Source organism: Equus quagga, chromosome 7, assembly GCF_021613505.1.
Source record: "Equus quagga isolate Etosha38 chromosome 7, UCLA_HA_Equagga_1.0, whole genome shotgun sequence".
In the NCBI taxonomy this organism is placed as follows: Eukaryota; Metazoa; Chordata; class Mammalia; order Perissodactyla; family Equidae; genus Equus; species Equus quagga.
The window spans coordinates 101,968,157-102,029,104 of NC_060273.1; the positions used below are offsets into that span (position 1 = coordinate 101,968,157).

At 38.2% G+C, this 60,948-nt stretch overlaps 1 protein-coding gene and 1 long non-coding RNA gene across 6 annotated transcripts; one reads left to right on the forward strand and one right to left on the reverse strand.

Moving 5' to 3' along the window:
• Window positions 1-8,236: 8,236 nt before the first annotated feature.
• LOC124241620 (uncharacterized) lies at window positions 8,237-32,666 on the reverse strand. 4 transcript variants are annotated; one of them, XR_006889271.1, is made up of 4 exons: window positions 32,559-32,580; window positions 18,489-19,264; window positions 10,161-10,840; window positions 8,237-9,504 (listed from the first exon to the last, which is right to left on the reverse strand). It is a non-coding gene; the product is annotated as an uncharacterized LOC124241620 (long non-coding RNA). The 4 variants fall into 4 exon arrangements; XR_006889269.1 differs by having other exon boundaries at window positions 10,157-10,840; XR_006889270.1 differs by having other exon boundaries at window positions 8,237-10,840; window positions 18,489-18,564; window positions 32,559-32,666.
• A 207-nt stretch (window positions 32,667-32,873) lies between these two features.
• STARD4 (StAR related lipid transfer domain containing 4) lies at window positions 32,874-50,551 on the forward strand. Of its 2 annotated transcripts, none has more exons than XM_046666611.1 (6): window positions 32,874-32,957; window positions 41,096-41,209; window positions 42,156-42,205; window positions 46,592-46,718; window positions 47,580-47,694; window positions 48,870-50,551. In XM_046666611.1, exons 2-6 carry the CDS (start codon window positions 41,105-41,107, stop codon window positions 49,097-49,099), a joined length of 627 nt encoding a protein of 208 aa, XP_046522567.1. In that variant the 5' UTR covers window positions 32,874-32,957; window positions 41,096-41,104; the 3' UTR covers window positions 49,100-50,551. The 2 variants fall into 2 exon arrangements, with proteins under 2 accessions (XP_046522567.1, XP_046522568.1); XM_046666612.1 differs by lacking the exon at window positions 32,874-32,957 and adding an exon at window positions 32,988-33,130.
• Window positions 50,552-60,948: the final 10,397 nt, after the last annotated feature.

The window sequence follows — 60,948 nt, forward strand, 5'->3', positions numbered from 1 at the left end:
GAGAAACTGACTTCTGATCATCATTGCTGGCCCCATTCAATTTGGTGTAAGTTAGAAAGAGCAAGATGGCAGCATAGCCCCTGCCCAGGTCCCTAAACTGCAGAGCGTGGCTGATTTCTCAATTACAAGTGAAAGAAGTCTTCAATAAGCTTGAGAGTCATACTGGCATTCCACATTATGGTAAGTCAGCTCTAGGAAGCAAGAATCAATACCTACATGGACCACACAATTGTCATGATTTTCCCTTTGAATGAGAACCAAGGAACCAACTGGCACTTATGGAAACTAGCCTGGAGACTAGCTGCACAGCTCAGCATATTCTCTCCCTGATCCAGTCTGTAAATATGTAGTCAAATCTCGTGAGCTGATGGAGTTAGCTACTAGAAGGTCTTTGGAGGGCAATCAGGTGCTATTAAAAATATGCTAATGGCAGCTTGTGATCTAGCAGCAGGACCCCAGGATTTGGGGTTGGCATGGCAACTGCCAGCAGATAGTTCACGCAGAACAGGAACAATGGAAAGAATTAGAATGAGCTGCTTAAATGCAAGTGTTAATGAAAAATGTGGAACACAATTGAGGATCAGAGAGAATGTTTGGTGCCCTCAGTGACAAAAACAAAAAACATGCGCACAAAATCCAAAACCTGAAAGTGAAATTAATGCCTTCCGTTTTGCCATGGCGATTAAAGGAAAGCCAGCCATTGAAAAGAATTTAGTATTTAGCCTGATGGTTTTATAGAGGACCTATGACTCTGCTGAAATCTGCATGTTTCATGTGTGGATGACAGAAGTGTCATATGTGTATGTGTCTCCTCGCCAAGGCTGAAAGAAGAGGTCTGACAGGGAACAGCTTTTAGCAATCTACTGTATCAAAGGCAGTACAGATGGCTGTTTTTGCTTTTAGCTTAACTGAATGTCAAAGGAAAAAAAATGGGCTCCCTGACAAGCACATACCCAACATGCAGAAGGAGGTTGAAACTGGGGCTTGTACCCAGATGCATATCAATGACTGGGCAAACCTAATGCATGTGTAAATGTGTGTGCACATGTGTGCATTCCTGTATTTTAAGTGTGCCCTGCACTCTTTCCCCTCTTTGCCTGAATCCGGAAATTTCATAGAAAGTCAGCTTCTGCCACTGTGGGTTTGAGACCACAAAGAACACGATTGTTTCCTGCCTTTCCATTGCAAAGAGTAAACGCTATTGGAAATGATTTCTCACAGCACGGATGGACAAAAAGCATGCTAAGTTCACTGTCTCCATTAACCTTGCTAGCTGATGTGGCTGAGGGGAATGACACAGAATAAAATAGCGTGGAAGGGAGCTGCCTGGGACAGCCAGTGATGGGAATGACTCCAGGAAAACAGAGGTAATATATCTGCAGCCAGAACAGAGACTCTCACACGCGGAAGATGGAAATGAAGCCAGCAGTGCAGAAAGTAGGCACGCACATCTCTGGGGGCTGAGGAAAAAGGAAACAGAGAGGCAGACAGATCATGAATTAAGTGAGCCAGGGAATGTAGAGAGGACACTGGGAAATTCATGAAAGCTCAAAGAACAATCTGTATGCAGAAGAGTAGGAGCAGGGCAAAAAAGGAATTCAACCCCTCAAAGATTCATGTGCTAGCCACACTGTCCTTAGCCTCACCTCAAACCCCTACTTTGGGAAAAAAGTTTTGTCATTTGAAAAATACACTTTTAAAATGACTTAGGCATAACTTCCTTTTCTTAGTCACTTCCTTCCTTCTCTTTGATACAATAGTCCCTGAAAGAAAAACCAGGGGAGAAAAGCTGGTGGAAATGCGTACAATTTGAAACAATTGCTATTGTCCTCGATGCATTCAATCTACTAGGGCCTGACAGGTGTTCTGTTGCTGAAAGGATGGACTTACATATGGCCTCATATAAATAACATCTGGGGAATCAAGGTTTTGTGGGGACATCCTGAAATTTACATAATTAGGGGAGCCCCATTGAGGACAAAATTAGAGACTTATAATGCAAAATTGCTAGAGGCTTAGAAAAGGCCCGGGCAAATGAGGGGCCACGTCAGATAATATTCATTACCTACCATGTATCACTATGTCAACACCTGTGCGGGGCGAGAGAGCACCTTTCCAAAAGGGGTCCTCAGGCAAGGAAAAATAGGGTCAATGTATTCTTTTTTATTTAATCAGTCATCCAAGACAGCCTGGGCTTAAAACACCCACAAGGTTGTCTGCTCATTAGACTAAATTCTGCATCCTGTACTGCTAATAGCACTTCCTGAGTAAATGGGCTGAAATTCCAAGATAATATCACTAACAAACCAAGTGGTTTTAAGGTGCTAAGCATATTTTTAGGGATACCTAAGTGATTGCAGTATTTCACCTAGAATAAGATACAATCTCTTGGTCCTGTAGCAAATCTGATGGTGATGTGTGTGGTGTAAAAATGAAAGAAGCCAAAAGGTTCACCTTGAATCCTTCTAGATGGCGGAGACAGGCAGCTCATTGCTTACATGATACGTACAAACTTAATTGGAGCCATTATAGATAGTGTGAGACTCCTAAAGAATGTTACGACATAAGAAAATCGTGCACTGAGCTTATAAAAGGAGCCTTTTGTTTTGGAATCACGAGAACACCTGTGATTCAGCTCCACAGGAATTTAAGTGGGCCAGTGTCCTTCCTGTCATCATCAGGGGATGTTTTCCTCCTGGGGCCCCTTTGAGGGCCCTCATTTGCTCTGAGGTTGCTGGTTCAGGCACAAGGGATGTGAATGGACAAGGGAGGGCTTTCTTCTGCAAGGGCTCCCTCTTGTGGGAATCCCAATAACTATCGTGCAAGGGAAGGGGACATAGACCCACACTATGACCTTACACAAGGCACAATTGTGAAGATTCCCAGTGTTTCCTATAAAGCCTCAATCATCAAATCTCGTCCAGAAATGATCTCTCCTTTCTGTTCTTACTGTGGTGGAACTGGTGTATTTCTCGATTCTATTAGATCCTTCTACAACCATAACCCCCCAGTTCCTTGTCAGGCAAAGTGAGTGCCCTGAGACAAACAGCTCACACCCTACTTGGACATTCTCCTGAATCCTCCTCAATGCACAAGACCCTGAATTAATCCCTCCCTTGCTTGCCTCTTCCCTTGCCTTCACCCTTCATTCCCTCAAAGCCTCTCAATTCACTTCGACCTCCAGGCTCTCTCATAGGTTCTTGTCTTCACCTGAACTATGCTTCCTCTTAGCCCTCTCCCAATCTTAGTTACCCTTCAGGTCTCAGCCTAAAAGTCTGGAGAGGCCTGCTTTCCTCCTCCAAGCTTGACGGTGGGGTGTCTCCTATTTGCTCCCACAGTCTTCTTTGTCTCCCTAACATAGCTCTTATTGGGCTCTATTTTGACTGCCTTTTTTACTTATCAGCATCTCTCACTAGACCTGGCTCCCCAAAGACAGAGATTCTGTCTGTTTCTACCTGTTTTGTTCCCGTTGTTGTCCGTCACTTAACAGGTCTCAACAGGTATTGGGTGATGAATAAATGAGTTAGTGGCACATCCCCAGACACCATTCTCTAATACTGCACACACTCAACCACTGATGCATACACATTTAGTACAATACCTAGGCAGTGTTTGAATACCACCAATCTATTTATAGAGTACCCAGCACCTACTATGTGTCAAACACAGAACTCGGCACAGTGGAAAGGAATCGACAAAGACATTAAAGAGAAGTAGGATGATAGCTAGGGAAGAAGTGTGTCTACGATGCCAAAGGAGGAGAGGGTTTCAACACAGGAGAGGAAAGATCTGCTAAAGCCGCAGCTGCTGAAAGGGCAAAATTCTCTAAGGCTTTACCACTTAGGTGGTCATTGTTAGAAACATTATCCTGAGCAATTTCAGTTAAGTGGTGAAAATGACTGGCTTGCTACTTTTAATCGCATTTCAAGGTTTCTATGAAGAGTAAGGAAGGAGCAGGCACTCTTGTAACTATTGCAAGAAAGGTCCCTAAGCAGTTGTTAGTTTTTATTACATCTTGGCCTTCATGGGGCCCCAGTGAAAGGCTCTGATTTGGCCAACACACCAGTCAGGACCTGGTGGAGTTTCACATCCCCCACATCTCCCTGACTCCTTTGAACACGTCTCGTTTAGCTTCTCTGGCTTCTCATCGGCTCGAGGAACAATCTAAGATTGTGAAAGTGCACTTTGGAGAAGGGTAATTGCTGTGAATGACTAAAGAAGGCCTCCCAGAACTAAAGTGTTACCATGAGCTCTAAAACCTGCAAATCATATGATAATTATTCCTGAAGCGCCTTGGCAGCCCTTAAGTATAATTATCATGTAATCTGCAAGGCATGTAATGTTTTCAAAACAAGCAAGAATGGAAAAGAAAGCTAATGAGCCCCTCTATTTTTTATTAGCACAGCCCTCCTCCGAGGTCAAAGGGACTAAGGTATGGGCAGCAACAGGTCGTGTCCGAGAGCGCCTCCCTCTGCTGGGAGGTCTGTCACTTCATAATCCATCGGGACAGCCCCGTTTGCCCCTTAACTCCAAACAGTGATTCTGTGTCTTTGTGCTTTGCTTTGTTTCATCTCTCAGACTCTGCAGGTGCCTCCTGCATTACCTACGTGAAATATTCAAGTGAGTCCTAAGGATTTAAAGATGAACTCAGAGAGAATTAACTTTGTCAGGCATGGTAGATAGAGGCTTTTCAGTTTGTTTAGATTGCCATATAGAAAGGGGAAAATCAGGATAAATAGGTCCATAAAGCCTGTCGGTTCTGCTCCTGATCCATGATGAACACTGCACCTGTCCTCCTGGATAACGCTATGATGATTACCCCTCTCCTCTGGAGTCATCAATGCCCTGGTGTGAAATGTGGCAACTATGTTTAAGAAACAAAGCACAAGGCAATTTTACAGCTCAGGGTGGGTGACCAAGAAAGGCGAATATATGGCTGTTTGGGGAGAGACTAAGTGAAAGGTAATTTTGAAAACTGCAGCCCATCTCCAGCAAAGAAGAGTATAGTTAGCTGCAATAGTGACACGTGGCTTGCCTGTGTTGGATGGTGGATGGAATCATTGGATTGTGAGGGCCTACAGCAAGGTCCCCTATTTGTGTTCCTACATGAATGATGAAGGCTGTGCATTAGCCCTCTTGGTATTACAGGACACAGATTCTGACACACAGAGTGATCTCAATAGTGACTGAATGAATATGATCCATACAAAAATCTAGACTGTTTCCAGAGCTCTTGGCTGACAGCAAATTGAGGCAGTGGACAGAAAAGAGAAATTAGAATAGAGTTTGCTAGTGTGTAGGCTACAACCACTGTCCCCATGTGTTATCAAATCTACTCCTGCTCTCATCCTCCCCCCACCTTCCCCTGCCCCACTCTGGGGCAAGTAGACTCTAGCCAGGGCAGGAAGATCTTTCTCTTCAAATTTCCCTCCCCTTGGCCAGCTGGCCAACCCTCTGGGACAGAGCAGTCAGATTCAGTAAAGGACGGTTCTTGGTCTCACACCAAAGACAAAAATGTTCAATGGATTTTTTTAAAATAAAATTTTGTTTTTTGGTTTATTTTATAAACCTCTTTAAAGAAAATTAGGGAAATATAGAAAAGTAGAAAGAATAGAAAAGTTACCCAGAGTCACCGTGCCTATCTTTGTTAACATTTTTAGCATACTTCAGTGTTTGGTTTATTTTTTCTATAATTGTGGGCATACAGCACATATGATTTGTGTCTTACTTTAACTGAAGTAATAACTGTTTCCCTGTGGTCTTACTATAATACACTCTTTATAATTTTTTTGTTTTTGAGGAAGATTAGCCCTGAGCTAACATTTGCTGCCAATCCTCCTCTTTTTGCTGAGGAAGATTGGCCCTGAGCTAACATCTGTGCCCATCTTCCTGTACTTTATATGTGGGATGCCTGCCACAGCATGGCTTGCTAAGCAGTGCGTAGGTCCGCACCTGGGATCTGAACTGGCGAACCCTGGGCCGCCAAAGCAGAATGTGCGAACTTAACTGCTGTGCCACCAGGCAGGCCCCTATAAATATTTTTAATGGCCATAGGATGAAAGGGTTGTAATTTATGTCCTCATTACTCTATGGTGGCAACATGATATTATTTCCAATTTTTCACATTTCACCAATAGTGCCGTGAGTAATGTCCTTAAGCATATTTAGTCCTGTACCACATAATGACATTTTGATCAATGATGGACTGCATATATGATGGTGATCCCATAAGAATACAATGGAGCTGAAAAATTCCTATTGCCTAGTGACATTGTAGATGTCATTAACTGTTGTAGCACAGCACATTACTCACGTGTTTGTGGTGATTCCAGTGTAAATAAACCTACTGCTTCATCCCAACATCAAAGTGCTGTTTCTCCCTTCAAACACCATCTCTTGAATCTAACCAATGGATCAAGGAGTTAAAGCAGCTTTTAAGGCCTACTACCTGAGGAGGACCTTTGCCCAGGCTATTGCTGCAACTGAGAAAGACACTGAGAAGACACTGATGCAATTCTGAAAGGATTACGACATCTGTGACTGCATCAAGAACCTTCGTTCGGCTTGAGGTGATGTCACCAAGGAGTATATGCAAGGCGTCTGGAAGAAGACACTTAAGAAGTTTGTCTATGACTTCAAAGGATTTGCCAAGAATAAGAAGGTTGCGAAAATCAACCAGGCTTTGGTTGAGATGGCAAACAACTTTAACCTGCATGTGGATGAGGAGCTCCTAGAGTGGGTCCTGAAGAATTGAATAATGAGAAGTTATTGGAACTGGAATAGGAACGCATGGATGAAGAAGAGGCAAGAGAAAAGGAAACTTCAGGAGAAGAAAAAGCCGCAGCAGCCCCAAGAAAATTCACAGTGAAGGGTTTAGCAGAAGCTTTGTAGACCTCAAGAAGCTCCTTAAAACGTTTGAAAATATGGACCCCAACCCCAAAAGGTTTCCATTAATACAGAGGAATGTTCATGGTGCATTGTTTGCTTACAAGCAAATCTATGATGAAAAACAAAAAACCAAGCAAACCAGCATGGACATATTTCCGAAAAGAGTGACACCGCCTCAAGAAGAGCCTCAGGCAGGTCTTTCAGGAGGGGTTCCAGAAGAAGGCATTATTATCATAAGAGATGACAGCTCCATGAGTGTTATTGCCCCTGGAGACCTCTCTTTGGGACAAGATGTGGAGGTAGAAGACAATAATACTGAATCTCTTGACTCTGTGTAGGACTAAGCTAATGTGTTTCCTCTGTCTTAATTTTTAACAAAAAAGTTTAATGAGTAAAATAAAATTAAAAAATTTAAAAACAGAAAAATTTTATAGAATAAGGATATAAAGAAAGAAAATATTTTTGTACAGCTGTACAATGTGTTTGTGTTTTGTGTTATTACAAGAGTCGAAATTAAAAAGAGTAAAAGTTTATAAAGTAAAAAAGTTACAGTCAGCTACCGTTAATTTACCATTGAAGAAAGAAAAACATTGTTTTGTAAATTTAGTGTAGCCTAAGTGTACAGTGTTTATACAGAGTCTACTAGGCTCTAGGCCTTCACTTTCATTCACCAACACTCACTGACTCACTCAGAGCAACTTCCAGTCCTGCAGCTCTGTTCATGGCGAGTGCCCTCTACAAGTATACCATTTTTTATCTGTTACACCATATTTTTACTGTGTCATTTCTATGTTTAGATACACAAATACTTACTATTGTGTTACAATTGCCTACAGTATTCAGCACAGTAACATGCCTTACAGGTTTGTAGCAGCAATAAACTAAACCATTTGGCCTCAGTGTGCAGTAGGCTATACCATCTAGGTTTGTGTAAGTGCACTCTATGAAGTTTACACAATGACAAAATCACTTGATGACACATTTCTCAGAACATATCCCTGTTGTGAAACGATGCAGAACTGCAGCATTTTCTTTCTTTAAAGTTATTTTTTTAAGGAAAACTTTTTATCATTAGGATTAGACACAGAGTTCTTATGAATGACACCAAAATAAGATATGTAAAGAAAAAAATTGATAATTTGGACCTAATCAAATTAAAAACTTTCTCTTAAGATACCGCCAAGAGAATGAAGGGACAAGCTATAGACTCAGAAAAAATATTTGCAAATCACATATTTGACAAATGCTATGCATCCAGAATATATAAAGAAACTATTAAAACATGACAATAAGAAAACAAACAACTCAATTAAAAAATGGGCTAAGGACTTGAACAGAATCTTTACTAAAGAAGATATAAGGATGGCAAATAAACACATGAAAAAATGCTCAACATTATTAGTCACAGATAAATGCAAATACAAAACAACAATTAGATACCACTACATAGCTATCAGAATGGCTAAAATAAAAAATATTGAGAATACCAAGTGCTGAAGAGGAACTGGAATTCACATATTGCTGGTGGGAATGCAAAGTGGTGTAGCCACTTGGAAAAACAGTTTTGTATAATGTTAAATATACCCTTACCACTGACCCCATGACCACACTCCTGGGTATTTACCCTAGAGAAATAAAAACTTATGTTCATATAAAAGCCTGTACACATGTGTTCATAGCAGATTTGTTTGTAATAGCTAATAACTAGAAATTACCCAATGTCCTTCAATGAGCGAAGGCATGAACAAACTGTGGTGTATTCACACAACGGAATACCAGTAAGTGGTAACAGGAACAAATTACTGATATACTAAACAACTTGAGTCCATTTTAAAAGCATTATGCTGAGTGAGAGAAGCTGGTCAAAAGGTTATATATTGTATGATTCCACTTACTTGACAGTCTCAAAAAGACATTATAACAATAGCAATCAAATCAGTGGTTGTCAGGGGCTAGGGGAAGGGGGTGTGACTCTAAAGGGATGGCTCAAGGGAGCTTTTTGGGTGATGGGACAGTTCATTTTCCTGATTCTCGTGATTACAAGAATCGTGTTAAATCTCATAGAATTCTACTTCAATAGAAAAAAAGGTCAAAGTTACTGTATGATTATTTTGAGGAATTAAGTTAAATTTAGAAAGAGAGGGGTTTTTGAGGGAAAGTCATCAAAAGTTGGATAAATGGGGTAACAGTCAGTAGTAGGATGAAAGAGCATGAGGAGCTTCATTAACAATTCAGCTCAACAATGTGGAAATTAAGATGCGATGAGCCTGGGCAAGCCTGGGATAAGAAGGAAAAGTTACACCCACCTATTCAGTGTTGTTTCCATAAGTGCCTGAGTTTCTTCAACTGAAAACTGTCTTCTCATGAATCCAGTCCAGAGAGGGTATGGTGGGGATAGGGAGCAAAAAGGAACTGCGTCACTGCACTTTGGAAAATCAGCCACGTTCTGCAGAAAATCTTGTTTTAATCAGTCTATGACCATGTGTACTCCTGACCAGTGGGCAAACAGGCATAATTCTTCAGAATTTTTCATCCCAGTGCTGTGTCCAAAGGAAAAGAAGTTCAGAAAGCTGGTCCTTGGTTGGCTGACGAAAGCTCCCAGATCCAGAGGGGAAACTGACAAATTGTAACAAAAGAGTAAGACCTGAAAACTTCATAGAATTGTATGACCATTCCCCAAAATGAAGGTAACAGAAGCAATTCAGTCTTTCATATGAGTGAATTATTTGTTGGTTACGTGGAAATTTATGCATTTTAGTATGGAAATTCTTAAGGGAAATTTAATTTTTTACCCACTGATATGCCATTTCATGATTGTTAAATGTTCCATTTAAGACTGAAGAGAATTTTAATATATTTTTCTGTTTTTTTAGGATGATAAAGAATCATAAAAGATATGATGGAAAATTTTAATTCAACCATCATGTATATTCACATACATTTGTCTCATTTTCCCATATTTTCTGTAGCTTTTCTTATAGTCTCAAAGTCATCGAAAACCTCAGGGTAATAAAAAAGCATAGATATGCTAATAAATAAAACAATCGCAATTCTAAGTCAACTGAGAAATAAATTTCTAAATATATTACCAACTTCTTGTATATTACAATAACGGATCGTATGTGTTATAAAAATTGAAATCTCAATAAGAAAAATACTATACATCTGTTGGTTTGTGAACACCCCTGTACATAAAGAGCAAGGACTAAGAAAGAAGCAGAGCACTCCAGATTGGTAGGGGGCAGGATTAACAAGCACAGGAACTTACTCACAAGGCTTGTCTTGGGTGGCTGCAGGATGAGTAGATCTCCATACTTGCCCTCCAGAATCTTAAAAGTTTATACAGAGGCCTTCACTGGGTTCAGTCATGTATGCCATCCAGATGGTCTCAATAACACACTGCTCTCTCAAGGATACATCCTTAAAAATGGCTCCCACTTTGGGAACAGTGGGCAGAATGTACAATCCAAGGATGGGGAGGGTGTAAGGAGCCTCCGATTGCCCAAGTCCAGCTTGCAGGTCAATTGGCAGTCATGTCCTCTCAACGACATCCTCCAACAATATCCAGTTTGAATTTATGTCAAGAAATCTGTTCTAAGACATTAACAATCTAAAATGTCCTTAACAAGCTTCGTCATACCTTGGAATACTGAAAATACCTTTTATTTTCTCCAAATGTATTGGATTTTATTCAAATAAGAGTTGAAATGATAGATTTTTAAAGCTGTAAGACACTTTAAAGATCCCTTATTACCACCCTTACAGATGAGGAGATTGAGAAAGAGTCCCACAGCTAGTTGGTGCAGAACTGGTATTTGCCAGAAGTCAGTGCCTCCCTTCTCTTCCCTCTGCTCTTCAGTGGTTTTCCTCCACAGGCCCTTAAAAGTGTACAATTTTTCCTGACTGGTCGGGGGAACTTCTGAATGGTCACATAATCTTTGGGTAACATTGCCTGAAAACAAACAGAACATATACTTCCTAAATTTTCAGAGCATTGTGTTTTGAGGGGCAAGTAAAATTATTACAGTTTTGGTCATTTTACTCTTTATGGTGTATATAGAGCTAGAGAAAATCTCTAAAGGAAAGGATAGGAGTTGGTTTGCTTGCCTGCTACCCTCTGGATATGCCTATATTACCTTAATATTTTGTTTGAGGAGATAACAAGAAAATATGATAATGACTCAATTGCAAAATCAATTCAGGGAAGTGTTTCAGGAGATGTAATTAGATTTGTTGTAGGAAAGAGATTCTCCTACGAAGTTGGGGGTTTGGTGTTGGAAGAAAACAATTACAACTGAGGTGTGTGTATCTAAACTTGACTGCTCCTTGGCTTGTGAGTGGGGTCTACCTGTATGAATGCCAGCTGGTACCTGGCAATAAATGTTCAGCAAATGAGTGAATGAATGCTACTCTTGCCCCATAAAATGTTATCTATGTCTACAACAACTTAGAGAAGTATTAAGATGATATTTCAGCTCAACATAAAGAAGAATTTTCTCAAGTTAATTTTTTTAATTGAAAGAGAAAAATTATTTAAAAAAGAAAGAAAGAATGGGTTATCTTCTAGAATATTTACTCTCCTATTCTTTGTGCAAGCAGAGGCCAGAAAACCACTAATAGGAATCCAGTGGAGGACATGAACATACATCATCTAAGATTCCTTCCAACTCTGAGATTCAATGCTTCTGTGGTAAATGTGTTGCTTTATGTTCAAAATCATTCAGTATTATTCTCTTATCCACATCTTTCTTACTTTTTCTCTTCAATTTGTCTTTCTTAAGTCAAAAGATTTGGTAAAAATATTGATGAAAATTGATGTAATTATGCTATGTGAACATATCTTATCTATATCTATATCTACCTATTCCTATATATAGCACATATATTCATATATTCCTATATATGAAACGAATTAAAAAATTTCAAAACCTTAGTTATGTAATTGATTTACTTGAGTATCAATTAATTTATTTTATCTATCATGAATGTCAAGTGCCAAAGAGTGATATCTGGTCATTAAGATCAGAATGTCCTGGGGCCGGCCCCGTGGCCAAGTGGTTAAGTTCGCGTGCTCCACTGCGGGGGACCAGGGTTTCGCTGGTTCGGATCCTGGGCGCAGACATGGCACCACTCATCAGGCCATGCAGAGGCGGCATCCCACGTGCCACAACTAGAAGGACTCATAACTAAAATATACAACATGTACTGGGGGGATTTGGGGAGAAAAAGTAGAAAAAAAAAGAAGATTGGCAACAGTTGTTAGCTCTAGAGCCAATTTCTTTTTAAAAAAAGAATGTCCTAATAAACTATTTCTATTCCATTTACTACCAAAAGGGATTGGCTATTTGGTGATTCTGTTGAAAATGATGCAAGTATGCATCTATAAGCCTCAACTGGGAGTCCATATTTGAATATTTTTTTATATTAACTTTTCCCTCAAGGAAATAATAATGATAATATGATAAATGTTTATACAGGAATTTATAATTTGTAAAGCAATTTCACATATTTATTTGATATAGTGCTTTTACACCATATTATAGCCTCACACAATCCTGCTGTTACTACCCTTTTATAGACAAGAACACTTAGGTTCAGAGCAGTTGCGTGATTTGCTCAAAGTTACCCACATAGTAAGTGATTGAATTGACACTGAAAACCCAGTTTTCCAATTCCTGATTCCACGGAAATTCCTTCCTCACTACACTAATAACTGATAAATGTTCTCAGCAGTTTCTTCAAAGAGGTAATCAAGTTAATAATGGGGTTGTTTGCTTTCTATTTGAATGCTCTTCAATGTAAAATGTAGGAGTGGGATAAATTAAGTCCTAGAGAAATAGGTCCTACAGAAACATATTGTTTGATTTAGAATTTTTTCAAAGTCTCTTTAAAAATTATAACAATGATATATAACATTTTAGTAAATATAATTAGGAAGCATTTAAATGTTCACAAGATCTGCTACTATATAATAAAATGACAAATCAAACTATGGTATAATGCCAAATAGGAATATATCATGACTGTATCTATATGACTCTAAAATAACTGGATATTTTTTAAATTCAATATTGCAGAGTCCAATCATTTAATTAACCTTCCCATTCTTTGGTCATATTTTTCACATAGCAGAGGTAAGGCCTCTATTTAAAGAAACATAAATACTCAAATGAAAATTGAAGAATTCAGCCCAAAATATCTGGTTTTTCTTACGTGAACCTTTTGCTAGTTATTTTTCATATTTGACTTCAGGGTCTGCTCTTAGATCTTAAGATTTTGAGCACTGAAACTATATCTAGATTATATTTTTCTCCAACACTCTGTTAGGAACAGAGGTGTGGTCTAACAAATGTGTATTGAATTGAATAAAACATCAAACAGATGGGCTCCAAGATATCCTACTCCATGATCTTTGGTAATTTTCCACAGCTGTTTGTTTCTCAACAAAATGAGAACCAATACTTTCAACATAGCCGACAACTCCTTCTTTCCTAAAATCATTTCATCCCATGGCTTGAGAACACGTCTCTCCTGGTTTCCAGCTCTCCCTCTTGCTTTGCCTTTCCCTTTAGTGTTGGTGCTTCCCAATATCCTCTTTTCTACTTCCTCTGTTCCCTTTCCACATTATCCCTGGGAATCTTCATACAACAATAATTCCCAAACCCATATCTGCAGCTCATAACCTTCAGTAGGGTTCTAGACGTATCTATCTAGCTGCCCAGAGGAGAGCTTCACATCTTCGCTTGAATATTATACAAACACCTCAACCTGAACTTATTCTCTTTCTCCACAATGGGCTCCTCTTATTATGTCCATTGTTCACTTAGTCTTCGAAGGCAGAAACCCTAGAGTCCTTGACTCCCTCTGCCCCTCATGCACTACCTCCTGTGTCTTCCATGTCCTGGCGACTTTGCCTTCTTAATATCTCTTTATCTTGGTCTCTTCTTTCCATCCTCATTACCACAGCTCTTACAGAGGCTCTTATAATTTCTCTTAAATGATCTAGTCTCTCAACCCATTTTCAATGCTATAGCCTGGGTCCTCATAAAATGAAAGTATGATTAGGTCCCTCCTGGCTTAAACTGTATCTCACTAGCTCACCCTTGCCCTCAGGATAAAATCCAGCTTCTCAGGAGAACCTTACAGGCCTACCATGATCTTACTCCCTCTCCCTCCTCCAGCTTCGTCCCTTGTCTCTATGCTTCAGTGCAAGCCATATTAACCTACTTTTATTTTCCTCCATATGCGATCCTCCATTTGTGCTTATATACCATTGCAGGTGTCTCATACTTTCAGGCAAGAAATGAAGGCAGGAAATAGGGAGTCCATACTCCCACTTCAGCAGATTAGAAGGAATAAGATATCCAAGGACAATATGAGTAGTGGCAGTTACCAAGAGGAAAGGAAAACAGGCCAGGGATAGAGATTTGTGGTTAATAAGAAAAAAGAATGGAGTTTAGAAGTTGGAATATCTTTGTGGATTTCTGCAAAAAGAGGAAAAGCAAGGGAAATGTCTGGAGAAGAAAGAGGAAATGTCATTACTCACAGCCAACTTGAAAGCTAAGGAAACCATGAATTCTTGATTTCCTGATTCCCATAGTTCTCCAGAAGGCATTGGGTAATGACATTTCACCTATCTTCTCATGCCCTTTTCTCTCCTAATTAATAACAAAATTAATAATGGCTAGTATTTACTGAGAAGTTAATATGCACCAATCATTTTGCTTAAGTGCTTTATATAATCTCTTATTTAATTCTCACATCAACCTTAACAGGCAGGTGGTTTTATTCTCATTTTACGGAGGAGGGCACTGATGAACATGGGTCAAATGACCTGAAAGAACTTTCCACATTAGCACAGCGAGGAAGAGGAATAATTTGCTCATATATCCATCTAGAATCAGAGTTAAAGAAAATTGACATCTCTTAGCCTACCTCTCTCTCTTATCTATGGGTAAGAGCTTTGTTTTCTTGGTAGATTTTTTTATTATAAGACAATCATTTTATGAATGATACTAAATGTATTAAATTCTGTCTCCTTTATTTAATGATTGCCATGTGCATACCACGAAACTTTCTCCCTGAGAAAAACTGGACTGTGGTGATTGTCTTTGTTAGATTATTCTTTTCTCTTTTACAGCAGATACACAGATGGACAAAGGGTTAATTGTGGCAGTTTGAGCTATCTTAACTGAACTGAATTTAATGCATAGCTAATTCAATCAATTGATTTAATGGCCTTGTAGAGACATGAACTTTTTCATGAGAGAACTAGAGATGCAATTTATTAATGACATCATTCCAAACCTCTATGTGTATAAACAAAAATCTTAAACATGAAGAACATACAAAGATATGAGACACCATGAACTAGACTTAGTAGAATGTATTAGTAGCAATGCTCTACTGGCATCAGAGCCGATATCACAGCAAATTAATAAGATATCAGCTGCATAAGAACAGAGGGATTTTTATCATCTAAATGTGTATCCTTCTTTCTTTTCCTTATACCAAAGATATTTAGGAGAAAATATTTTAAAAATCAGTATAAATAAAAAGCTTCTCACCAATATGACACCAATCAGAGTCTCAGACTTAAAAGTGGTGAAAAACATCTTACATATTCTTCCTTTGACAGTCTGTCTTCTCATATATACTTACCATGCAACTGCTTTTCAACCTAGCATGTATATGACATCAATCTCCATGTGAACAAATAAGATAATTATATTAAAAATACACTGCAATTGAGAGAGATGAGGCAGTAGAGAAATGGAGGAATGTGAGGGAGAGATATTTGCAAAACAGTGGTCCATATTCTAAGTATGCTTTATTTTGAAAGACCCTATCCTCTTTGTATTTAGAAAAAATCTTATGTTCTAGCCAGAGCAAAATGAATTTGGATGAACTTTTTCATTAGACTTGTACATGATGGTATTTCCTTGTCATCTGGTGGTCTGGACATAATTTACTTTCTGAGAATTGGCAACTAAGAATTTTTAGAAACACATTAACTCTTTCATGTGAACAGGACCCATATAGTAATCTACAGATGCTATGTACAAAATGCTCCTCTAGTGAACAACCATTGGTTCACAATTGCCTAAATTAAGTCTCAGGAGTAGAATAAAGCCCTTGGCTGATGTAAAAACAACCATCACCATATAATAATCCATATTTATTTTGTGTGTGAGCCAATTGAAATCCAAGGTAATAGTTAGGCTGTGTCTGGTCAACAACACAATAAGAAAAAGGACATTGGCATAGCATTTTCAGCCATCTGGGTGGCTAAATAAGATTACTGCTAAGAGCTGACTAGAAATTATCTGACGGATTTAATCAAAACAGATACTAGTTCTGGATAATTCAGACCAAAAGACTGATGTTTCTTCCTACTAGGGAGTCATTTGAAGAGGGAATTTGAAATCAGTGCAAACGATGTCTTTAAGTCTTCCCTTCACCGTATGAAGACAAAAGATCTGCCTACATAAAATTACTGAAAGAACCATTTGAAGGGCAATTTTTCAGCTGATGGGCAATTGGGAGCCATTTTGTTACTCAAATTCTTTTTCCAGGAATAACCATCAAAGCACCCATGAAGAGTCTTCTTTGTTTTTAGAATCCATTAGTGTTGCTAATAGAGAAAGTGGAAAACTTACTGCCCAAACTATGAGAATTTGGCTAAAAATTATCCAGACATTGAACTGGGCTCAAACTGAGTGGTAGTTTGTCACATTAGAATTCTGGTCACTTAACATAAGGACACAGGAAAACTATTCAAACTAACAAAAAACAAAACATAATAAAACAAAAATAACAGGTTGTATGTGGTGAACGGGTGGGAGAAAACTAAGTGCATTGATTGACGCAGCTAACCAGTCTGACGGAAAGGTTAAATCACCAAAAATGGTTGAAATAGCCTGTGAGAGTTGGTAAGATTTAGTCCAGGTTAGCAAATCCTTATTCTGCATTTGTAACCATGTGAGCATCACTACCCTCTTTGATGGAATAGGATATTGTCCCTGCCTCAAATGTCTCAAACACATAAATCAATACTTGCAGTTCAGTTCCATATACCTGTGATGGACGGATGAACAAGAATCAGAATTTCTACAGATTTTGGAGTAAAAAATTGAGGATGAGTGAAAGAAAGAGAATCAGGAAATATGTCATATTTTCAGTGACAAAAAATACAACTTAAAGATAAATAGTGACCAAGATGGCCTTAAGGTTCCCCTCAGCTTGATTATACCTTTAGAAAGGCTTGCTTCTGACTCTAGGCCCCTGACCTACCTTTTCTTAGAGCATTTACTTTATGAATTCTTTCTTGGTTCCCTTGAGATGTAAATCTTCTTAGAAGCCCCTTGCCAGTTTTACAACCCAAGACTGTCTTTCTCAAGGATGAGGAGCCATCCTCTTGAAACGTAATCATCAAGGAATATAGAGCCCCTATCTCCCAGTCTCTGTGGAGGGTAGGAACCTAACTTCCATGGCACCAGTTGATAAACATAGGTGGCCTAATCACAGAGAAAAACATTTAAAACTCAGGAATAACTCAATGTGCTGGACACATCCCATTGATCAACCTCCCTCCAATGTCCTCCAATACTTTTCTACCAGCTCACTCTGCTCTTAAAAACCCTCCTTCCCTTTGTTTCCACGGAGTTGAGTTCAGACTTGCTTCTGGTTTCTCTCCCCTGTTGCAATAGCTTTGAATAAAGTCTTTCTGGCCTGTTTAACTTTGCCTGATGCAATTTAGCTCCAACAACAGAAAGTTAACAAGTAGACAAGATGGGAGGACATTTCCAGGCAGAGAACACTGTATTGGTGAAGGTGTGGAAGTATCATATTCCACCATGTATTGGGGGAGATCTACCCATATTTGCTGCATATGTGAGGCTACAGTCCTTTCTGCCTACCCCCCACCTCCACCCCATCAGCAGTGCCAGGACACAGTTAGGTGTGCTTCTGCTAATACCACCCATTGTCTTCTACTCTCTCCCTCCCAGCTGGGAGGAATCTTCCAAGACCTATATCCTCAGTTCCCTCCTATTACCATTTCCCTCTGCTCCCTCCATACAGTCTCCTAGGTGAGTAGGTTTGAATATAAACCTGGCCGCCACAGTCCTACACCGTGGCAAGGAGGTAGAGTTGGCTAGTTGTCTGAATAGGGCATAAGGAAAATGGAAACTTCAGGCAGAAAACATAAATTAGTATCTCCACAAAATTTACCAGACCAAGTCCAACCTCCTCTGTAAAGCAGTTCTTGAGTCCCACACTAATTTAAAAGCTTCACCTCTGTGATCTCAAAGCCCCACCCACCCAGCTAACGGGGCCTCTGCTCTGGGGCACTCTCACATTGAGTCCAAAAAAAAGTGCAGAATACTCCTCAGTCTGTTCCCTCTTCAGATCTGTCACTAGAACTCTCCAGTGTCCATTCAGTCTTTTCTGTCTTCCTGATGAAAGTCATAAGAGGTCTTCTAATATAGTTTTGCCATTTTATAGAAAGAAACTAAGGCCCAGAGTAGTATAACCACAAACCTAAATGCATGAAGCTGGCCAATTACATGGTCTAGATTAGAACCCATACCCCTACTTACCTGTTTAGTGCTTCCCTTCCCTGTGGAAGCACCTGTGGGCAACTTGCTGGACCATCCTAGGTTTCAGATTGCTTATCTGCAAGATAGGGTAACAGCCGGTACTTCACAGGGCTTTTATGAAGAGAAGTAATACGCAAAAGCACTTGATGCAGTCAGTCTGACAGTGTGTGTTCCATGAACTCTAGATCTCCAGCCAGTTCTCTTCTTTCCTTTCTCTCATTGCATTTATCACAGCTCACTGATATCACTTATTTATCTATCTCAGTTCATTGCAAGCTCCTTCGGGTAAAGAATTGGTATTTATTTGATGACCGATCTCTAACATTTCATCCAGTACAGTTGCCTAGTAAATGTTTGCTAAATAAATGAAATGATAAAGCCCTTAAAAAGGTGTGTAAACATAGCCACAGATTTTTGTGGGCACCAAAACTGTTCAAAAGTAATCCCCTGAGGGGGGAGGTAATGGGAGTTATTGTCTAATGCATATGGATTTGCTGTCTGGGATGATGAAAAAGTTCTGGAAATGGATAGTGGCACTGGTTGCACAATTTTCAAATGTACTTAATGTCGCTGAATTGTACCTTTAAAAATTGTTGAAATAGTAAATTTTATGTTTTGCGTGTTTTTTCACAATTATAACAAAACAAAAAAAGCCATCCTCTTGAGAAGTTGCTTCCATAGAGAACATCTGTAGGGTTCCAGAAGAATGCAGTCCATGTTTACAACGGTTGGAGACTTGACCTCAATCTGAAGTTACTCTTCCCTTCCTCACCGCCCTACCAACAAAAGGAGAATGGAATGTGATTCTCTCCCCAGCTCCACACATGTGGCAGGCAGAGGCAGTGGTAGGAGCCAGAGACACATTGTTCCTGTAAGTTCAAAGAGGAGCTGTTCCTAGGCAAGAAATAACTGGTGGCAACCATCTTGGGAAAAATATATTCCAGAAGTTTAAATACAGTGGACAACTCTGTATTTTAAATCTGAATGTTTAGAACCTGCAGATATACAGACTAAGAACATTTTGTATTTGCAGATTAGAGCATTGACCACTAGGTACTTGGACTTTGCCTTGAACTTGCACAGGCTGCTCAGAAGGGTCGCTGATTACCTCCCGGGATTAACCTTCTCTTCTGCCTCCATCTTCCTGCTGGCTGCTCGTGCCCTATGATGTCAGATGACAGCATTGCTGTCACCACAGAACAGTTAGCCAGAGAGGTTGGAGTTAACGAAGGCTGCCCCATTGTTAGGTAGCAACGGGGAGGAAACACTCAAGACTTCCTGTGTCCACAGTACACAGGTTAGGCAAGCAGCGAATCTTATAGAACACAACTTTTGCCAGCTTCTTGTTGTCTGGGTGTGCAGCCACGCTTGGGAGGTCCCCAAAATACTACCTCCTCTGACCAGGGCCTCTGGACTCTAAGAGGACTAGTTCTGACTCCCGGTTCCCTTTCTTTCCTCCCTCCCTATCTGGGGAGGGAGAAATTAGAAGCTATGCAAGTAAATGTGAAATATGGAACATTTCTTTAAATTACAAGTTTCTTGTAATTGATAAAAAAAAAATAAAATCATAGCTAGTGTTTTATAGCCACCTAGTGGCCAAAATTGGGCTCTGCAGTAGGAAATTTAATTTTCTCTCAAACACTAGGTCTAAATTCTAACTTTATTTGCTGTCTAGACACTGCTTAGAGTCAGATAACATATGAGAAATCTTACATTAACTAAGGAGACTAAATATGAAAAAGTCAAATATATGGGTCATTTCAGAATGCTTTCAAAACCCTTAAATTTCTGGGTTTTCCAAATGGACGTATGACTGAGACTCAGTTCTGAGATTGTGATGATAATAACAATCATTATAAAAATAGCTAACATCTATTGTGTGCTTAATATGTGTCAGACAATATTCTAATGCTTTTAAGTGTTATTCTTTTACCCTACAATAGCTCTATGAGGCAAATTCTAGCATTACACCCCATTTTTAAAAGAGAAAGCTGAGATAAAGAGAAGTGAAATAATTTGCCCCAAGATCAACCACCTACTAACTGGTAAAGCCAAGATTTAAAATCCAACAGACTAGCTTCAGAACCTTAAGTCCATTTAGCATAGGATAAATACGTACATTAGGTACATGTAGGACTGTGGAACCAATTAGTAATGTGAACCTTGCTAATTTTTTGACCAGAATGTGGTTAAGTTTCAAATGTATGGGAAAAGCAGAAGGGCCGTAGGAATTCAGGGATGGAACTTGACGAAAGGCATTGCTCAGGGAAATTGCAGAGACAGCAGAAACTTGACTTCAAACATTGGTGTGAAGTGGAAAGGTACAGAGGAGGAAGCGTGGCCCAAATAAGAAGGGACAGCAGGATCAAAGGCAGTGATGCAGTGAAGTGAGGGAGGGTGGGTGCAGTGAACAGAACAGGTGAATGAAGTACGGAACAGGAGGACTTTTGTGGAAAGAGAGGAAAGTCAGAAAGGTCAGTTTGGGCCATATTGTTCATGGAGGACCTTAACATCAGATTAAGAAGTTAGACCTTTAGCCAAGTGGTTGTAGAGAATTAGTGAGAGTTTAAAAATAGTATTTATTGCTTTTATAATTTGTTATTACACTTTACATAACAGTTATACCGTATTTTAATGTTTCAGTTTTGTCTTTTATTACAGTACATGTCTATTGTAAATAAATAAAATAGAAGCATAAACACTGAAAGCAAAACTAAAATTATAGGCAATTCCAAGCTCATACTATTAACCATCACTGTTTTTTTTGCTGAGGAAGATTTGCCCTGAGTTAACTTCTATTGCAAACCTTCCTCTATTTTGTATGTGGGCTGCCGCCATAGCATGGGCACTGACCAGTGGTGTAGGTCCATGCCCAGGAACCAAACCCAGGCCGCCGAAGCAGAGTACACCAAACTTAACCACTGGGCCATACGTGTGTATGTATCCTTTCGAAGAAAAAACATAGATCCCATTCAAAAATAGAATAATGATTTACAAACTGTATTAGACCTTATGGTTTTCTCTTAATATATCATAAACATCTTCCTATGATGACACATGTATTTTTACAGCAAAATTTAATGGCTTCACCCTATACAAAATAATTTACTCAATCTCATATTTTTGAATTGCCTTTACATCTTTGTTGAAAAATCAATAATCATATATGTGTGGGCCTCTATTCTGTTCTATTGATCTATCTGTCTTTTTTGATTCCAATGTCACAATCTTTTGCTGTTGTTGTTGAGGAAGATTTTCGCTGAGCCAACAACTGCTGCCAATCTTCCTCTTTTTGTATGTGAGCCACCACCACAGCATGGACACTAACACATGAATGGTGTAGGTCCACACCCAGGAACCAAACCGGGGCTGCCGAAGTGGAGTGCACTGACCTTAACCAATAAGCCACCAAGGCTGGCCCTCTAACAATATCACAATCTCGGTCAATGTAACTTTACACTAAGACTTGAAACCAGGTAATATAAGTTAGCCAAACTTGTTCTTCTTTTCAAAGTTGTTTTGGCTATTCTATGTTCTCTGCATTTCCATATGAATTTTAGAATTAGCTATCAACATCTACAAATAAGCCCGCTGAGATTTTAGTTGGGATGGTGTTATATCTGTAGATCAAACTGGGGAGAATTGATATTTTATCTGAGTTTATCCATAAACATGGCACTTATCTCTGTTTATCTTGGAGTTCTTTAACTTCTTTCAGTATACTTTGCAGTTTGCAGTACACAGTCTTGTACATTTTTTTTTTTAAAGATTTTATTTTTTTTCCTTTTTCTCCCCAAAGCCCCCCGCTGTTACATAGTTGTATATTCTTCATTGTGGGTCCTTCTAGCTGTGGCACGTGGGACGCTGCCTCAGCGTGGTTTGATGAGCAGTGCCATGTCCGCGCCCAGGATTCGAACCAACGAAACACTGGGCCGCCTGCAGCGGAGCGCGCGAACTTAACCACTCAGCCACGGGGCCAGCCCCGTCTTGTACATTTTTTTCTCATATTTATCTCCAAGTAGTTCATATTTTTATGCTATCATAAAAGGTATTGTTATTTTAATTTCAATTTCCAATTGTTTGTCTCTAGTATATTGATGTTGTATCTTGCAATCTTGCTAAATTTACTTATTAGCTCTAGTAAATATGTACATATTTACATATAGGATTTTCTATATAGATGATCACGCCATTTGTGAATAAAGACAATTTTACTTACTCATTTCCAGTCTGGATGTCTTTTATTTCTCTTTCTTGCCCGGTCGGACTGCCTAAAACCTCCAGTACCATGTTGAATAGAAGTGGTGAGAGTAGACATTCTTGCTGTTTCCTCATCTTAGGAGAAAGTCTTTCATCATTAAGTATGATGTTAGCAGCATAGTTTTTGTAGTTGCCCTTTATCAGGTTGAGAATATTCCTCTATTCCTAGCTTGCCAAGTGTTTTTATCAGGAGCAGATGTTGCGTACTTGTCAAATGCTTTTTCTTCATCTAGTGTGATGATCAGATTGTTTTTTAGTCTGTTAACATGTGAATTACATTGGTTGGTTTTTGAGCATTAAACTAACTTTGCATTCCTGAGATAAGCCCCACTTAGTCACGATGTATTATCCTTTTAATATAGTGTTAGATTTGATTTGTTAAAATTTGTAAGAATTGTGTCTCTATGTTCATGAACAGTATTGTTATTGTTCTGCAGTTTTCTTTTTTCTTCTTCTTCTTTCTTTTTTGGTGAGGAAGATTGGCCCTGAGCTAAAATCTGTTGCCAATCTTCCCCCTGTTTTTTTTCCTCCCCAAAGACCCAGTACATAGTTGCATATCCTAGCAGTAAGTCATTCTACTTCTTCTGTGTGGGATGCCACCATAGCATGGCTTAATGAGCAGTGTAGGTCTGTGCCCTGGATCTGAAGCGATGAACCCCTAGACCACTGAAGCAGATTATATGCACTTAACCACTCGGCCACGGGGCCAGCCCCCTGTAGTTTTCTTATAGTATCTTTTTCTGGTTTTAGTAGCATAGTAATGCTGGCCTCATAGAATGAGTTGAGACATCTTCAATTTTCTGGAAGAGTTTGTGTTGAAATATTATTTCTTCCTTAAATATTTGATAAGATTCACCAGTGAAGGCATCTGAGAACGGAATTTTCTTTGTGGGAAGGTTTAAACTCCAAACTTAATGTCTTTAATAGATACAGACATTCTAGGTTCTAGGTTATCTACTTCTTCTTGAATAAGTAGTTTGTTTCTTTTAAGGAATTTGAAATTTTTCTTGTTTTTTAAGGTGGAAGCTGATGTCATTGACTCGAGATCTTTCCTCCTTTTTACGATAGGTGTTTTTTAATACAGGTGCTTAGAGTAAAAATATTCTCCCTAATTACTGCTTTAACAGTATACCATATATTTTCTTATGTTATATTTTCATTTTTAGTCAGTTACAATTTTTTTCTAATTTCACTTTTGATTTCTTTTTTGACCTATGGGTTATTTAAAAGTATATAATTTAATTTCCAAATATTTGGGGTTTGTCCAGATAACTTTCTGTTACTGAGTTCTAATTTAATTCCATTGTGGTCAGAGAACACATTTTGTTACTCTATCTTGATTGCAAACAGAAATTCAATCCCATATTTTTGGACTTATAGGTTGTTTCTAATTTTTATGCTGTTAAATACAATTGTTGGATGAAGATGGACTTGGAGTCTTTGCACCCGTTCTTTAGTATTTTCTTAGATAAATTCCCAGAAGCAAAAATTTTGAGTCAAAGAGTATTTCTTTCCTTTTACAGAATTTGCACATATTCTTAGGTGGCTTTTTTCATGCTTTTCTTTATATTCAATAATGTGCAAATATTTTCTTCAGGTCGATAATTTTTTTCTATAACATGTTCTTAATGACTGCCTAATATTTTCTTGATACACTAAACTATATTTAACAATCCTCTTTTGTTAGACATCTCAGCTCTTTCTAATTTGGGACAAATCTCCATAATGCCTTAAGAAATCACATTATGGATCATTAGTTTGTAGAAGAGGATTGGCCTCATAAAAGCAGTGATTTAGGAAAATCACTCAGGAACTAGTTAGAGGATAGATTTGGGCTGAGAAGGACTGGAAGTAGGGAAATGTGTTCCATACTATTAGGATTCTAATATAACACTGCAAACATGAAGCTGTGGTGGTGACCGAGGAATGGAGACGTCAGGATGGGTGGAAGAAATATTAAAACAAAAAGAATCTATCACACTTAGTGACTGATTTTGTGGGAATTAAAATCAGTCTTTATCTTTAAAGCAGTGGCATTTTTAGATAAAATTGTGTCTCCACATTTATCCTTAAAATATCTATTTTCTTAGCATTTGTTCTCAGTTGTCAAGCAGTAATGTTTTCTAATTACTCAATAAGGATTTCTTCGTAGATGATAAAAGGAAACCAGACGAAATGTTTTCTAAAGCAATTATATCTAAGGAAGAACAGGATTCATATAACTTTACTTTATAAGGAATTCTCTTAGTCTCAAAACATTTTGCCTTTTTGAATTATTTCCTTACCATATAAAGAAATAGCAAATTTGAGAACTATCTTTAATCTCATACTTTTATTTGTTATCTTGCAACATTTAAAAGCAAAACCTATTTGGTCACTTGACCTAGAGAAAGAGAACTCACTACATCTTTCTATCAACGTGCCGGAGAGGACACAGCCTGTTCCTGGAGGCTGCAGTGCCTCCTGAGTGCCTGGGGCAGGGCAGGCCTTGCTGGGTATGTTCAAGGAATGGATAAGGCCCGTGTCTGAGTCTTCCTGTCACATCTTTCTTCACCCATATCCTTTCCTCTGTACTTCTCTTTGCTACCACTCTCATCTTATAATTTTTGAATGCTAAGATCCATGAAATGTTTATTATTGTGTGCATTTGCACAATTTGTCTCTGGGTAGATTATTTAGCTCTTTGCTCAAAATTCCAAAAATAAAATCTGTCATCTCATTTTAAGGTCTTTTCTGAGCACTTCCCTGAAAGCCTTTGCCTTGGCCAGGTGGTCATAGTCACAGGGAGGCGAAGAATAGATGCCTGGCTTCATTGTTCTTGGAAGGCTCCATCAAATGGCCAGGCCCAACTCATTAGACTAAGCACCAAATTTCCTCATGAGCGGCCCGGAGAAACAGAAAGCACACAATCAGTTTCCTCACTGCTCACTTAGTGTCAAAAAGCAATAATACGATAATCTAAATGTGCTTAAAGAAAGACTAGTTTCCATTCACTTTGTGTCCTTGAGTAATTTTCTAGTAGGTCAGCTGTATAAACTAACTCAACCACAAACTCAGTTCCACAGGGGTCAAGCAGCACTGACTTTAATCAATTTATGAATTATTTCCCTCACTCCTTAAGTCCCATCTGCAACTCTGATGGTCTTAAGCTGTTTAAATTCTTGTTACGTCATGTGCATGTAATAATATTGGTAATGACTACCCATCCATATCAAGTCTAAAGCCTTTAAGATAATAGAAGCTTCTCCACTACTGTCTCAACCCTCATTAACTAAGTCTCTGAAGTGAAGACATTTATACCATGTGTTGTACATTTCTGTTTAGTGTTGTATTAGCAGCCAAACACTCTTGATAAAGTATAATGGCTTTTCAAATAATAAATATCATTCTAATTTCAATCCTTTGTTACTTACTGTCTTGATACCTTTAAGTAACTCAAATTCTCTAAGCAGTGATGTGTTGAAGCAGGAGCCCCCTTGTGAGAACGAACTGTTAAATTTTCAGGAGTTTTGCCCACAAGTTGTTAAACCTTTGGAGACTTGAAATCAGCCATGGCAGGAGTACTCACCACAGATGGTAGCAAATGCTACAAAGCAGGGCACTTTTTTCCCCACAGAGAGCTAGTTTACCAGGTCACTACTGTCTCCAGGCCTTAGTTTCTCCATCCATAAAATGAGAAAAATAATTCCAACCTGTGCTGGACACATTCAGTTGCAGTAAACAGAATCTCTCTGCTAGTTTAAATAGAAAAGGGGGCCGGCTCTGTGGCCGAGTGGTTAAGTTCGTGCGCTCCGCTGCGGCGGCCCAGGGTTCGGATCCTGCGTGGACATGGCACTGCTCATCAGGCCACGCTGAGGCAGCGTCCCACATCCCACAACTAGAAGGACATGCAACTAAGATATACAACTGTGTACAGGGTGGGTTTGGGGAGGTAAAGCAGAAAAAAAAAAAAAAGATTGGCAACAGTTGTTAGCCCAGGTGCCAATCCTTAAATAGAAAAGGAATTTGCTAGAGAGTCTTAAATGCCCTACAGAATTGTAGGGAAGACTGATAAAATAGGTTATAGTTTGAATGCTCAAAAACAAATCTGAGAACCACACCATAAAACTGGGCCACCAAGGGACCTGCTGCCTCTTCTCTGGAAGTTACCTGCCCCTTTGGGAAGCTGCAGCTCGGTTACCAGTTCTAAAATACTTTGCCTCCACCACGATCAGGAAAGCCTCCCTGATCAAGACGCCACTACAGGCAAACCAGAGAGCTCCACACTGCCTCTCACCTTTTGAATATTCCAAGAGAGCATCTGATTGGTAGAAACCAACTCACAAGCAGAACTGTACCTGCATGGGAGGCTCAGAGATACAGCCTTTATTTCAAGTGGTCTTGTGTCCAGATTAAAAAAAAAAAAAAATCGGAGGTTCTGTTGCCATCAGTTAAAAAAAAGACGGAGAGGAGCTATTATAGGAGGATACCTAGCAGTCTGCCATAGACCACCCATTTCCATCCCTGAGAGCTGAGTGCCCTTTTTGCTAAATAGAGAGCAATTCATGCCCTACCTAAGACATATGACCTCAAAGTCCCATCCAGAGACTTCCAAGCTCAAAGACGAGGATATCTGAGTGACACAAAGTCCTCTCCATCAGGTCCACATGTGGCTACCTATGGACAAGTGATCTAAGAAGTGATGGGTGAGTTATCTCCCCATGCCCAACACACACACACACACACACACACACACACTTCAATGGTGGAGTAGGAACAGGAAAACTATAATAAAAAGTTCCTTTCAGAAAAAAATATTGTGCTGGGCAGGAATTTCAGAGACCTCTGCCCTGGGCAATAGACTACTATAATTTTCTGGGTTAGCCCATCCAACAGCCTCTGGTTGCTCTCTCATCTCTATGATTACTGGCTTTGTTTCCTTGGAGGTCCTTCCTTGTCCACTAGCCTCCTTGACTGCATCTGAATTGGGCATTGGGGAGCCTGCCCTTCTTGGGGCCGCAAAACTTTCACATACTGCTTTTTGCTAGTGCAAGTTTGGGTACTTAAGTTTTCATTTTGCTCAGACAGTCAGGCTTTGGCAGGCCAGGTTTATGGTTTCTCTAGTAAAGAATTTCCTCATAAACTTAGTAGGCTTCCAGTCTTCCTTCTGGTCAGTTCCAGTGTGAGAATTGTACCCAAAGTACTCATCTAGACATTATATACATATTTAAATCTGAAGATCTGGTTTTAATTATTAGCTTCTATGCTCTGCATAGCTTTTCTTCAACCTACTAGGGGTATTTACGGGTAAATTGTGTCCCCCCAAAAGATATGCTTGATTCTTAACCCTCAGTACCTCAGAGTGTAACCTTATTTGGAGAGAGGGTCTTTCTAGAGGTAATCAAGTTAAAATGAGGTCGTCAGGGTGAGCCTTAACCCAATAGGACTGGTGTCCTTATAAAAGGGGGAAATGTGGACACAGACATGCACACATGCAGACTGCCCTGTGAAGATGAAGGCAGACATCAAGGTGACACATTCATAAGTCAAAGAAGGCCAAAGGTTGCCAACAAACCACCAGAAGCTAGTGGAGAGGCATGGAACAGATTCTCCGTCACAGCTCTCAGAAGAAACCAACCCTGATGACACCTTGATCTCAAACTTCTAGCCTCTAAAACTGTATGACAATAAATTTCTGTTGTTTAAGCCAATCAGTTTGTGGAACTTTGTTACAGCAGCACTAGCCAACTAATTCAGATGGCTACCATATTGCCTTAAAATAAGGGTCTTGAATGGTAGGGCAACACTCTTAATCTGATCTATACTGCTGGGCTGATTCTCATTGTCTAGCCCAGAATGCTTTGGAGAGGCGCTTGTAAATAGTTGGCACCACAGTGTTCCTTCCAAGCAAACTCATTATTGCCTCCGTGTGGGGGTACAGACACAATAGAGTTCTTCAACACTGTGAGGTACCAAATTATTGGGCTCACAAATATTTTAGATTCCCTCCCACAGGTTGAGATTCTCTGCTACAGCTTTAGATTCTCTCTCTTTTCCTTAGCAGAAACATATTTCTTTCATTTCTCTTTGTAGACTTGCTAGATCTACATATAATTCATCTTTCTCTTGTAAAACTTTGCTGAAAATAGCAGAAGCAACCAACCTACACCATTTTGAATTTTTCAAATGATTTAACCTACAATACAGGCTTGATAAGCAGGTCATCTCCTTTCCAAGGTACTTTAGGCAATCATTTATCAAATATTTTGCCACTGAAAGACAAAGGTCTCCAGTTTCCTGTCCTCATCATCTGCTGCTTGGACTGCTAAACCAAGGAAACGTATATTAATATCCTTATGGCCACACCGCATGTCTACATTCCAAGTTTTTTATTGGTCAGAGTTCATTTGCAGAGAACAGAATCCATTTTAGCTAGTTTAATCAGAAAGAGATTTAGTACAGATGTGGTTATGGCTTAGCGAATTAGTTAGAGGGCTGAAAAAACAATCAAGGAATCCTTTGAGAACAGTACAACAGAGTGGGGCCACTAAGGCAGATATTCCTATAGCTTTTGGGAAACCACCAAGATCATAAAGCAATCTTAAACTGGGGCAGGGGATTGGGAAATAAGCCTGTGGTAAAACTGCAGAAGCAGTAAAGGCGTGACTTCTACCCTGCAAATTTCTCACGAGTACATCTGAGTAGCAGGATCCAAGTCAATTCAGAGCTCTAGGTATCAGAGTGCCTAGGAAATGTCTGTTATTTTGGACTGTGATGTACTCAGCTAAAAATTAAGGGCTGCATTTCTGTGAGAGAAAAGGGAGAAGGAGATAAAGAACAGCAAGTAGATTGTGAAATGTAAATGTTTCAGGATTTATTTCTGACACGGAGCAGGCCCTTAATTATTGACAAATTTATGGAAACATAACACAAGTTCCCTCTTTAAGATAGAAAATGTGAAATCAGAAACATGAGATCAGGTTTGTAAAAGGCAAACTATGTCACAATCACTTTGCATTTTTGCTTATTCAAGTGCAACATAGTGTTCTCTGAGCTGGAACATTGACCAACGTAACCCTCTGGTTAACAAAGTTCATTCTCTGGAGAGTAAGTGACCTTATAAGTCAAAGGTCCTGGTCCAATTGAAGTCTCTTGGCTTTGTTCTTTCTCATGAGGTTTCACCTCCCCATGTCTTGTGATACCCATGATCCAAGGAAAAAAAGGCTCTCAGATATGTATCGAGCCTGATTTTATCTCTTCAAAAATTTAATTCTTAAACCTAGATTTGTGAAATATGTTTTAGAGCAGAGGTCAGCAAAGTTTTTCTATAAAGAAAAACTTTTTAGTTTTTCAGGCCATACGGTGTCTGTTGCAGTTTCTCAATCATAACATCATAGTGTGAAAGCAATCATAAACAGCATATGGATTAATGAAGGTGCCTATGTGCCAACAAAATTTATTTACAAAAAAGGTGGAGGACCTAAATTTGGCACACAGGCTGTCATTTGCCGACCCTTCTTTTAGGTAATTGCATGAAATAAATTTTAAAATTAAAAAAAAAAACTTCACCAGAGATCACTGCAGATGTGCACTCTAGGTGGCCCCTTCCCTTCTCCCTGAGTGTAGAGTCCTTTCGTTCATACACTACAAATCCTCAACCTAACTTCTGATGTTTGAGATAGCACATCTCTCTGCTTGGTTTCACTTTATGGTCATGTGTCAATGTTCTTCTTACTATTTGTGAAACTAAACACAAGACAAAATTTCTTTAGCTTCAATAACCATCTTCATAATGGAGATAGTAAGTTGCTACCAACCGTACTCAACACCCTGAAGCAACCTATGTGTTTTTCTGTCAGCCTCAACTGTCGGCTAGTCACCACAGGGTCCTGACATCCCTTAGATACCGTGAGTACCTGTGAGCTAGCACGGCCTCCCACACCCAGACGGAAACTCTATTGCTGTCCTGTCCAGACAGGGCATTGGCTTTTGAACTGAAAAGGAGAATTGCATAGGGATTAAGATCACAGGGTTCACATTTCACCTCTGCCACTCATTAGCCATTTGACCGTAGGATAATTACCTAACCTTTATATGCTTCAATTTATGCAAGGACATGATAACACCTACTTAGAGCAGTGCCTAGACTATATCAAACATTCTGTAGATGCTGTCTACAAGTGAGAATTTGGTATTAGCTATTTATATAGTTTATGATGATTATAATCTTGTTAACAGGCCTTCATTTTCATCTGAATATTTTGTTTTTTAATTACCCTAACTTCTTTCTGACCAGGAAAAACATAGCAACAGATGAACACAAAGCAAAGAAACAAAAACCTCCCTACCGGCATCAGTGTGAATAACCTTATGCAGCACCCCCTTCTAAAAAAAAAAACTCCTCCTTAATTTGTTTTAAACACGTTCTACCAAGTTCTGTGAGAGAATACGCAGAACTGCTGAACAATGCACGCTCAGCTGAAAGCTAACAACGAGAGATACTAATGTTCTACTTTTCCGAAATGGTTATGAGGACTTGTTCCTCTCTACCAGTGAACTGTATAAAAGTCCCTGGCAAGGATTAGGCCTTTCATTTCTGGTCCCCACGGCTGTACACAGGTGCCTGACAGAGAGCTGTGAAACATATAACGAGTTTTATGGGAGTTAAGAGCCCCACTTTTAGCCTCCAGCAGACCTGGACCAAATTCCAGTTCAGCTACTCAGAAATTAAGTAATCTGCCTTAGGATCTCTTCCTGGGGCTTCATTCTCTTGCTAGTTATTATTGCCCAATTATTGTGGTCCTTGTTTGAGTGTGTGTGTATATATATAATATATATATGGATATATATATATATTATATATATGGATTCTATAATCTCTCTATATATTATGTATGGATATATATAATCCATACATATATGGATAACACTTTGAGATGGTTGTAGAAAAGTGCTTTGTATAAAGTTTTACATACTTTATATCTCATTGAATCCACTTAGCCCCTCAAGGGAGGTGTGTTTCACAGACGATTACATGTGAGATGACAATGGAAAAGTAATGACCAAATTATTTTTCCTTTTATATATAAAGAATGAAGCAAGATTTTAAAAATCTGCCAATAATGACTAACAAGTGGTATTTGATGATTCTTTTAGTGACTTCAACTTAAAAACTTATGAAGTATCATTTATTCTCATTACAAGTCTATCAAAAATGACTAATGGTGCAGCATTGCATTCCTTCCTACTCTTGGTTCTCAAACTACATATCCTAGTAAATACAATTTGCAAACACCTGATCTTTAGTATTCAGACTTGCCAAGCATCCTTCAGATGGATGACTTCACAGCCACTGGAAGAAATGTTACTCATCTTCAAATAGATAAAAAGCAGAACACTTTGTAAGGCTGCTAAAGCCACCTGCCACACCCCTCCTATTGTCTCCTTTCAAGGTTGTCCTCTGAACTCCCTTATCTGAGGACAAACGCTGGGCGACACTCTTGCAGGGGCTTTGTTTATATGATTTTTCATACAGCACTCTTAATCCTCAGTCAGGGGAGGCTGGAGGATGAAAAGGACCAGTCAACCTCGGCACGGGCTCATTTTCTTTTCTTAACTGACTATTTTTGGCCCTGAGGACGGGTAGTGCAGCTATACGATACTAGATCTTCACCGCGGAGGAGAATGTATGCCAGCCTTCTCCCTCACTGTCATCATTCCCTCCTTTGTGTTCTATTTCTCCCAGCTGGATTTACTATCTGCCAAAATTCTTTCACAATTACTTGACCGCGGGACGCCCCGCCCGAGCCAAACCCACAGGCAACCCCATACCTGAGGGGTACCTCGCTCCGGCTCCTGCCAGTCCACATCCACGCAGAATCATTCCATTTCCCTGCCACCAATCAGCGCTCCGCACGTTGCCGCGCCAGCCAATCCAAGCAAACTCCCGTTCCTCCTCCTGCTAACTTCCACCTCTACCTTCTCGGGGCATCCGGGTTCGAGACGGGGGCGTGGCTGGGGCGGGGTCAGCCCCCCCCCCCCACCCCCGAAGAGCTTAGTGACTTCCAATTGGCTGCGAGCGGCAGTGGCTTGACGTCCATTGGCTGCTGCCGCCTGCAGCCTCGGAGGCTTAGAGGCTGAGAGCTCTCTAACGTGTCAGTGTCGCGGAAAGCCAGGAGTCTAGTGCCGGCCGGCGCGCCTGAGCTCCGTACTCTCCTTGCGACTCCTCAGGTAGCCGGGGGTGGAAGCACGGTAGTGAGGCGACCTGGAGGGAGGGCGACAGGGACGTTTGGGGCCGGCCTGCTGCGTTTTCCCGGAGCTGTGCCTGGCAGCGGGGTGAGGGAGGCTGCCGTGGAGGTCGGGGATGGCGGACGCTGGCGTCTGGGCGGGTGTGGACCTCACAGGTGAGAGAGAAAACTGGGGCGAGGGGAGGGGAGTGGAAGGGGCGAGCTGGAAGGGTCTCGGGGCTTGCACCTCGGCTCTCTGCACCGCTCACCAATTTGCGGACTTGCACTCTGCTTAGGCTCAGTTACGTGGGAAGGTGTGGTAAAAACCTCGCTTCTAGGGCTTTGGTGAAGATTCACTGAGATCGCGGTCTGTGAAGGGCACAGTGCTTTCCGGTTCTTAGGAGATGCTCAGACGACGTAAGGTCCGTCTTAGGCCAAGCTTCGACGGAGATGATGTCGATAAGAGAACGTTTTCTGAGGGCTTACTATTTTCCAAGTTCTGTACTAAATGTATTAACTCGTGTAATTCCTCAATAAATTAGTGTTACTGTTATCCCTAATTGCCAATCAAGAAAGATTACTTGAGATTTTTTTTTTTGGTTCAGGAGCCAGGGAAAAATATGACAAATTCAATGTGATGTCAGATTTTTAATGTAAAGGCTTTTCCAGCCTGTGATGAGCTTGCAGCTTTTTACAAAACAGATCTGTAGACTCTGAAGGCGGAAGCCCTGGGTTGAAATTCTGGTTCCATCAGTTATTAGCTGTGATCTTGTGACTTACTCTCCTTGTTGCTACTCTCCCCTCCTGTAAAATAGGGATAATAATAATATCAGCTCTTAAGGTTGTTTATGAGAATTAAATGAAATAATACAATTTAAAGTGGCCCGAAAGACTGATCACATAGTAAATGATTAATAAATGTTAGCTATTATTATTAACAAAGAATTAGAGCCTTAGGACCTTGAACTTCAACTTGGACTCAAAGCTGTGATATCATTAGAATGTAATCTTGCCTTAAGTGTTGTAAAAAGTCTCAATATTGTTGTAAAGCTTGTCCTAAAATAAGCTGAAGTGCGCACTGAAACTGAGGAGCGTTAGTCACATTGCAGAAGTAGCTTCCTGTTGCATTTCTGCTACTGCCAGTCTCAAAAAACGAGAAAACTACTGTACTTGACTGAGTTGGAAAAACTAAATTACCAATTCAAGATTGATTGGAAATCAAGCATATGCTGAAATTTTTATGTTAGGTAAAAATATAATTTAATTTCAAGGCCTTGGTTTGCACATCTTGGGGAAAATCTATGACATGTTAAATTGAAGCTATTCACATAAATGAAACTCGTATCAATTGGTTAATGGAAGGTTAAACAATTCTGATATGAGCTTCTTTAACAAGTGAATTCTGACTTACTCATACTACATAAATACAATGAATTTTTATGGCATTCACTTTTTATTAGAGGTTAAAATGTTTATTATGTTCCGTATTTAAAATAGAACCTATGGCCATTTCACTGTGTCATATATTTGACAAAAATTGGAGTTTTATTGGTTAAAGAGTATGGTCCTGATAGATGGCCTCAAGAAAATTTTTACCTTGGGAAGGCTAGCTTCTCTACGATGGCAGCCACTGTCTACATTAGTGATCACTTCAAAAACGTGGACATAGAAAACATGAACAAAAAAGTTAGTTTAAGTGAGGAAAAAATGATGGTGGACATTACTCAGGATTTGGCCATAGACCTGTCAAGAGTATCTAACGTTTCATGCGGAGCTGTTAGATTCTGATATGGTTAAGTGGTACCTGCTCTCTCTGACACATAAGTGATGGAGTTGGAGAGTTTCCTGTTATAAGGTCATAAAGTCAAGAAAGGAAATAAAAGAATTAGAGGGAGTTCAGGATGGATTTAAAGCGTTTTCCTGACATTCTCCGAGGATGATTGCAGTAGAGGATATTGTATACTTTCCTCAATTAATGTAAATGCCCTGTTATATTAGGAGAGTGCCAAGACCTTGATAACCCCAATACTGGCTGCCCCGCCTCCCACCCCGTTCTGGAATATATTTCAGGAGATGCTCTGTCATACTAGCCCACATACAGAAATCAGTTTAGACAGTAACCATCATTCCCTTTTGGACGTAATCTTGATGGAAAAAATCCATGCAAGAATTAATTGCCTGGTTAAATAAATACTTCATGGAGCTAAAAGAGATCTTTCCGAGTTTATAGTTACTTTGTTCTCTTACTTTCCTGCCTCCTCTTCCACCGCTCCTAAAGAGGCTCATTAATAGGATTTTTTTTTTTAATTTACTAAACTCCAAGCTCACAACCAAGGGTTTTTCTTTCTTTCTTTCTTTTTTCTTTTTCTTTTTTTTTGGTGAGGAAGCTTGGCCCTGAGCTAACATCTGTTGCCAATTTTCCTTTTTTTTTCTTCTCCTCAAAGCCCCAGTACATAGTTATATATCCTAGTTGTAAGTCATTCTAATTCTTCTATGTAGGATGCCTCCACAGCATGGCTTGATGAGAGATATGTAGGTCCATGCCCAGGATCCAAACCAGGGAACCCATGGCCACTGAAGCAGAACCCATGAACTAAACCACTTGGCCACAGGGCCAACCCCCTAATAGGAATTTTTAATGTTTTAGTTTTTGTTGTTGTTGCTGCAGGTCAAAGTTTATTTAAAGGGTGGAATAAGTCAACTTTGAGAATGAAAACTGGATTACATCCATTTCTACTGTCCTAGGACCTGATATATACCAGATGCTTGGTCAATAAAATAGTAGCTTCCTTGAGAAATTGTTGTTTCATTATGGTGATGGAAGTTTAGTCATTCAGAAGCTCAAGGATTATTGGTCTAAGTGGACGCGGCTTGGATATCTTGAGGTCTTCCATAAGTGAGATGAGTAGCTCACTGTCCACAGATTTTTCCGTTTTTTATTCACTGGGTTGCTACAGCATGCTAGACATGAGGAGTATAACATTGAACAAGTCACATTTCCTGCCCCCAAAGATTTTAGAGTTAAATGGGAGAAGATGAGAAGAGAATAATGACAGTACAGAGTTGCTGTGAGAAAACACTGGAGAAGACGCTAACCTCGTCTTTAGGGGAGTCCGGGAAAGAAGAGTAGAAATTAGGCACTGAAGCTCAGCCAGACCCTAGCAGGACCCATAAGCCATATTAAGGAGTTTGGATTTATGCTAATCAGGAGGAGTGAATGATTACTCAGGTAAGCACCTTAAAGATTCAGATTCTCATCTTTATAGGTAGTTTTTATTGCTTGCTTTTTGTGTGCTGTATTTGCACAAAGATAATGTCTATGACAATCGTTGTTTTCCATTTCATCTTTGATTTCTATCAAAGAGTTTTGAAAAAAATACTCTTATCTCCCAACCACAGGAACCTGGGAGGTGACCTTTGGGTTTAAAGAATATTGTTTAATCATAATGATCCCAGTAATACATAAATTTAAATTTCCTTTGCAAGTCCTCTCTAGAAACTTGTGCTTGTTTACAACATACCCTTGAATGTGGTCATTGAACTGGCTATCAAATTGGCAGTGTCTTGAGTGGAAATGGGATAAATTCCTCACTGGCAGGCTTTTTGAAAGAGCTCGTCCACTTTTAGTTGTTGGGTAGGAGCTATACTTACACATTTTGCTTCACTTACGTAGATCCTAAATTCTATATTCTTGAATTTTCTATATATACTTTCCCATGTTCCTGAAGGGATATTATACCCCAAAATAGGCCATTTTGGAATAAGGATTATTTTGAGCTGAAGTCAGTTAATAAGGAGCAATGAAGAAAGAGCTATTTTCCCTCCCACTATCTGCATAAAAGTAGGACATAACTTTCCCTTTGTGAAGGTCTTCCCTCTTCCCTCTCCTATACCAGAAGAAGAACAACTCTTATCACTGGAGACTGAAAATTGGCACCAAGATGGTTTGCACAAGCAAACTTTACTAAAATAACCCTTATCTTCTATTAGTTTCCTCCCATACATTTACCTTCCCATAATTTACCATCCCTAGAAGCCCAAATCCTGTTTCCTTTGTCTTGTCACTTCTCTGCAGTTTATCACCCTTTGTTAAAATGGTGTATATGCCCCTGGGTCTCACTGCTTCTTTGAGTCTTGGCTTCTTTTCTAAGAAGGGCTTTGTGCATGTAAAAATTAAAATAATAGCATCAAATAAAGTTTGTGTACCTTTTCTCCTATTAATCTACCTTTTGTCAGTTTAATCCGCAGGTCCCAGATACAGAACATAACAGAGTAGAGGAAAAGCTTTTTTTCCTTTTCTACAGTTCTATATCATTTTAATGTTTATCATTTTTAATGGCTTATGTGCTCTGCTTTATGCTATTTAAATGTTCACTACAGCATTGATTTATTTCTGTCACCTTTAGTTTTTAGATCAATGGTTCTCAACCCTGGCTGGATAACAGAATGATCAGTGAGGCTTTTTAAAGGACCTAGATTTCTGGGGCCTACCCTAGAACAGACCCAATGAATCAGGCTATCTGGTAGGGGCCTGAAAGCTAGCATGTAAAACCAGTGTCAAAAAAACCCAGAAGCAGACAGAAGTTAAAGTGGTAAAGGCAGGTCTTATTCAAGAACTACTGTGATAGAAGAAAAGAAACCTCAGTATAGAACTGGGCTCCATTCTGAATACAACAAGGACAAGTGGGCATTTCTAGCCAAGGAACAGGGTAGGTGTCACTGGATGGAAAATTACTAAAAGGAAACGTTAGAGGTAAGGGAGATTCTGGACTTGATAGGATTCTTGCTGAAGGCAGGCCAGGGTGATAAGATCGAGGGGAGGAAGAGGAATTTTGAGGGTGAGGGATTTTCGCTAAACTGACCCAGCAGGATTCTTGCAAAAACTGGACTAAGGGGGCCAAGGACAAGTCTAAGAGTTAGGCCTAGTCTCCAAGAGGACTCAGAGGGGCCTGATAAGGAGTCTTTGTCCACAGCAACAAGTGCTACAAAATATAACAAAGGTGACTCTGATAATGCATCTGTAGTTGAGAATTGTCACCTTCCTCTCATAGAGGTTTGAGGCTTGATATTTCATTTAGTTCTTTTCTTGATTCTCCCTCTAGTAGTAACTTGATGATTCTGTAAACGGGCAGCTTTGCCCCAAAAGCCTTTTGTCCTCTAGCCTTTTACTAGAGAGCACCATGGCACCAAAAGGAGACAAAGTTAAGACCAAATAGTTCTTGTTTTGAAGCAAACACACTTCAACAGATATTAAAGGCCTATTGTGCTCCAGGCAGTGTTCTCGTTGTTGGGGATATAGTGCTGAATAAGGCAGACAAGGGCCCCTGCTCTATTAGTTGGGAGCGTGATGGTGAGAGAGTAGAATACACCAATATATAAACAAGTTAATTTCAGATAGTGATAGCACTATGAAGAAAATAAAAGAAAGGTATAATAGTGACTTACGGAAGGCTATATTAATGACAGGATGTTTATACATTGTTATCAGTCATGCTCAGATTTGGGATCTAGTAATCCAGGCCGAGAAATAGCAAGTACACAGCCCCAAAGTCAGTGACAAGCTTGGCCTATTCAAGGGACAGAAAAAAAACCAGTAGGACAAGAACAGTGTAGGCAATGGGATGTGGTGGTGTGAATAGGAATCTCTGACAGTCATGCGTCACTTACTGATGGGGACACATTCTGAGAAATGCATCTTAGGCGATTTTGTCATTGTGCAAACATCATAGAGTACACTTACACAACCCTAGACGGTATAGCCTACTACACACCTAGGCTATATGGTATAACCTATTGTTCCTAGGCTACAAACCTGTACAGCATGTTTCTGTACTGAATAGTGCAGGCTATTGTAACACAATGGTAAGTATTGTTATCTAAACGTATGTAACACATATGTAAAAAAGATACAGTAAAAATATGGTATAAAAGATAAAAAATTGTACACCTGTGTAGGGTACTTACCATGAATGGAGCTTGCAAGACTGGAAGTTGTTCTGGACGAGTAAGTGAGTGGTGGTGAGTGAATGTGAAGGCCTGGGACATTTTTGTACACTACTGCTGACTTACAAACACTGTACACTTCAGTTACATTAAATTTATAAAAACTTTCTTTTTTCAGTAATAAATTAACCTTAGTTTACTGTAACTTTTTGGTTTATAAACTTTATGGGGGCTGGCCCAGTGGCTGAGTGGTTAAGTTCGCGCGCTCTGCCTTGGCAGCCCAGGGTTTTGCTGGTTCGGATCCTGGACGTGGACCAAGCACCACTCATCAGGCCATGTGCTACGTCCCACATAGCACAACCAGAAAGACCTGCAACTAGAATATGCAACTATGTACTGGGGGGCTTTTGGGAGAAGGGGAAAAAAAAGATTGACAACAGATGTTAGCTGAGGTGGCAATCTTTAAAAGAAACTATGATTTTTTTTAAACTTTGACTGTTTGTAATAACACTTAGCTTAAGACACAAACACATTGTGCAGCTGTACAAAAATATTTTCTTTCTTTATATCCTTATTCTCAAAGCTTTTTCTATTTTTAAATTTTTAAATTTTTTTTAATTTTTAAACTTTTTTAAAAACTGACACACGCACATTAGCCTAGGCCTACACAGAGTCAGGATCATCAATATCACTGTTTTCCACCTCCACGTCTTGTCCTACTGGAAGGTCTTCAGAGGTAATAACACGCATAGAGATGTCATCTCCTATGATAACACTGCCTTCTTCTGGAATACCTCCTTAAGGACCTGAAGGTTTCTTTACACCAGCATAACCACAAACAATGTGTTGAACTGCAATGTTACAACCTAGGCAATAGGAATTTTTCAGCTCCATTATAATGCTATGGGATCACTGACGTATATGCATGTTTGTTGTTGACTGAAACGTCGTGGTGCATGACTGTAATTCATAATAAGGGTGAGTCCAAGGCATTTGACCTTGAGCAACTGCTCAATTACTGTTTTAATAGTAAATTGTTAAGCTGAGGAAGACTGATACAAATTGAGGGGAACCTGGGGAAGCAAAAGATGCCCATTAGGCATGAGCTCTAAGTAGGCTTCTGATCTGGGACTTTGAAGCAGTGCCTCTCTCCCTGCCTCCTGCTCTCCCTGTGTCTTTTCACATGTCAGCCTCAGGATAGCCACATTTCTTGCATGCTTGCATGTTGATCAGAAGCTCCTGGAGCAATTATTCTAAAAGAAACCTGCAGAAGCTGCATGGACTTTTCCAGCCTAGCCTTGGAAGTCATGCAGAGTCACAACTTCCACCTTTTGATGGGAAGTGTATCAAACAATTTGCAACAATGCTTTAAAACCATCACATTACAGAATCCAAATTATAGTAAGTTTATTATCTTTCAAGGTTAATAATCATTTCGCTTTGAAAATATTGTTGGTTAGTAGCTTATCTTTGAAATTATTAATGATATAGTACTTTGTGTAGTTAAAATTATTGCCTTAAAATTGTAAACTATTTATTTATGCTGTACTGGTGGTTCTAAAAGTCTTCCTATGACTTCCTCACATAGATACCTCACTGAATCCTCTCACACTTCATCAAATGAAATAAAATATTGAAGACAGTAGAGTTCTTCAAACTTTTGAAACTGTTCAGAGTTCTATAGCTCTATCCTTAAAGGATGTAAGAAGAGATTTCCGGTTGTGGTTGTCATTTGTTCACTAGAATGAGTCCTAAACCTGTTGGATGGTGAAATAAAATTTTCAATAGCTGAAGCTCTAAGGACTTTTTAAAGAGTTTATGCCCTGTGTATTTTTGTATTTTGAAAACAGCATTTTTTTTCTTTAATTTGTCTGGAATTTTATAATTTATTCCTTTTTATTAGGTTTTATTAGGGAAAGTAGGATTGAATTTTATTTTAATGTGAGTGATTTTAAGAACTCAAAATGTGGGATTCTCATCCCTATGTATTACTCACCTTGGGAGCTGTTAGAAAAATACCTATGCCCAGGTCCTGCTCCCAGGGATTCAGATTAGTTGATTTGGGGTGGAGTCCATCTCCAGGTATAGGTAACTTTTACAGCTCTCCAGTTGATTCTGTTATGAAACCAGTTTGAGACCCGCTGGTCTATTGCATCAAACTGTGGTGTTTGCTGATGCTAATCTTGGTCTCTGTAACAGGAAAAAGAAATGGAAGGCCTGCCTGATGCTGCTGCTTTTGCAACTAAACTTAAAAACACTCTGATCCAGTACCATAGCATTGAAGATGATAAGTGGAGAGTTGTTAAGAAAACGGTAAATTAGTTAAATTACTTATATTTGGGGTGTATTTTCTCTCTAATGAATTGGTTGATGACTTTCAAAATCGTATGGAAAAATATGGATCATATTTTAGATGGATGTGCAGGAGAGAGAATTGTGCTAATCAAGCTAGTGGTTTAACATCTCACAAGGAAGAAACATGGTAATCCTGCATTGCTTTCATTAGTTCTTTAGATATTGGACATGAAAGTAGACTCATGGCAACCAGAGCCTAATGAGTAGCCTCTTAAGTCAACAAATAAAATATGTCATTGTCAATTTAAGGAAGTAATTGATAGTTTGGAATAGTTTTAAATATTTCAACAAGCCTGAGAGGATGGCCAGTTAGTGTTCTTTTTTACCAATATGACTTGCCCAAACTATCACATGGCTGAGTGTTGACAGAGCCAACCCTAGAACTCAGGACACTTCCAGTCAAGTGCTCTAGCTGTTCTGATATTCAGAATTTCTTGGAAAATGATCAGAAAAAAAAAGTAGGGACTAATTCAAGATAACGCTGTTAATAGATGTGAATAGTTTTTTAAAAAAAGATAAGAGCAAGTTCAGAATGAAATATTTAGCATTCCTAATATCTTAGTCTAAGTGTGTCAGTAATGGTAAAAGTCTAAGATTGGAATGAGGCAAATAATAATGGCCAATAAAACAGTGTCATTACTGAATCTTCACAGTGTTTGGATCTCATTAAACTCCTGAAAAATCTTTTTTGGAGGTCTGTAATTTAAGTAAGATGTAAAGAATTTTAGGATACAGAAGAAATTAAAATATGCATCATTTAATGGTATAAATGACTTATGTATCTCTTTGAATGTTTGTTTTATTTTAATGCAAAGACTAATGCTCTAGACTAATGAAATTGTTAGTTTTATATGCAAGGTTACACAAATGTAATTATCATCATATTCTGTTTTTATTGTTTTAGAAAGATGTAACAATTTGGAGAAAACCTTCAGAAGAATTTAATGGACATCTGTAAGTAAATTCTTGTAATTTTTTGCAGCTAAGACATTGCTAAACTTCATATATATATAATATATATATCACTAAATGACCATTGCCAATAAAATTTGGTTTTTTCTTTTAAGATTTTAAACTTTCTGAGAAGCAAATCAGCTTATGAATTGAAAGCCTTTTTTTTTTGAATTTTAAGTAATTTTATTGGGATTATAATGGTTTATAACCTTATGTAATTTTCGGTGTACATTATTGTTGATCAGTTCCTGAATATATTTCATCATACTCACCCCCAGTAGTCTAATTTTTATCCATCACCGTACATATGTGCCCCTTTGTCCTTTTCGCCCACCCCCCAACCTCCTTCCCCTCTGGTAACCACTGATCTGTTCTCTTTAGCCATGTATTTCTTATCTTCCACATATGAGTGAAATCATGCAGTATTTGTCTTTCTCTGTCTGGTTTATTTCACTTATCACACCTTCCATGTCCATCCATGTTGTTGCAAATGGGACAATTTTGTCCTTTTTTATGGCTGAGTAGTATTCCATTATCTATGTATACCACATCTTCTTTATCTGTTCATGTGTAGAAGGGCACTTGGGTTGCTTCCACATCCTGGCTACTGTGAATAAAACCATAAAACTCCTAGAAGACAATAAAGGCAGTACACTCTTTGACATTAGTATTAGCAACATCTTTTCAAATACCATGTCTACTCGGGCAGGGGAAACAAAAGACAAAGTTAACAAGTGGGACTACATCAGACTAAAAAAGCTTCTCCAAAGCAAAGGAAACCATGAACAAAATGGAAAGACAACCCACCAACTGGGAGAAAATATTCGCAAATCATTTATCAGACAAGGGGTTGATCTCCAAAATATATAAAGAACTCATACAACTCAACAAAAAGAAAACAAAATACTCTATCAAAAAATAGGCAGAGGACATGAACAGACATTTTCCCAAGGAAGATATACAGATGTCCAACAGACACATGAAATGATGTTCAACATCAATAATTATTAGAGAAATGAGAAATATCACCTTACATGGGTCAGAGTGAAAGCCTTTAAAATGTCCATCTCCCTCTGGACTGAGTTGGTGGTGAGGGGATCATAAATAATGATACCAAGTGGCTGGTGAAATTTTAATTTCTTAGTATGGTATACAAGACACTTCCAGTATTCTTCTACATTTACTCAGTGATATAGCATACTTTATGAATTTATCTTGAAGAAATCATCAGAAAGACAATAGTTCACTGCTTATCTCTTCCACCACAGCATTACTTATAAAATTAAAAAAAAAAGTTGAATAATCAATAGTTGGAAATGATTAAATTATGAAGCATATGTGACATTTTACAGTCTTTAAAAACTATGTTTTCAAATATTATTTAAAAACATAAAAAAATGCTCAAGATATAATGTAAGGTGAATAAAACAGAATGCTAAACTGTAGCACAATTATGGGTTGACTTTATACATTTTTATATATTTTTTTAAACACCAAATATACATGTCTTTATGGTGGTTTTATGAGTGATTTTTATTTCTGTTTTTTGATATTTGCATGTAGTTGAACATGAATTATGCCTTTAATCAGAAAAATATTGTTTTTTAAAACCAGTGGAGACAATTGCCTTGTGTAATTGGAATGAAATTTCCACATTCTTGGGACTCAGTCCTTTTTAAAATGAAACTGCTGGCCCCACTTACTATATCCAGAATGTTCTGAAGTATAATACCAAAATTAGCATTTCCAGAAAGATGAGCTGTACAATATTTATGACAAGGACAAGGAAACTAGAGTTGCATTAAGCATTATGAGGAAGTGTGGAAGGTAACACTTTAGATGGTAATTCCAGTGGGGGTTGAAAGTGTAAAAAATGCCACCGGAGCACTATGCTTGGTGATCTGAAAGGACTTCATAGAGGAGCCAATATCTGAGCTGAGCCTTAAAGGAAGAACAGGTATTTCTTAGGGAATGAAGGACTGATTCACATCCCAGGTAGAGGGAATTGCACCTATTACATAAACACAGATGGAAACACTTTAGGAAGTTTGTTTAGGAAAGTAGAAGTTGTGTTTGTATAGTTGGAGCATAAAGTGTGGGGGTTGGGAGAGCATACGTCTGAAGGGCTTTTGAATTCTAAACTAAGGGATTCAGTGTTGCACTTCCCCTCTGCTCAACCCCAACTCCACCTTATAGGTCCTCAAAGGGTTTTGAATCTACTCTAATTACACTGTGAAACGTGGAAATAAGCATGGATAGTTTAGAGAAAAGCTTTTACCCTGGAAGTCCATGGCTGGCTGCTTGAAGTTCCCCTAAGATTATATGTAAAATTTTGTCAATGTGTATATTCCTGGGAAGAAATCTGTGGCCTTTTACAGATTCTTAAAAAGATATGTGATTGAAAGAGCTGGAAACTGAGGCAGTGCTGAGTTGGACACAGGGTACCCAAACTAAAGACAGCATGGGAATTGAAAAGGGCGAATGAAGGTGAAAGAGATTTAATGATAGTGATGGTGGTGGTGGTGGTGATGATGATGATGGCGGTGGCAATGGCAATGATAACTAACATTTATTGGGAACTGGATATGGTTCTAAGTACATTTAGGAAATCATCTTGATAAAACATGATAGCTTATTAGTCTGACTATTGGAATGGGGTTAAGAGAAAAAGAAGAGTCAAAGTTGAATCCTAGATTTCTAATTTGGATGACTAGATTAATTTGTATTACCCACACACGTACACTCTCCACCCCAAGTTAGAAAACACGGAAGGTAAGAGCAGATTTTGCATGGGGGATATAATGTAAGTTTTATATAGCTTGAGATGTTTACAAAATGGTAAAACAGCTTCAGATGCTTTAAACAAACAAGCAAAAAAGATCCCCAAAAATGTTACTGGTAGAGTTAAAGCCAATCCATCTTTTATTTCTTCTCTTTTCTTTTCTCCCCAGAGGTAACTACTATTTTGAAGTTGTGTGTATTATTCCTGGTTCATACTTTGACCACGTGTGTGTGTGTTTTCTTTAGTAATTTGCTTTTAATTTTTTCCATTCAATATTGTAGTTTCAAGATTTAGGCACGTTGTTAGATGTAGATCTATTCTTTTACTTCTATATGAGTATACCACAGTGTGTTTATCTGTCTGCAAATTTGCCTACTGACGAATTTTTAGGTTGTTGTCGGTTCTTCCCTATCAAGTGCAGTGTTATAGTAAACTTCTTGTTATATGTCTCTTTCTATACACTTGTGTGATTTTCTTTGGGTATGTACCTGGGTCTTAGGGATATACATCATCTAGCTTTACTAGACATTGCCAAACTGCTCTGTGAAGTGCTGGGAGCAGTTTGAGAGTTCTCATTCCTTTCCATTCAATACTTGTTATCAAGTTTTTAATCTCTGCCAATCTCAGGGGTGTGAGATAGTATCTTGTTAGTATTTACTTGATGATGAGTGAAGTTGAGCATCCTTTCTAAATTTATTGACATTTCAAGCCAATCTTAACATGTCCTTTGCCCATCTTTTCTTTGGATTGTCTGTTTTTTCTCATTGGTTTATAGGAATTAATTATATATCCTCTATAATAATTATATGTCTGTTTATATGTGCTGCACATATCTTCTTACAGTCTGTGGCTGGTTTTTATTTTGTTATTTGTGATATGCAAGTTCTGAATTTTAACCATCTTGTATTATTTGTGGTTTTATGTGTTTTATGCATTCAGGAAATCTCCCTGTATCCTGAGGTCACAAAGTTGATAACATATATTTTTCTCAAAGTTTTACATTTCACTCTATCTGGAATTTACTGTTTTGAATTGTGTGAAGTAGGGATTCAGTTTTTATGTTCCCTATTAGGATAGCTATTGAATCCAAACACCATTTATGGAATAGTACACCCTCTCCCCACTGATAGGTAAAGCCACCTTGAAATACATCAAGTTCCAATATTATTCCCGAGTCAATCCTGGGTGTTCTATTCCTGGGTGACCTATTTTTCTGTTCCTAATAAAAAAAGTTTAAAAATCAGGGTATAAATATCCATATACTAATAACACGTTAGAGCGTACCGACAGGAGACTAGCATACATCATGAATGGAAGCATTGCAGTGTTCTGTAGACTGCTTTTGGCTACACCGTAACATGAAGGTACTTTACTATGTTTGTGATAATGCATAATATAGCCTGCAGATGTCTTATTAGATTGAGAACAAAGAGTACATTCTGATAAAATAATTGATAGAACTTAACTTATTAGAAAAGTTGTTGCAATTTACTTCCTTTAAAAAATCTTCACTAACTTTTACTCTTTTTGAATTTAGCTCTGAACTATGTGGGCATGCTGAAAGTTTTCATTCTAATACCATTTGACTAATATTTTTTCTCCAGCTTCAAAGCCCAAGGCGTTATAGATGATGTTGTCAATAGCGTAATAGACCATATACGCCCAGGTCCTTGTCGCTTGGATTGGGACAGCTTAATGACTTCACTGGATATTTTGGAGCATTTTGAAGAGGTATTTGTTTAGAAACATCACTTCAGAGTGTGTGTATGTTTGTGGGAGAGAGAGAGTGCAAGCGAGCCTGTGAGCGTGAGTATGTGTACACACTTGTATTCATCGCTTTGAGAATAGGTAGTCATGACAAAGAGCTCACAGGGGAATCCTTGCTGCCTTTTAAAAAGCTTGAGTTTCCATGTATTAACTAGTGGAAGTGTTAGAACTGAGTTTGTTTTCCATAGTACCTCTGCCCTTGCTGCTTAAGAAAATTGTCAGAGTCTTTAATTGTAAAAATTTAGTTGAGGTTCTGAAATCTAAAATTCTGAAAACACCACCGTCATATTCAGGTTTCTATGTAATTGCATGTAGGTTTCTCAATAACATTAAGCCAAAGTCAAAGACCAAAGATAAAAATGCCACCTTAGGCATCAGAGAATTATGTAACCAAAGTGGCTTCCTCTCTTTTTCTATTTTTGTTAATTCATTTCTTGCCATGTTTGAATTTCTTTATTGAAACATTTGATATTTTAGTAAAAATATTTGTGGGTTTTATCTTAAACACCTACAGTCTACACAACCTGCTTCCACGTGGAATATCCTATAGGATACAAGGTGACTGTATTGAATTAGAGATTTCAGTACCAGGTAACTTACCTCTCTGTATGTATATTGATTATATATCTTCTTCATGTCCTTACAGTAGCAGTCAGATTTAGAATAGAGATCTGAACCTGTAAGAATCACTGTAAGAATTGTTATTAAGAATAACTATAAAACATCTTAAATGAGTATTGGCTTGTTAGCCAAGATTAACTTATGATATATGAGTTGATGTGTGGTTTCCTATAGAAGTAACACCTGTTACCTGTTCTCTTTCAGAATTGCTGTGTGATGCGTTACACCACTGCTGGTCAGCTTCTGAATATAATTTCCCCGAGAGAGTTTGTTGATTTCTCCTACACTGTGGGCTATAAAGAAGGGCTCTTATCCTGTGGTAATGATCTCAAGACCTTATACTTTCTTTCAGTTTGTTTTAAATATTTGAGTTTTCTAGGCTGCATGTTTCTTTCTATGGAAGATTTATTTTCAACCTTCATACTTATTTTACAATCACTAAGCTTTACTTTCAAATGCTAGACCCTGGGAATTAAAATAACAATACCAAGGAGGATTTTGAAATCTTTCTGATAAGTGTTTATTCCCAGTTACATGGTATCCTCCAGGTCACAGCTAACAAATATGGATCACGTGCCTGCCTCTAAGAAAGGGAGCCAGTAAACAGATTTCCTTCTAAGTCACTCTCAGAAAACAGCCTCTTAGTCATACACATAGAAAAAAATAGACTTGGTATGTATTAGAGTATTTTTTCTTCCCTGTGCTGTATAATATTTTTCTTTTCAAAAGTAAAAATACTTCTATTAGAAGGCTCCTGCTTTCTAAAATATACCAATAGGTAAATTAATATTTTTTTATGTATAGTATATACTTGAGTCGGCAGGTGTAGGTAAACATCTACTTGTTATTCTTAACCAGACAGTACCAAATTTGCATGTGGTAGTGCCTGTGGGGAGTGGCGGTGGTACCATAGGTTTGGTTATTGGCACCTTGAGGCCTGGTGCCAAGAGTTGTAGTTTCCAAGAAGCTACTAAGATGACATGATGTCATCTATTCCGAAGGGATTAGAACTTTCTCCATTACCTATCTACCAGCTTCCTGTCAGCATTGTACTTGGTAATTACCTTTTCCATTCTTCCATGGTCACTCCTGGGGCTTAATTTTCATCTACATGGATAGGAAGAAAAATATTTAAGCAAGAAATCTGATAATATTTTTATTTATTTTTTATTTTTTATTTTTTTTGAGGAAAATTAGCCCTGAGCTAACTACTGCCAGTCCTCCTCTTTTTGCTGAGGAAGGCTGGCCCTGAGCTAACATCTGTGCCCATCTTCTTCTACTTTATATGTGGGACGCCTACCACAGCATGGTGTGCCATGTGGTGCCATGTCCGCACTCAGGACCCGGGCCAGTGAACCCTGGGCCGCTGAGAAGTGGAACGTGCGAACTTAATCACTGCGCCACCGGGCCAGCCCCTGATAATATTTTTAATGAAAGTTTTAGACTAATGTCAGTCATTGCTATTAATAGTGTTATTTTAAAATTGCCTTGTAGGGGTAAGTCTTGACTGGAGTGAAAAGAGACCGGAATTTGTTCGTGGATATAACCATCCCTGTGGTTGGTTTTGTGTTCCACTTAAAGACATTCCAAACCAGAGTCTTTTGACAGGCTACATTCAGACAGATCTGCGCGGGATGATTCCTCAGTCTGCAGTAGATACGGCCATGGCAAGCACTTTAATCAACTTCTATGGTGATTTACGAAAAGTCTTAGGAAAGACATAATATGTTTAAACTTGTAGTTCTATGATTCCCTGAATCAACCATTTCTCTCAGCTGCATGGCCTGTAAAAATCATCCTTTCTTCTCTTCTGCCTAGTCTGTAGAAAAATTTGAGATGTTTTTGGTTTATTGTATTCCTAAAGTAAATAGCTATCTAAGAGAGGGCATTTCAATTTTCTTAAACAGTTATCTGTACATTGTTTGGCATGGGAGTGTGTTAGAAATGGAGAGTATGACAAAAATACATCAGAAGTAGATAGAATTCTTTGACCCAAACTCTGAAGGAATTGAATAGTACCTCAGGAGGAATATTTTGGCTGCTTGGAAATTAGAGAAAGCACATGCTTCATGCTGTTAGGTTAAAATCATCTATTTTAGAGCTTTATGAACATTTTGTAAAAGTTTTAATTTTTTTTAGAAGTTAAATATTAGCGCTTTACTTTTGGTATGCTCTGTGAGTTTGCCAATATCATGAACTAAAGAAAAAATCTCTTCTCTGTATTTTATAAAGATGGTTCATTGTCAATTGACTTGCACTACTTTAGGTATTGAAAAGATCAGAAATAAGAATAGATATCATAGTAACTATAGATACAATTCAAATGCAATTCAATTTTGATACCTAGATAGCACTATTTTGTTGATATCTTTAAAAATATATTTGTATCTTTATATAAATTTATTTAAAGAGTCTTAAAAAGCATTTATGCATGAATAAGACAGTCCAAAAAACTGCCAAATATGTGCTGGGGACACCACATTGATTAGGCAGTAGTCTGGCTCGTGTGAAATGGCTGGTGGTATCCTGTATTCACTGGTAGAGAATCATCTCCCTAAAAGTCAAATTCAATGAGTGTTCTGTACGTGTTTCAGTTTTAAAAGTATCACCCACCTCATAAAGTATTACTAAACTACATCATAAACATTCACAATTGTGATGTAACATCAGTCTGGAGCTATAACAAATGCATTCATTGATTTATCCAAATGCCCAGATGAGTCATTTTACAACTAGAACGGACTATAATTCTATAATCCTTGATTCTCTGGCTGCCTTAAATGAACATTCCTAAATGATTTAACATTCCAAGTGATTTTTTGGCTTTTGAACTATCCACCTTATTTATTTCTAAAATGAGAACTTGAGGCAACTCCATGTGTCTGTGCAAATATATTTATGTTTGTGTGCGTGCACACATCTTGAAATCTAATTCAGCGTTCAATGTGAGTTCTTTATGTGTTTCATACTGTTTCCATTGTTTCATTTCTTTTTTTTGTTTGTTTGGTTAATATGGGGTCAAGTGAGCACTGGAAATACTTATGTGCCAGATAGGCCACAAAAAGCACAAAAGCATGAAGGTTTGATCTGTGTTTTACTTTACTGTGTTTTCCTAAGTGTAAAGAAGCATAACTCATTGTTCTTCGGACCCATTTTGATAAAGTGGAAAAAGTAGAGCTGGTTTTGTTTTTATTTGTATTTTTTTGCTCTTGGAGATGATGAGGTTCAAAAAAAAACAAAAGGTGGCAGCACCACAATATTCATGGTGAATAATCTCACAGCTTTTAGACTGAAAATGATTTGTTTCAAGATCTGACAGAAGCAATGCACAAACGATCCTATATTCTTAACTTGAAATTTATTTATCACCAATATCCTTTTCTAAATTGACTGTAACTTTTGAGTTGCTGGATTTCTCTGCTACTTTTTGTCTTCTTGCAATAGGGAAAGAAAGCTCAGCAATTTAGCTTTCAGTTTCCCACAGAAATTGTTAAATGTTAATTTTGAATTCATCTGTTTTCTTTTTCTTTGGTTTTATTAGTGTAGAGTAGGAGGTTTCTTATATTACAATATTCTGTTTAGGATGGCAAAATACCAGCAGATGTCCAGTTATAGGGTGCCTGGATTGGGTAAGGGATTTGCGACAAGATTGTACATTACCATAAGGGCTATTATTGCCTGAGCTGGGTGCCCCTAATGGTAAATAAGCTGTCCACTCTCAGCCACTCTAATGTTCCCTTCGTGTTTTTCAATTTATACCTAAAGCTAGTGATTACATAATCCACTGTTGAATGTGAACCCACTGCAGGTAAAAGGACTCTCGTGGAAAAATTTTCATTGCGATACCGTCATATGATGGATTGAAAAATTATATTTGAAATACTTGAAGTTTATATGCAGCTTCTGGATGGGACTTTAGATCTGCTGGCCTCTAGCTGTGTACTGAAAAAAAACAAACAGCTTTTTTGAGGTATAATTTACATGCTATACAATTTACTGGTTGTAGGTATACATTCCCGTGATTCTTTTTTTTTTTTTTGAGGAAGATCAGCCCGAGCTAACATCTGCCGCCAATCCTCCTCTGCTGAGGAAGATTGGCCCTGAGCTAACATCTGTGCCCATCTTCCTCTATTTTACATATGGGACGCCTGCCACAGCATGGCTTGATGAGTGTTACACAGGTCCGTACCTGGAATCCGAACCAGTGAACCCCGGGCCACCTAAGCGGAGCGGGATAACTTAACCGCTGTGCCCCCAGGCTGGCCCCTACAATCCAGTGATTTTTTAATACATGTATAGTTGTGGAACCATCACCACAATCCAGTTTTAGAACATTTCCATACCCAAAAAGATCCTCTTGCCTGTTTGCAAACTCATATCGAACCAAACTTTTGCACAGTTGCCAGAGTACAGAAGATGATGAAAAAGATTAGAGTAGGTTTTATTTGTTTTTTTTAAGAGTAGAGGTGTATTTGAGTCTAAGCTCAGGAACCTTGTGGTAATGTATTAAATAGATTATTTCAAACGCCATAATTATACAAAAATTTAACAGTATGGATTGGGATTAATATTAATGTTAATTGAGCCTACTGTTTCCTATAGCAGTGCTGTATAATAGAAAAATATGAGCCATATGTGTAATTTTAAATTTTCTAGCAGCCACATTGAAAAAGTAAAAAAAAACAGCTGAACTTAATTTTAACAGTATAGTTTATTTAATCCAGTAGATCCAAAATATTATCATTTTAACATGTAATCAATGTAAAAAAATCATTAAAATGTCTTACATTCTTCTTTTGTACTAATTCTTTGAAATGTGGTGTGTATTTTACTAATTTGGACTAAGCACATTTTAAGTGTTCGTTCTCTACATGAGGCCAGTAGTCTATATTGAATAGCACAGTTCTATAGTATATGTATTAATTTGTCTTTCTGTTCTATAAAGTAGAGAATTTCATGGAATTTCTCTCTTAAATACAAAATCTTTTCTGGTCTCTGGAGCTTCAGTGCTTGCTAAATGAGGACTTCTGACCATGAGAAATAAATCAGTTAGAAGTTATCAATAAAATATAAATTACAGCCCAAAAATATTCTTCTTTAAAGATAATTAACTTTTCATAGAGCAGTTAATGAAATGAAAGAATATAACCTGCCTTGTTGTTATGTGGTCGATTATTTTCTCTAGCTTATAGCTAGTTTATATTAGAAATATTTGTATGTAGGAAATACTTGGCCTAGTACTGGTTTCAGTACGTGATATCAGTTTTCTAAAGGAAATTAGTTTCATACAGGAAAAAATAATTTATCATAAGTGGTACTTTTGCCTGAAATATTATAACTCTTGATTAACCCTACATTACTCAGCAAAAATAATTATAAGAATTTAGTGTTCTGCAGATGTATATAATGTAAACTGCTAGAGTATTAATGAGAGATTGTAAATGTTAAAAATCTTTTCATTTCATTGTTCCTTGAAGTTGAATATATTTGAAATATGTATAAAATTATCTCCCAGTAAAAAAATTTTCTTTTTTTCTTTCCTCCCTCTTTCTTTCCTAACTGAAGGACATTTTATCAACACTCAGGTAGAATTAACATCTCAAGCTAAAAACCTGTAATTGAGGTTGCCTCTGGAGAAAACAGGAAAATATTGCACAATTTAAGTCCTTAATTGTCTATTGATCTTTTAGGTATGAGGAATTCCCTTTGATGTAGATAGAAGCTTTACCTGGTTTACTCAAGAGCTCGCTAGAATCTTCAGAATCAGTTATTAAAATCTAGTTTCTTTTAATTAAGTGGACACTGTAGCTGTCTCAACCGTATGGATAAATTAATGGAACCCAGAGAAGTTAAGGGACTTGACCAGGTTTCTATTAGAAGCGTGTGTCATATAATTATTTGTCTGTTGATTTTCCCATGTCTTTCTTATTCAACTTCTAGAAGTAGGAGATGGAGGGAAATCTGAGCATAGAAGTAACATTAGATTAATCCCAGAACACAGGTAATTGCAATGATAATTTCCTCATTATTTTCTTGTTTCCAAAGATTTTACATGTACAGTTGAACAAAAATTGATGTCTTGTAATTCAATTAAAGCTATACTGTATAGAGATTTTATTTTTTAAGAAGTTTGTAATTCTTTTGTGAGCCAATACATAAAACTAGAACCTTTATTTAACTACAAGCATGTATTAATGTAAATAAAATGTGCATTTATTTTTAAAATTGCTATGAAATGTCAGAATAAAATTTCTAGACACTCTTATAATTGATCATTGATGCTGTCTTTGTAAGTTGTTTTAACCTTAACTACTGATAAAAAGTTTCATATATCTGAAATTAAAGTCTGTAATTTAACTTCCTGAACTCGTACAAAAGAAAAATATAAACTGGAAAATAAAGATTAATAACACACATGCTAATCTCCTGCCAATGTCTCATACATTAGGGACAGTACTGGTGAATCTTGATTTGCTATTATATAGCCAGGAAGATGATGAAAGTATTCTGTCCTATTACAGTAACATATGGACAGGGTTTGTTGTATACACATTTAAATAATTGTGATAATTTGATTAGGAATTGTGATAACTTCATTTGGAGTTGAAAAAAGCTGTAAGTGATTACAAAGAGACCCTTGATCTCTGTTCTAAGAAAGCAATTATGGATGCTGTGGGCAGTATGCAATAGAAAATATGACTGTTAAGTGGTTTAAACAAATAGGGAGTTATTTTCCTCATTGAATAAAAAATCTGGATATGGGTAATTGTTAGTGTTTATCAGCTCAAGAATGTCAGGGCCAGTGTTTCTACAATTCTCTTCATCTTTCCCTTTTAGTGATAAGGTTACTGACTAGCCCTGGAAATTCCATGTGCATTCAAGTCAAGAAGAAGCAGGAGAAGGCATGGCACCACTCATCTGTCTCTTTTACCAGAAGGGCAAAAGCTTTCCTAGAAGCTTCCAATAGCTCTTCTTTCCTGTAGTCTGGGTCGCATGACTACCCTATGTGTAAGGGTAGCTGGGAAGGCAAACATAAGGACATCCAGCCTCTTGGACGGATGGTTGGTAATGACTCTGGATAGCCAGCCATAGCATTTCTCGATGGGTCAGCTCTGGGAAGTGTGTATAAGGCCCTTCAGATGTCAGTTGGAAAGTGATAGACTCCCAAAATAGAAATGAAATTATCAAAGTAGTCATTCACTTCTTTATGAAACATGTATTGGGCCCCTTCTACATGGCAGACACTATACAGCTATCCTTAATTGAGGTAACAAGGTGATGGAGCTTCCTTTGTAGGTTGTTAATTAATGGTTGGTATCACATGGCATCCAACATGAAAGAACTATGTTTATGTTATACCGTGTTTCTATTCCTCTGGAGCAAAGGGTCCGCTATGGAAGAAGGCTTCTATAGCCAGGAGATGACAGAAAATTGCTGGAAAATGTGAACTGCAAATGTGTCTCAGGAGAGAGAGGGTGGATCCATACTTCTTGTGTTATCAGCTATACAGCTGATTTGTGAGGTGTAATAATGGAGGAAGCATAGTGTACAAGTACCAAAATAAGCTTTTTACTCATTATTTAGATGGTATCCTTCTTTTTTAGGAGCTTTATACCTTCCTACTTAGGTTTTGCTTTAGTGACATCCCTTACATACAAGGCACTGGATTTCCTATTAAAAGAAGTAGTCAGGGGCCGACCTGGTGGCATAGTGGTTAAGTTTGCACATTCCGCTTCGGCGGCCCAGGGTTTGCTGGTTTAGATCCTGGGTGTGGACCTATGCACCGCTTGGCAAGTCATGCTGTGGCAGCTGTCCCACATATAATGTAGACGAAGATGGGCACGGATGTTAGCTCAGGGCCAGTATTCCTCCAAAAGGAGGAAGATTGGTGGTGGATGTTAGCTCAGGGCTAATCTCCCTCAAAAAAAAAAAAAAAAGTCCAGAGATTGTGCACAACCGGGTTGAAATAATCATGTTTCATATAGTCAAAAATGGACTAGTTACAGGTGGGAGAGGCTTTTGTTTTTCTCTAAAATTTCCCTCAATTCCCTCAATCTAGAAGTCATTGTTTAGGATAAGTGTATCTGCTCAACAGAGCAAGGATTTTGGATCTAATGGTGGTTAGTAACAAGCTGCAATTTTGAGGGTAAGCTCTGCTGTCATATATCCCCTTCCCCTCAAATATTTCACAGAAACCCTCACTGATTGAGTGGCCAAGCTCAAGAGAGACTTTCAGATCTTTCTACAAATCGTGCTGCTAACAGCTTCTTAGGAGTGAACATGCAGTTTTTCCTTTTCATCCTCACGTCCTGTAGGTTTGAAAGCATCATCATGAAGTGATCACTGAAGGTCATTTGGCCCAACAATTCCACATTAGAGTTATTTCCTTTGGGTAGATTTCCCCAAACACAGAAAAGGCTTTATGTAGTGTTACTGAGAAAAGAAAAACAACTGAGACTGGATTATTATGCAGTTATCATAAATGTTTGTGAAGATTATGCAAAAATGCTTGTGCCGTAGTGATGGGTAGATACAAAAAAGTTGCAATATAATTACAAGTCTGTAAGAAAAAATTCAACGAATGTTAGAAAAAGACAATGCTTGTCTTTGGAAAGCATTATTATGGTAATTTTGTACTTTTCTGGATTTTCAAATTTTTATAATGAAAAATCAGTTTTTATATGAATTGTTGTGTTTACCTCGTATCCAGCGAATTGATCTTCCAGGAGTGGAGAGCATTGGGATAGGAGATGGGCAACCCAGATCTATTCTCTTCTTAGCCACTAACTGTGATTTTAGATAAGTCAATACCTCTCTAGGTGTCACTTCTCTTTAATAAAATGAGCTTGTTGGATTGAATGACTACTAAGTTCCCCTTTTAACTTTAATGACTTTATGAATTTTATGAAATCACTGTATAGTGTTTAAAAATGCTATGAAACTCAAAGTATAATTTTATCTGAGAGAATGGGAAAACACTCAAGGACTGATTCAACTTTGAATTTCAGAAGTAAGGAAAATGTCCATTGTGTCACTCTTGAATTGTGGTAACCTTTCAAATTACAGAATACAAAGTTTCGATGGGCTCTTAGATGATTTATTATCATACTTTACATGCAAATTGCTTTACAGATTTTCCAGCAGCAAGGTATATGCTTCTTTTGGCATGTTCTGACACATCTGGGTGAATTTACACAAAGTAACATTGGCTCTCACTAAGGTCAGTTTCAACAGGTTGTTTACCAACATCCATTTTGCCTCATGTCACATATTCTTTGTTTATGTTCCTGGGAAATACCAAAAAATGAGCATGTTTAGTCATTTAATTGGGTTATCCAACCACAGTCCAAGAAGAAGCCACAGTTGTCTGTGGCTCTCACGTTGTCTGCCCTAGGCTTTGGGCAGCTGAGAGAGCCAATGACTCTGTTGTGTCCCATCTGTAGGGAGTGGGGACTCACTCAGTCCTCGCCAGTGATGAATAATATGGCAGCTCAATCGAAAGCAAATGGGCATGATTTTGATGAATTCTCTACAAACATTTTCTGTATTTACATTTATGGCCAAGTCAGACTTACATGTTCACCTAAAAAATATTGTAATATATCATTGTATTAAGGAGTCAATAGCACCATTTTGACAGGTTTTAAAAATGAAATGTTCACAGCTCCTTTTCAGTACTTTTTAATCAGAAGTTGAGAAGGTAGCCTATAACCTTGGCTGTGTTTATACTTTTTTTTGTCCTCCAAATCCTACCTGCACTTGTTTTTGGCTAATGACTTGCGGTCTAAACTACTGGAGATGTAGCTTTCCTGTATATAATGGTATTTCATTAATCTCATTTTCCATGCTGCTATTGAGCTGCTTATGTCCTTTCAGTCCAGGCAACTTTCAGCAACCCAGGAATACAAATTTCTCCTTTAGAAAAGCTAGAGAAGCCATACCAGATAATATCACATAAGCCTGAAAAGCCTTAGTAGGAAGTATTCCTCTCTTGAAGCCTGCTAACTTGTGTTTTCTGTACCCTCGTGTCTTAGCTTCTCTTCCATCACTCAGATGATAGTCAACTTTTGTCTCTTCTTTCATTTCATTTGCCCTAAAGAATAATGCAGCCATTCACTAATCACAGACATTATCTGAAAGAAACAAAGTAGCAAGACAACTAAAAGTATATTTCCTGTAATGTGATTCTAATTGGTATTTTTTAAAAATAAGTTTCTTGAAGATGGATATAAAATACTGCCATCAATGAGTGATATAAGAAGGAATTTACGGAAGGGTGTACAAAGGAGCAAAAAGTCAAGATGAAAAATAAAGGACTTGACAGGACCAGCTTGATGTTTGGGGAAAGCAGTTCTGATCTGAAAATTTTAAATCTTGTTGTCTGAGAGCTTTTTTGTACAGGTTATCTTTTGAAGTCTGAATTTTCAGATATAATTCTATCTCAAACGCTGTGGGGATTGCCCTTTCACGTCAGATCATATAAAGGGTTAAAATAACTATGACAGAAGTGACCTTGACATGGGCGTTCGCTGGCAAAACTTTCATAAGTAGTTGGGTGATTTTCTAGAGTCACAGGCAGATATTGAGATATTGGAGTTTTGCAAAATTTACTCAGATAATCACTATCATTGTTTACTCTGCTATGTCAGTGGAGACCTAGCCAATGCAGTTTTCGCTTTTAGTGACAGGCTTTGCTTCAACAGGTGACTTGCAAAAATGTCTTTGATATGTTGAGTGATTTTTATTCTGCTTAGAGATGCACCAAATTATCTAAGTATATAGGAGATCACAGAGGGCTAGATGCTCTGAGGAAATGCTGCACACATTATCTACCCAGAATGAGAAAGGACCGAAGAGGTCTAATACAACTTTGCACAAGATCTGAGATTCTTCTGCAGACTTAGCAACACTTTCCTGTGTATTTCAGCCTTTCACACCCAATATTGTTCCTTCACCACTTTGCCTTGCGTTTCTCCACTCTGTAGATTTCTCAGCCTGGTGTGACCCCTTCCTCCTCCCTATCTACGAAGATTCTCCCCATCCTTCAAATCCAGCCTGTGTTCCCCTGAAGCTTCGCTTGATCATTCCAGGCAGAAAGGAGCTTTTCCTTCTTTCTATCCTTCGAGGGCTTACTGCTGGCCTGGATTTAGCACAGTCTATATATGTACACTTGTTTTTTTTCTCTCCAACTACAAAGCTGACTCCTAGAGGAGTTTAATTCGTCTCTGGCTCCCTCATTGTACCTAATTGTTTCTCAGTGAAAGTTTACTGAGAAAATGGGTTCCTAGGATGGGCTACTCCTGGGAAGCTTCAAAATTAGCAAATCATTTCCTTAAAGTGTGCTTGCAATGTAGGCCTAATTTTCCCTAAACTACACTGTTTAATTTATGGTGCTAAGAGGAAAATTAGCTGTTGACTTTGGTCTATTCATTTCTAAGGGAATCAGGTAACCCAGATATTGAGACAGACGTAGAAATGTTAAAGTCCATTAACAACTGCCTTCAAACTGAGCAATCAAGAAAAATGGGCAGGTGGGGGATCCCAATTTACATTTTTTCTTTTCCTTCTCCAAGTCCAGTAAAGTCTGCCTCCTACACACATCAACCATGAGGAGCTAGCATACGATTCATCTTTTTCCCTGAGTTCTACAGTTCTGTAAAACTATAACCCAGTGGCTATGTATTAATTGCTGCAACAGTTTAAAGAAAACAGTATATCATTGAATTAGAATCATGATATAATTTTAGGTATTCTTAATAAGCTGATAATAGGTTTTCTACTGAATATCTCATTTGTAACCTTTTGGCTACAGATGTTCAAAGTCAAATACAAAGGTCAGGCATGCCTACATTTCTCAATATCTGGGTCACCTGCTTCCCTTAAGGCAGATAGTGTGGAATGAATAATTTCCTTGTGATAGAAATAGACTAGAAGGTGCCTTCTTGGATTTCTAGATATATAAAAAAAGTAAAGGAAAGAATTTACTCATGGCCTTCTCTTTTCAAAGAAATGAAATACATAATACTCAGACAAACATGTGGTTTGGAAAGTAGCTTTCTTACATAAAAGAATTGGCTGTTTGCCTGTTTCCTGAGCTGTTGATGAGCAAGTCATTGTCATAGAATGCCACATAATAAAGCACATTATTTCCTAAAAATGATTAAGTGAAAATCCAATTGATATAAATTACTTGAGAATATTCTGAAGGATTCAGAACCAAAGGGCTCTCTATTTTCTTAGCTTACTAAGTAACAGCTGCAGGTTAACTTAAATGTGAGCAAACCCAATGTAAGATATCATTTATGTGATTTTAAATATAAGAATCAAATTTCTAAAACATGCTCAACGTGCTAGAAATCTTTTTAATTCTCTCTTAACCAAGTCAATTCATACTCTAAATTTCTTTTTTCAGGATTGATGCAATTTTGAATTTTTAGTTCTGTAGTGAAATTTTACTGTTAGGTTGTACTTCCAGCACGATATTGCTGTGAGACCATTAGCAACAGAAACAACACTCTCGTAACTTCCTAAGAAGCAAATGGGAATAAGAACTTTAACCCAAGGAGAAGAAATCTGCAGTAGATGAATCTGTATTCCTAGATGTCACCAAAAGGCATGGGGTGCCATGAAAAACCAGGGTCAACAATTTTGTTCTGTAAAGGGCCAGATAAACATTTTAGGCTTTGCTGGGCCATATGGTCTCTGTTGAAACTACTCAACTCTGCCCTAAAAGCAATCACAGACAATATAGAAATAAATGAGCATGGTCATGTTCTAATAAAACTTTATTTATAAAAACAGGCTTCTGGTAGATTTGGTCTGTAAACCACAGTTCGCCTGACTTCTGAAAACTGTTCTTTGGAGTTTTAAGTTTATTTCCTTGGGTAATTATGTGGAAATTACTTTTTAAAAAAATGCACATTGAAATTTTATATGTATACCACAAAAACCATAAGTAAAAGAATGATTGGCATTCAAATAAGAAAGAGTATAAACATGAGTCCCTAACTTGTTTACTAATAGTCTCTTTTGCCTGATACCCTTAGTTCATTGGGCATAAGGAATTACTTAAACTCCTGTCTGCTGTTCCCACTCAGTGACCTCACAGGCAATGTTAAAATTTCAAGGGAAACATAGCAACATCTGTTGGATGTGCAATGCAGCATTACTATTATGCTGTTTGGACCTAACTACTTAATAAATGGACATGTTAAATCATTCTTTTGGCTTCGGGCAGCAGGGGTGGGGGGCGGGGGGTGGGGACCATGAAAATATTACTAAACGTGCACGAATAGAAACATCTTGGGAACTTCTGAGATAAGTAATAACCTTGACAATAAAAATGTAGACAAAATAATTCTTGAATATGCTGTTTGTAGTCTATGCTACTATATGTTACCTGCATGATAGGCTAAAAATAGGTCAAGTTAAAAGGCAGTTATGAGATGACAGTTTTCAATTTATAGTCATGCTTACTCATATCCTTTACAAACCAGATTAACTACTTTACATGTATCAAGAAAAAACAGAGAAAGGACAAACCTAGTAAATTTTTATCATCCACAACTGAGAC

Coding starts and splice junctions, on each gene's coding strand:
- STARD4 (XM_046666611.1), top strand. CDS start 41,105: ATGGAAGGCCTGCCTGATGCTGCTGCTTTTGCAACTAAACTTAAAAAC. Junction 41,210..42,155: donor GGAGAGTTGTTAAGAAAACG/GTAAATTAGTTA, acceptor TTATTGTTTTAG/AAAGATGTAACAATTTGGAG. Junction 42,206..46,591: donor GAAGAATTTAATGGACATCT/GTAAGTAAATTC, acceptor TTTTTTCTCCAG/CTTCAAAGCCCAAGGCGTTA.